Below are 72,089 nucleotides of genomic sequence, written 5' to 3'. Positions count from 1 at the left end.
GTGGTACCACGCTGAAACAGTCAATTAAACCTGGTTTCGATCAATATTTTAGAGGATAACGCAAGTTAGGTCTGGCTTAGGTCTGGGATTCGCCCTGATCAGACTCATACTTTCGCGTTTTTCACATACTTGTTGAACTGATCCTGGGCTTTCTCAGGTTTGGATCACGTAGTAATGTGGTACCACACTGAAACAGTCAATTAGACCTGGTTTCGATCAATATTTTAGAGGATAACGCAAGTTAAGTCTGGGATAGGTCTGGGATTTGCCTCATCAGACTCATATAGTTTCGCGTTTTTCAAATACTTGTTGAACAGATCTTCGGTTTTTTCTGGTTTGGATCACGTAGTAGTGTGGTACCACACTGAAACAGTCCATTAAACCTGGTTGCGATCAATATTTTAGAGGATAACGCATGTTAGGTCTAGGTTAGGTCTGGGATTCGCCCTGATCAGACTCATACTTTCGCATTCTTCACATACTTGTTGAACGGATCCTGGGTTTTTTCTGGGGTGGTTCACGTAGTCATGTGGTACCACACTGAAACATTCAATTAAACCTGATCTTGATAAATATTTTAGAGGATAACGCATGTTAGGTTTGGGTTAAGTCTAGGATTTGCCCTCATCAGGCTTATACTTTCGCATATTTCTCATACTTCATGGCTAGATCCTGGGTTTTTTCTGGTTTGGATCACGTAGTAGTGTGGTACCACACTGAAACAGTCCATTAAACCTGGTTTGGATCAATATTTTAGAGGATAACGCATGTTAGGTCTAGGTTAGGTCTGGGATTCGCCCTGATCAGGCTCATACTTTCGCATTCTTCACATACTTGTTGAACGGATCCTGGGTTTTTTCTGGGGTGGTTCACGTAGTCATGTGGTACCACACTGAAACATTCAATTAAACCTGATCTTGATAAATATTTTAGAGGATAACGCATGTTAGGTTTGGGTTAAGTCTAGGATTTGCCCTCATCAGGCTTATACTTTCGCATATTTCTCATACTTCATGGCTAGATCCTGGGTTTTTTCTGGTTTGGATCACGTAGTAGTGTGGTACCACACTGAAACAGTCCATTAAACCTGGTTTGGATCAATATTTTAGAGGATAACGCATGTTAGGTCTAGGTTAGGTCTGGGATTCGCCCTGATCAGGCTCATACTTTCGCGTTTTTCACATACTTGTTTAACTGATCCTGGGCTTTTTCTGGTTTGGATCACGTAGTAATGTGGTACCACACTGAAACAGTCAATTAGACCTGGTTTCGATCAATATTTTAGAGGATAACGCAAGTTAAGCCTGGAATAGGTCTGGGATTTGCCTCATCAGACTCATATAGTTTCGCGTTTTTCACATAGTTGTTGAACAGATCCTCGGTTTTTTCTGGTTTGGATCACGTAGTAGTGTGGTACCACACAAAAACAGTCCATTAAACCTGGTTGCGATCAATATTTTAGAGGATAACGCATGTTAGGTCTGGGTTAGGTCTAGGATTTGCCCTCATCAGGCTCATTCTTTCGCATATTTCTCATACTTGATGGCAAGATCCTGGGTTTTTTCTGGTTTGGATCACGTAGTATTGTGGTACCACACTGAAACAGTCCTTTAAACCTGGTTTGGATCAATATTTTAGAGGATAACGCATGTTAGGTCTAGGTTAGGTCTGGGATTTTCACTCATCAGACTCATACTTTCGCATTCTTCAGATACTGGTTGAACGGATCCTGGGTATTTTCTGGTTTGGATCACGTAGTAATGTGGTACCACACTGAAACTGTCGATTAAACCTGGTCTCGATCAATATTTTAGAGGATAACGCAAGTTAAGTCTGGTATTGGTCCGGGATTTGACCTCATCAGACTCATACTTTCGCACACTTCACATACTCGTTGAACAGATCCTGGGTTATTTTCTGGTTTGGATCACATTGTAATGTGGTACCACACTGAAACAGTCGATTAAGCCAGGTTTCGATCAATATTTTTGAGAATAACGCATGTTAGGTCTAGGTTAGGTCTGGGATTTTCACTCATCAGACCCATACTTTCGCATTCTTCACATACTTGTTGAACGGATCATGGGTTTTTTCTAGTTTGGATCACGTAGTAATGTGGGACCTCACTGAAACACACAATTAAACCTGGTTTCCATCAATATTATTGAGGATAACGCATGTTAGGTCTAGGTTAGGCCTGGGATTTTCACTCACCAGACTCATACTTTCGCATTCTTCACAAACTTGTTGAACGGATCTTGAGTTTTTTCTGGTGTGGATCACGTAGTAATGTGGTACCACACTGAAACAATCAATTAAACCTGATCTTGATAAATATTTTAGAGGATAACGCATGTTAGGTCTGAGTTAGGTCTAGGATTTGCCCTCATCAGGCTCATACTTTCGCATATTTCTCATACTTCATGGCTGGATCCTGGGCTTTTTCTGGATTGCATCACGTAGTAATGAAGTACAACACTGAAACAGTCAATTAAACCTGGTTTCCATCAATATTTTAGAGAATAATTCATGTTAGGTCTAGGTTAGGTCTGGGATTTGCTCTCATCAGGCTCATTCTTTCGCATATTTCTCATACTTGATGGATAGATCCTGGGCTTTCTCTGGATTGCATCACGTAGTAATGAAGTACAACACTGAAACAGTCAATTAAACCTAGTTTCCATCAATATTTTAGAGAATAATTCATGTTAGGTCTAGGTTCGGTCTGGGATTTGCTCTCATCAGGCTCATTCTTTCGCATATTTCTCATACTTGATGGATAGATCCTGGGCTTTCTCTGGATTGCATCACGTAGTAATGTGGTACCACACTGAAACAGTCAATTAAACCTGGTTTTGATAAATATTTTAGAGAATAATTCATGTTAGGTCTAGGTTTGGTCTGGGATTTGCTCTCATCAGGCTCATTCTTTCGCATATTTCTCATACTTGATGGCTAGATCCTGGGCTTTTTCTGGATTGCATCACGTAGTAATGAAGTACAACACTGAAACAGTCAATTAAACCTGGTTTCCATCAATATTTTAGAGGACAACGCATGTTTGGTCTAGGTTAGGCCTGGGATTTACCCTCATCAGGGGCATTCTTTCAGAGTTTTAACATACATGTTGACCTGATCGAGGGTTTTTTCTGCTTTGGATCACGTAGTAAAGTGGTACCACACTGAAACAGTCCATTAAACCTGGTTTGGATCAATATTTTAGAGGATAACGCATGTTAGGTCTAGGTTAGCCCTGGGATTATCACTCATCAGACTCATACTTTCGCATTCTTCACATACTTGTTGAACGGATCCTGGGTTTTTTCTGGTTTGGTTCACGTAGTAGTGTGGTACCACACTGAAACATTCAATTAAACCTGATCTTGATAAATATTTGAGAGGATAACGCATGTTAGGTTTGGGTTAAGTCTAGGATTTGCCCTCATCACGCTCATACTTTCGCATATTTCTCATACTTCATGGCTAGATCCTCGGTTTTTTCTGGTTTGGATCACGTAGTAGTGTGGTACCACACTGAAACAGTTCATTAAAACTGGTTTGCATCAATATTTTAGAGGATAACGCAAGTTAAGTCTGGGATTGGTCTGGGATTTGACATCATCAGACTCATACTTTCGCACACTTCACATACTCGTTGAACAGATCCTGGGTTATTTTCTGGTTTGGATCACACTGTAATGTGGTACCACACTGGGACAGTCGATTAAACCAGGTTTCGATCAATATTTTTGAGGATAACGCATGTTAGGTCTAGGTTAGGTCTGGGATTTTCACTCATCAGACTCATACTTTCGCATTCTTCACATACTTGTTGAACGGATCATGGGTTTTTTGTGGTTTGGATCACGTAGTAATGTGGGACCACACTGAAACAGTCAATTAAACCTGGTTTCGATCAATATTTTAGAGAATAATTCATGTTAGGTCGAAGTTAGGTCTGGGATTTGCGCTCATCAGACTCATTCTTTCGCATATTTCTCATACTTGATGGCTAGATCCTGGGCTTTTTCTGGATTGCATCACGTAGTAATGAAGTACAACACTGAAACAGTCAATTAAACCTGGTTTCCATCAATATCTTAGTGGGCAACGCAAGTTAGGTCTGGGACTTGCCCTCATCAGGCTCATACTTTCGAGTTTTTCACATACTTGTTGAACAGATCCTGGGTTTTTTCTGGTTTGGATCACGTAGTAGTGTGGTACCACACTGAAACATTCCATTAAACCTGGTTTGGATCAATATTTTAGAGGATAACGCATGTTAGGTCTAGATTAGGTCGGGGATTTTCACTGATCAGACTCATACTTTCGCATCCTTCACATACTTGTTGAACGGATCCTGGGTTTTTTCTGGTTTGGATCACGTAGTAATGTGGTACCACACTGAAACGGTCAATTAAACCAGGTTTCGATCAATATTTCAGAGGATAACGCAAGTTAGGTCTGGGATAGGTCTGGGATTTGCTCTCATCAGGCTCATACTTTCGCGTTTTTCACATACTTGTTGAACAGATCATGGGTTTTTTCTGGTTTGGGTCACGTAGTAGTGTGATACCACACTGAAACAGTCGATTAAACCTGGCTTCGATCAATATTTTAGTGGATAACGCATGTTAGGTCTAGGTTAGCACTGGGATTTTCACTCATCAGACTCATACTTTCGCATTCTTCACATACTTGTTGAACTGATCCTGGGTTTTTTCTGGTTTGGATCACGTAGTAATGTGGTACCACACTGAAACAGTCGATTAAACCTGGTTTCGATCAATATTTTAGAGGATAACGCATGTTAGGTCTAGGTTAGCCCTGGGATTTTCACTCATCAGACTCATACTTTCGCATTCTTCACATACTTGTTGAACTGATCCTCGGTTTTTTCTGGTTTGGATCACGTAGTAATGTGGTACCACCCTGAAACACTCGATAAAACCTGGTCTCGATCAATATTTTAGAGAATAATTCATGTTAGGTCTAGGTTAGGTCTGGGATTTGCTGTGATCAGGCTCATTCTTTCGCATATTTCTCATACTTGATGGCTAGATCCTGGGCTTTTTCTGGATTGCATCACGTAGTAATGAAGTACAACACTGAAACAGTCAACTAAACCTGGTCTTGATAAATATTTTAGAGGATAACGCATGTTAGGTCTGGGTTAGGTCTAGGATTTGCCCTCATCAGGCTCATACTTTCGCGTTTTTCACATACTTGTTGAACAGATCCTGGGTTTTTTCTGGTTTGGATCACGTAGTAATGTGGTACCACACTGAAACAGTCGATTAAACCTGGTTTCGATCAATATTTTAGAGGATAACGCAAGTTAAGTCTGGGATTGGTTTGGGATTTTCACCCATCAGACTCATACTTTCGCGTTTTCACATACTTGTTGAACAGATCCTGGGTTTTTTCTGGTTTGGTTCACGTAGTAATGTGGTACCACACTGAAACATTCAATTAAACCTGATCTTGATAAATATTTTAGAGGATAACGCATGTTAGGTTTGGGTTAAGTCTAGGATTTGCCCTCATCAGGCTTATACTTTCGCATATTTCTCATACTTCATGGCTAGATCCTGGGCTGTTTCTGGATTGTATCACGTAGTAATGTGGTACCACGCTGAAACAGTCAACTAAACCTGGTTTCGATCAATATTTTAGAGGATAACGCAAGTTAGGTCTGGCTTAGGTCTGGGATTCGCCCTGATCAGACTCATACTTTCGCGTTTTTCACATACTTGTTGAACTGATCCTGGGCTTTCTCAGGTTTGGATCACGTAGTAATGTGGTACCACACTGAAACAGTCAATTAGACCTGGTTTCGATCAATATTTTAGAGGATAACGCAAGTTAAGTCTGGGATAGGTCTGGGATTTGCCTCATCAGACTCATATAGTTTCGCGTTTTTCACATACTTGTTGAACAGATCTTCGGTTTTTTCTGGTTTGGATCACGTAGTAGTGTGGTACCACACTGAAACAGTCCATTAAACCTGGTTGCGATCAATATTTTAGAGGATAACGCATGTTAGGTCTAGGTTAGGTCTGGGATTCGCCCTGATCAGACTCATACTTTCGCATTCTTCACATACTTGTTGAACGGATCCTGGGTTTTTTCTGGGGTGGTTCACGTAGTCATGTGGTACCACACTGAAACATTCAATTAAACCTGATCTTGATAAATATTTTAGAGGATAACGCATGTTAGGTTTGGGTTAAGTCTAGGATTTGCCCTCATCAGGCTTATACTTTCGCATATTTCTCATACTTCATGGCTAGATCCTGGGTTTTTTCTGGTTTGGATCACGTAGTAGTGTGGTACCACACTGAAACAGTCCATTAAACCTGGTTTGGATCAATATTTTAGAGGATAACGCATGTTAGGTCTAGGTTAGGTCTGGGATTCGCCCTGATCAGGCTCATACTTTCGCGTTTTTCACATACTTGTTTAACTGATCCTGGGCTTTTTCTGGTTTGGATCACGTAGTAATGTGGTACCACACTGAAACAGTCAATTAGACCTGGTTTCGATCAATATTTTAGAGGATAACGCAAGTTAAGCCTGGAATAGGTCTGGGATTTGCCTCATCAGACTCATATAGTTTCGCGTTTTTCACATACTTGTTGAACAGATCCTCGGTTTTTTCTGGTTTGGATCACGTAGTAGTGTGGTACCACACTGAAACAGTCCATTAAACCTGGTTGCGATCAATATTTTAGAGGATAACGCATGTTAGGTCTGGGTTAGGTCTAGGATTTGCCCTCATCAGGCTCATTCTTTCGCATATTTCTCATACTTGATGGCTAGATCCTGGGTTTTTTCTGGTTTGGATCACGTAGTAGTGTGGTACCACACTGAAACAGTCCATTAAACCTGGTTTGGATCAATATTTTAGAGGATAACGCATGTTAGGTCTAGGTTAGGTCTGGGATTTTCACTCATCAGACTCATACTTTCGCATTCTTCAGATACTGGTTGAACGGATCCTGGGTATTTTCTGGTTTGGATCACGTAGTAATGTGGTACCACACTGAAACTGTCGATTAAACCTGGTCTCGATCAATATTTTAGAGGATAACGCAAGTTAAGTCTGGTATTGGTCCGGGATTTGACCTCATCAGACTCATACTTTCGCACACTTCACATACTCGTTGAACAGATCCTGGGTTATTTTCTGGTTTGGATCACATTGTAATGTGGTACCACACTGAAACAGTCGATTAAGCCAGGTTTCGATCAATATTTTTGAGAATAACGCATGTTAGGTCTAGGTTAGGTCTGGGATTTTCACTCATCAGACCCATACTTTCGCATTCTTCACATACTTGTTGAACGGATCATGGGTTTTTTCTAGTTTGGATCACGTAGTAATGTGGGACCTCACTGAAACACTCAATTAAACCTGGTTTCCATCAATATTATTGAGGATAACGCATGTTAGGTCTAGGTTAGGCCTGGGATTTTCACTCACCAGACTCATACTTTCGCATTCTTCACAAACTTGTTGAACGGATCTTGAGTTTTTTCTGGTGTGGATCACGTAGTAATGTGGTACCACACTGAAACAATCAATTAAACCTGATCTTGATAAATATTTTAGAGGATAACGCATGTTAGGTCTGAGTTAGGTCTAGGATTTGCCCTCATCAGGCTCATACTTTCGCATATTTCTCATACTTCATGGCTGGATCCTGGGCTTTTTCTGGATTGCATCACGTAGTAATGAAGTACAACACTGAAACAGTCAATTAAACCTGGTTTCCATCAATATTTTAGAGAATAATTCATGTTAGGTCTAGGTTAGGTCTGGGATTTGCTCTCATCAGGCTCATTCTTTCGCATATTTCTCATACTTGATGGGTAGATCCTGGGCTTTCTCTGGATTGCATCACGTAGTAATGAAGTACAACACTGAAACAGTCAATTAAACCTAGTTTCCATCAATATTTTAGAGAATAATTCATGTTAGGTCTAGGTTCGGTCTGGGATTTGCTCTCATCAGGCTCATTCTTTCGCATATTTCTCATACTTGATGGATAGATCCTGGGCTTTCTCTGGATTGCATCACGTAGTAATGTGGTACCACACTGAAACAGTCAATTAAACCTAGTTTTGATAAATATTTTAGAGAATAATTCATGTTAGGTCTAGGTTTGGTCTGGGATTTGCTCTCATCAGGCTCATTCTTTCGCATATTTCTCATACTTGATGGCTAGATCCTGGGCTTTTTCTGGATTGCATCACGTAGTAATGAAGTACAACACTGAAACAGTCAATTAAACCTGGTTTCCATCAATATTTTAGAGGACAACGCATGTTTGGTCTAGGTTAGGCCTGGGATTTACCCTCATCAGGGGCATCTTTCACAGTTTTAACATACATGTTGACCTGATCGAGGGTTTTTTCTGCTTTGGATCACGTAGTAAAGTGGTACCACACTGAAACAGTCCATTAAACCTGGTTTGGATCAATATTTTAGAGGATAACGCATGTTAGGTCTAGGTTAGCCCTGGGATTATCACTCATCAGACTCATACTTTCGCATTCTTCACATACTTGTTGAACGGATCCTGGGTTTTTTCTGGTTTGGTTCACGTAGTAGTGTGGTACCACACTGAAACATTCAATTAAACCTGATCTTGATAAATATTTGAGAGGATAACGCATGTTAGGTTTGGGTTAAGTCTAGGATTTGCCCTCATCAGGCTCATACTTTCGCATATTTCTCATACTTCATGGCTAGATCCTCGGTTTTTTCTGGTTTGGATCACGTAGTAGTGTGGTACCACACTGAAACAGTTCATTAAAACTGGTTTGCATCAATATTTTAGAGGATAACGCAAGTTAAGTCTGGGATTGGTCTGGGATTTGACATCATCAGACTCATACTTTCGCACACTTCACATACTCGTTGAACAGATCCTGGGTTATTTTCTGGTTTGGATCACACTGTAATGTGGTACCACACTGAGACAGTCGATTAAACCAGGTTTCGATCAATATTTTTGAGGATAACGCATGTTAGGTCTAGGTTAGGTCTGGGATTTTCACTCATCAGACTCATACTTTCGCATTCTTCACATACTTGTTGAACGGATCATGGGTTTTTTGTGGTTTGGATCACGTAGTAATGTGGGACCACACTGAAACAGTCAATTAAACCTGGTTTCGATCAATATTTTAGAGAATAATTCATGTTAGGTCGAAGTTAGGTCTGGGATTTGCGCTCATCAGACTCATTCTTTCGCATATTTCTCATACTTGATGGCTAGATCCTGGGCTTTTTCTGGATTGCATCACGTAGTAATGAAGTACAACACTGAAACAGTCAATTAAACCTGGTTTCCATCAATATCTTAGTGGGCAACGCAAGTTAGGTCTGGGACTTGCCCTCATCAGGCTCATACTTTCGCGTTTTTCACATACTTGTTGAACAGATCCTGGGTTTTTTCTGGTTTGGATCACGTAGTAGTGTGGTACCACACTGAAACATTCCATTAAACCTGGTTTGGATCAATATTTTAGAGGATAACGCATGTTAGGTCTAGATTAGGTCGGGGATTTTCACTGATCAGACTCATACTTTCGCATCCTTCACATACTTGTTGAACGGATCCTGGGTTTTTTCTGGTTTGGATCACGTAGTAATGTGGTACCACACTGAAACGGTCAATTAAACCAGGTTTCGATCAATATTTTAGAGGATAACGCAAGTTAGGTCTGGGATAGGTCTGGGATTTGCTCTCATCAGGCTCATACTTTCGCGTTTTTCCCATACTTGTTGAACAGATCATGGGTTTTTTCTGGTTTGGGTCACGTAGTAGTGTGATACCACACTGAAACAGTCGATTAAACCTGGCTTCGATCAATATTTTAGTGGATAACGCATGTTAGGTCTAGGTTAGCACTGGGATTTTCACTCATCAGACTCATACTTTCGCATTCTTCACATACTTGTTGAACTGATCCTGGGTTTTTTCTGGTTTGGATCACGTAGTAATGTGGTACCACACTGAAACAGTCGATTAAACCTGGTTTCGATCAATATTTTAGAGGATAACGCATGTTAGGTCTAGGTTAGCCCTGGGATTTTCACTCATCAGACTCATACTTTCGCATTCTTCACATACTTGTTGAACTGATCCTCGGTTTTTTCTGGTTTGGATCACGTAGTAATGTGGTACCACACTGAAACACTCGATAAAACCTGGTCTCGATCAATATTTTAGAGAATAATTCATGTTAGGTCTAGGTTAGGTCTGGGATTTGCTCTCATCAGGCTCATTCTTTCGCATATTTCTCATACTTGATGGCTAGATCCTGGGCTTTTTCTGGATTGCATCACGTAGTAATGAAGTACAACACTGAAACAGTCAACTAAACCTGGTCTTGATAAATATTTTAGAGGATAACGCATGTTAGGTCTGGGTTAGGTCTAGGATTTGCCCTCATCAGGCTCATACTTTCGCGTTTTTCACATACTTGTTGAACAGATCCTGGGTTTTTTCTGGTTTGGATCACGTAGTAATGTGGTACCACACTGAAACAGTCGATTAAACCTGGTTTCGATCAATATTTTAGAGGATAACGCAAGTTAAGTCTGGGATTGGTTTGGGATTTTCACTCATCAGACTCATACTTTCGCGTTTTTCACATACTTGTTGAACAGATCCTGGGTTTTTTCTGGTTTGGAACACGTAGTAGTGTGGTACCACACTGAAACATTCCATTAAACCTGGTTTGGATCAATATTTTAGAGGATAACGCATGTTAGGTCTAGATTAGGTCGGGGATTTTCACTCATCAGACTGATACTTTCGCATTCTTCACATACTTGTTGAACGGATCCTGGGTTTTTTCTGGTTTAGATCACGTAGTAATGTGGTACCACACTGAAACAGTCGATTAAACCTGGTTTCGATCAGTATATTAGAGGATAACGCATGATAAGTCTGGGATAGGTCTGGGATTTGTCCTCATCAGACTCATACTTTCGCGTTTTTCACATACTTGTTGAACAGATCCTGGGTTTTTTCTGGTTTGGATCACGTAGTAGTGTGGTACCACACTGAAACAGTCCATTAAACCTGCTTGCGATCAATATTTTAGAGGATAACGCAAGTTAAGTCTGGGATTGGTTTGGGATTTGACCTCATCAGACTCATACTTTCGCACACTTCACATACTCGTTGAACAGATCCTGGGTTATTTTCTGGTTTGGATCACATAGTAATGTGGTACCACACTGACACAGTCGATTAAGCCTGGTTGCCATCAATATTTTAGAAGACAACGCAAGTTAAGTCTAGGTAAGGCCTGAGATTTTCACTGATCAGACTCATACTTTCGCATCCTTCACATACTTGTTGAACGGATCCTGGGTTTTTTCTGGTTTGGATCACGTAGTAATGTGGTACCACACTGAAACGGTCAATTAAACCAGGTTTCGATCAATATTTTAGAGGATAACGCAAGTTAGGTCTGGGATAGGTCTGGGATTTGCCCTCATCAGGCTCATACTTTCGCGTTTTTCACATACTTGTTGAACAGATCATGGGTTTTTTCTGGTTTGGGTCACGTAGTAGTGTGATACCACACTGAAACAGTCGATTAAACCTGGCTTCGATCAATATTTTAGTGGATAACGCATGTTAGGTCTAGGTTAGCACTGGGATTTTCACTCATCAGACTCATACTTTCGCATTCTTCACATACTTGTTGAACTGATCCTGGGTTTTTTCTGGTTTGGATCACGTAGTAATGTGGTACCACACTGAAACAGTCGATTAAACCTGGTTTCGATCAATATTTTAGAGGATAACGCATGTTAGGTCTAGGTTAGCCCTGGGATTTTCACTCATCAGACTCATACTTTCGCATTCTTCACATACTTGTTGAACTGGTCCTCGGTTTTTTCTGGTTTGGATCACGTAGTAATGTGGTACCACACTGAAACACTCGATAAAACCTGGTCTCGATCAATATTTTAGAGAATAATTCATGTTAGGTCTAGGTTAGGTCTGGGATTTGCTCTCATCAGGCTCATTCTTTCGCATATTTCTCATACTTGATGGCTAGATCCTGGGCTTTTTCTGGATTGCATCACGTAGTAATGAAGTACAACACTGAAACAGTCAATTAAACCTGGTTTCGATCAATATTTTAGAGGATAACGCAAGTTAGGTCTGGGATAGGTCTAGGATTTGCCCTCATCAGGCTCTTACATTCGCATATTTCTCATACTTCATGGCTAGATCCTGGGCTATTTCTGGATTGGATCACGTAGTAAAGTGGTACCACACTGAAACATTCAATGAAACCTGGTCTGGATAAATATTTTAGAAGATAACGCATCTTAGGTCTGGGTTAGGTCTAAGATTTGCCCTCATCAGGCTCACAGTTTAGCGTTTTTCACATACTTCTTGAACAGATCCTGGGCTTTCTCTGGTTTGAATCTCGAAGTAGTGTGGTACCACACTGAAACAGTCCATTAAGCCTGGTTTGGATCAACATTTTAGAGGATAACGCATCTTAGGTCTAGGTTAGGTCTGGGATTTTCACTCATCAGACTCATACTTTCGCATTCTTCACATACTTGTTGAACGGATCATGGGTTTTTTCTGGTTTGGGTCACGTAGTAGTGTGATACCACACTGAAACAGTCGATTAAACCTGGCTTCGATCAATATTTTAGTGGATAACGCATGTTAGGTCTAGGTTAGCACTGGGATTTTCACTCATCAGACTCATACTTTCGCATTCTTCACATACTTGTTGAACTGATCCTGGTTTTTTTCTGGTTTGGATCACGTAGTAATGTGGTACCACACTGAAACAGTCGATTAAACCTGGTTTCGATCAATATTTTAGAGGATAACGCATGTTAGGTCTAGGTTAGCCCTGGGATTTTCACTCATCAGACTCATACTTTCGCATTCTTCACATACTTGTTGAACTGATCCTCGGTTTTTTCTGGTTTGGATCACGTAGTAATGTGGTACCACACTGAAACAGTCGATAAAACCTGGTCTCGATCAATATTTTAGAGAATAATTCATGTTAGGTCTAGGTTAGGTCTGGGATTTGCTCTCATCAGGCTCATTCTTTCGCATATTTCTCATACTTGATGGCTAGATACAGGGCTTTTTCTGGATTGCATCACGTAGTAATGAAGTACAACACTGAAACAGTCAATTAAACCTGGTCTTGATAAATATTTTAGAGGATAACGCATGTTAGGTCTGGGTTAGGTCTAGGATTTGCCCTCATCAGGCTCATACTTTCGCGTTTTTCACATACTTGTTGAACAGATCCTGGGTTTTTTCTGGTTTGGATCACGTAGTAATGTGGTACCACACTGAAACAGTCGATTAAACCTGGTTTCGATCAATATTTTAGAGGATAACGCAAGTTAAGTCTGGGATTGGTTTGGGATTTTCACTCATCAGACTCATACTTTCGCGTTTTTCACATACTTGTTGAACAGATCGCAGGTTTTTTCTGGTTTGGATCACGTAGTAATGTGGTACCACACTGAAACAGTCGATTAAACCTTGTTTCGATCAATATTTTAGAGGATAACGCAAGTTAAGTCTGGGATTGGTTTGGGATTTGACCTCATCAGACTCATACTTTCGCACACTTCACATACTCGTTGAACAGATCCTGGGTTATTTTCTGGTTTGGATCACATAGTAATGTGGTACCACACTGACACAGTCGATTAAACCAGGTTTTGATCTATATTTTTGAGGATAACGCATGTTAGGTCTGGGATAGGTCTGGGATTTGCCCTCATCAGGCTCATACTTTCGCGTTTTTCACATACTTGTTGAACAGATCATGGGTTTTTTCTGGATTGGGTCACGTAGTAGTGTGGTAGCACACTGAAACAGTCGATTAAACCTGGCTTCGATCAATATTTTAGTGGATAACGCATGTTAGATCTAGGTTAGCACTGGGATTTTCACTCATCAGACTCATACTTTCGCATTCTTCACATACTTGTTGAACTGATCCTGGGTTTTTTCTGGTTTGGATCACGTAGTAATGTGGGACCACACTGAAACAGTCAATTAAACCTGGTTTCGATCAATATTTTAGAGAATAATTCATGTTAGGTCTAGGTTAGGTCTGGGATTTGCTCTCATCAGGCTCATTCTTTCGCATATTTCTCATACTTGATGGCTAGATCCTGGGTTATTTTCTGGTTTGGATCACATAGTAATGTGGTACCACACTGAAACAGTCAATTAAACCTGGTTTCGATCAATATTTTAGAGAATAATTCATGTTAGGTCTAGGTTAGGTCTGGGATTTGCTCTCATCAGGCTCTTTCTTTCGCATATTTCTCATACATGTTGAACAGATCCTGGGATTTTTCTGGTATGGAACCCGTAGTAATGTGGGACCACACTGAAACAATCAATTAAACCTGGTCTTGATAAATATTTTAGAGGATAACGCATGTTAGGTCTGGGTTAGGTCTAGGATTTGCCCTCATCAGGCTCATACTTTCGCATATTTCTCATACTTCATGGCTAGATCCTGGGCTGTTTCTGGATTGTATCACGTAGTAATGTGGTACCACGCTGAAACAGTCAATTAAACCTGGTCTGGATAAATATTTTAGAGGATAACGCATCTTTGGTCTGGGTTAGGTCTAAGATTTGCCCTCATCAGGCTCACAGTTTCGTGTTTTTCACATACTTTTTGAAGAGATCCTGGGTTTTTTCTCGTTTGGATCACGAAGTAGTGTGGTACCACACTGAAACAGTCCATTAAACCTGGTTTCGCTCAATATTTTAGAGGATAACGCAAGTTAGGTCTGGGATAGGTCTGGGATTTGCCCTCATCAGGCTCATACTTTCGCATTCTTCACATACTTGTTGAACAGATCCTGGGTTTTTTCTGGTTTGGATCACGTAGTAATGTGGGACCACACTGAAACAATCAATTAAACCTGGTCTTGATAAATATTTTAGAGGATAACGCATGTTAGGTCTGGGTTAGGTCTAGGATTTGCCCTCATCAGGCTCATACTTTCGCATATTTCTCATACTTCATGGCTAGATCCTGGGCTGTTTCTGGAATGTATCACGTAGTAATGTGGTACCACGCTGAAACAGTCAATTAAACCTGGTTTCGATCAATATTTTAGAGGATAACGCAAGTTAGGTCTGGGATAGGTCTAGGATTTGCCCTCATCAGGCTCTTACTTTCGCATACTTCTCATACATCATGGCTAGATCCTGGGCTATTTCTGGATTGGATCACGTAGTAAAGTGGTACCACACTGAAACATTCAATGAAACCTGGTCTGGATAAATATTTTAGAGGATAACGCATCATAGGTCTGGGTTAGGTCTAAGATTTGCCCTCATCAGGCTCACAGTTTCGCGGTTTTCACATACTTGTTGAACAGATCCTGGGTTTTTTCTCGTTTGGATCACGAAGTAGTGTGGTACCACACTGAAACAGTCCATTAAACCTGGTTTCGCTCAATATTTTAGAGGATAACGCAAGTTAGGTCTGGGATAGGTCTGGGATTTGCCCTCATCAGGCTCATACTTTCGCGTTTTTCACATACTTGTTGAACAGATCATGGGTTTTTTCTGGTTTGGGTCACGTAGTAGTGTGATACCACACTGAAACAGTCGATTAAACCAGGTTTCGATCAATATTTTAGAGTATAACTCATGTTAGGTCTAGGTTAGCCCTGTGATTTTCACTCATCAGACTCATACTTTCGCATTCTTCACATACTTGTTGAACTGATCCTGGGTTTTTTCTGGTTTGGATCACGTAGTAATGTGGTACCACACTGAAACAGTCGATTAAACCTGGTTTCGATCAATATTTTAGAGGATAACGCATGTTAGGTCTAGGTTAGCCCTGGGATTTTCACTCATCAGACTCATACTTTCGCATTCTTCACATACTTGTTGAACTGATCCTCGGTTTTCTCTGGTTTGGATCACGTAGTAATGTGGTACCACACTGAAACAGTCGATAAAACCTGGTCTCGATCAATATTTTACAGAATAATTCATGTTAGGTCTAGGTTAGGTCTGGGATTTGCTCTCATCAGGCTCATTATTTCGCATATTTCTCATACTTGATGGCTAGATCCTGGGTTATTTTCTGGTTTGAATCACATAGTAATGTGGTACCACACTGAAACAGTCGATTAAACCAGGTTTCGATCAATATTTTAGAGTATAACTCATGTTAGGTCTAGGTTAGGCCTGGGATTTTCACTGATCAGACTCATACTTTCGCATTCTTCACATACTTGTTGAACGGATCCTGGGTTTTTTCTGGTTTGGATCACGTAGTAATGTGGGACCACACTGAAACTGTCAATTAAACCTGGTTTCCATCAATATTTTAGAGAATAATTCATGTTAGGTCTAGGTTAGGTCTGGGATTTGCTCTCATCAGGCTCTTTCTTTCGCATATTTCTCATACATGTTGAACAGATCCTGGGATTTTTCTGGTATAGAACCCGTAGTAATGTGGGACCACACTGAAACAATCAATTAAACCTGGTCTTGATAAATATTTTAGAGGATAACGCATGTTAGGTCTGGGTTAGGTCTAGGATTTGCCCGCATCAGGCTCATACTTTCGCATATTTCTCATACTTCATGGCTAGATCCTGGGCTGTTTCTGGATTGTATCACGTAGTAATGAAGTACAACACTGAAACAATCAATTAAACCTGGTTTCCATCAATATTTTAGAGAATAATTCATGTTAGGTCTAGGTTAGGTCTGGGATTTGCTCTCATCAGGCTCATTCTTTCGCATATTTCTCATACTTGATGGATAGATCCTGGGCTTTCTCTGGATTGCATCACGTAGTAATGTGGTACCACACTGAAACAGTCAATTAAACCTGGTTTTGATAAATATTTTAGAGAATAATTCATGTTAGGTCTAGGTTTGGTCTGGGATTTGCTCTCATCAGGCTCATTCTTTCGCATATTTCTCATACTTGATGGCTAGATCCTGGGCTTTTTCTGGATTGCATCACGTAGTAATGAAGTACAACACTGAAACAGTCAATTAAACCTGGTTTCCATCAATATTTTAGAGGACAACGCATGTTTGGTCTAGGTTAGGCCTGGGATTTACCCTCATCAGGGGCATTCTTTCACAGTTTTAACATACATGTTGACCTGATCGAGGGTTTTTTCTGCTTTGGATCACGTAGTAAAGTGGTACCACACTGAAACAGTCCATTAAACCTGGTTTGGATCAATATTTTAGAGGATAACGCATGTTAGGTCTAGGTTAGCCCTGGGATTATCACTCATCAGACTCATACTTTCGCATTCTTCACATACTTGGTGAACGGATCCTGGGTTTTTTCTGGTTTGGTTCACGTAGTAGTGTGGTACCACACTGAAACATTCAATTAAACCTGATCTTGATAAATATTTGAGAGGATAACGCATGTTAGGTTTGGGTTAAGTCTAGGATTTGCCCTCATCAGGCTCATACTTTCGCATATTTCTCATACTTCATGGCTAGATCCTCGGTTTTTTCTGGTTTGGATCACGTAGTAGTGTGGTACCACACTGAAACAGTTCATTAAAACTGGTTTGCATCAATATTTTAGAGGATAACGCAAGTTAAGTCTGGGATTGGTCTGGGATTTGACATCATCAGACTCATACTTTCGCACACTTCACATACTCGTTGAACAGATCCTGGGTTATTTTCTGGTTTGGATCACACTGTAATGTGGTACCACACTGAGACAGTCGATTAAACCAGGTTTCGATCAATATTTTTGAGGATAACGCATGTTAGGTCTAGGTTAGGTCTGGGATTTTCACTCATCAGACTCATACTTTCGCATTCTTCACATACTTGTTGAACGGATCATGGGTTTTTTGTGGTTTGGATCACGTAGTAATGTGGGACCACACTGAAACAGTCAATTAAACCTGGTTTCGATCAATATTTTAGAGAATAATTCATGTTAGGTCGAAGTTAGGTCTGGGATTTGCGCTCATCAGACTCATTCTTTCGCATATTTCTCATACTTGATGGCTAGATCCTGGGCTTTTTCTGGATTGCATCACGTAGTAATGAAGTACAACACTGAAACAGTCAATTAAACCTGGTTTCCATCAATATCTTAGTGGGCAACGCAAGTTAGGTCTGGGACTTGCCCTCATCAGTCTCATACTTTCGCGTTTTTCACATACTTGTTGAACAGATCCTGGGTTTTTTCTGGTTTGGATCACGTAGTAGTGTGGTACCACACTGAAACATTCCTTTAAACCTGGTTTGGATCAATATTTTAGAGGATAACGCATGTTAGGTCTAGATTAGGTCGGGGATTTTCACTGATCAGACTCATACTTTCGCATCCTTCACATACTTGTTGAACGGATCCTGGGTTTTTTCTGGTTTGGATCACGTAGTAATGTGGTACCACACTGAAACGGTCAATTAAACCAGGTTTCGATCAATATTTTAGAGGATAACGCAAGTTAGGTCTGGGATAGGTCTGGGATTTGCTCTCATCAGGCTCATACTTTCGCGTTTTTCACATACTTGTTGAACAGATCATGGGTTTTTTCTGGTTTGGGTCACGTAGTAGTGTGATACCACACTGAAACAGTCGATTAAACCTGGCTTCGATCAATATTTTAGTGGATAACGCATGTTAGGTCTAGGTTAGCACTGGGATTTTCACTCATCAGACTCATGCTTTCGCATTCTTCACATACTTGTTGAACTGATCCTGGGTTTTTTCTGGTTTGGATCACGTAGTAATGTGGTACCACACTGAAACAGTCGATTAAACCTGGTTTCGATCAATATTTTAGAGGATAACGCATGTTAGGTCTAGGTTAGCCCTGGGATTTTCACTCATCAGACTCATACTTTCGCATTCTTCACATACTTGTTGAACTGATCCTCGGTTTTTTCTGGTTTGGATCACGTAGTAATGTGGTACCACACTGAAACACTCGATAAAACCAGGTCTCGATCAATATTTTAGAGAATAATTCATGTTAGGTCTAGGTTAGGTCTGGGATTTGCTCTCATCAGGCTCATTCTTTCGCATATTTCTCATACTTGATGGCTAGATCCTGGGCTTTTTCTGGATTGCATCACGTAGTAATGAAGTACAACACTGAAACAGTCAACTAAACCTGGTCTTGATAAATATTTTAGAGGATAACGCATGTTAGGTCTGGGTTAGGTCTAGGATTTGCCCTCATCAGGCTCATACTTTCGCGTTTTTCACATACTTGTTGAACAGATCCTGGGTTTTTTCTGGTTTGGATCACGTAGTAATGTGGTACCACACTGAAACAGTCCATTAAACCTGCTTGCGATCAATATTTTAGAGGATAACGCAAGTTAAGTCTGGGATTGGTTTGGGATTTGACCTCATCAGACTCATACTTTCGCACACTTCACATACTCGTTGAACAGATCCTGGGTTATTTTCTGGTTTGGATCACATAGTAATGTGGTACCACACTGACACAGTCGATTAAGCCTGGTTGCCATCAATATTTTAGAAGACAACGCAAGTTAAGTCTAGGTAAGGCCTGAGATTTTCACTGATCAGACTCATACTTTCGCATCCTTCACATACTTGTTGAACGGATCCTGGGTTTTTTCTGGTTTGGATCACGTAGTAATGTGGTACCACACTGAAACGGTCAATTAAACCAGGTTTCGATCAATATTTTAGAGGATAACGCAAGTTAGGTCTGGGATAGGTCTGGGATTTGCCCTCATCAGGCTCATACTTTCGCGTTTTTCACATACTTGTTGAACAGATCATGGGTTTTTTCTGGTTTGGGTCACGTAGTAGTGTGATACCACACTGAAACAGTCGATTAAACCTGGCTTCGATCAATATTTTAGTGGATAACGCATGTTAGGTCTAGGTTAGCACTGGGATTTTCACTCATCAGACTCATACTTTCGCATTCTTCACATACTTGTTGAACTGATCCCGGGTTTTTTCTGGTTTGGATCACGTAGTAATGTGGTACCACACTGACACAGTCGATTAAGCCTGGTTGCCATCAATATTTTAGAAGACAACGCAAGTTAAGTCTAGGTAAGGCCTGAGATTTTCACTGATCAGACTCATACTTTCGCATCCTTCACATACTTGTTGAACGGATCCTGGGTTTTTTCTGGTTTGGATCACGTAGTAATGTGGTACCACACTGAAACGGTCAATTAAACCAGGTTTCGATCAATATTTTAGAGGATAACGCAAGTTAGGTCTGGGATAGGTCTGGGATTTGCCCTCATCAGGCTCATACTTTCGCGTTTTTCACATACTTGTTGAACAGATCATGGGTTTTTTCTGGTTTGGGTCACGTAGTAGTGTGATACCACACTGAAACAGTCGATTAAACCTGGCTTCGATCAATATTTTAGTGGATAACGCATGTTAGGTCTAGGTTAGCACTGGGATTTTCACTCATCAGACTCATACTTTCGCATTCTTCACATACTTGTTGAACTGATCCCGGGTTTTTTCTGGTTTGGATCACGTAGTAATGTGGTACCACACTGAAACAGTCGATTAAACCTGGTTTCGATCAATATTTTAGAGGATAACGCATGTTAGGTCTAGGTTAGCCCTGGGATTTTCACTCATCAGACTCATACTTTCGCATTCTTCACATACTTGTTGAACTGATCCTCGGTTTTTTCTGGTTTGGATCACGTAGTAATGTGGTACCACACTGAAACACTCGATAAAACCTGGTCTCGATCAATATTTTAGAGAATAATTCATGTTAGGTCTAGGTTAGGTCTGGGATTTGCTCTCATCAGGCTCATTCTTTCGCATATTTCTCATACTTGATGGCTAGATCCTGGGCTTTTTCTGGATTGCATCACGTAGTAATGAAGTACAACACTGAAACAGTCAATTAAACCTGGTTTCGATCAATATTTTAGAGGATAACGCAAGTTAGGTCTGGGATAGGTCTAGGATTTGCCCTCATCAGGCTCTTACATTCGCATATTTCTCATACTTCATGGCTAGATCCTGGGCTATTTCTGGATTGGATCACGTAGTAAAGTGGTACCACACTGAAACATTCAATGAAACCTGGTCTGGATAAATATTTTAGAATATAACGCATCTTAGGTCTGGGTTAGGTCTAAGATTTGCCCTCATCAGGCTCACAGTTTAGCGTTTTTCACATACTTCTTGAACAGATCCTGGGCTTTCTCTGGTTTGAATCACGAAGTAGTGTGGTACCACACTGAAACAGTCCATTAAGCCTGGTTTGGATCAACATTTTAGAGGATAACGCATCTTAGGTCTAGGTTAGGTCTGGGATTTTCACTCATCAGACTCATACTTTCGCATTCTTCACATACTTGTTGAACGGATCATGGGTTTTTTCTGGTTTGGGTCACGTAGTAGTGTGATACCACACTGAAACAGTCGATTAAACCTGGCTTCGATCAATATTTTAGTGGATAACGCATGTTAGGTCTAGGTTAGCACTGGGATTTTCACTCATCAGACTCATACTTTCGCATTCTTCACATACTTGTTGAACTGATCCTGGGTTTTTTCTGGTTTGGATCACGTAGTAATGTGGTACCACACTGAAACAGTCGATTAAACCTGGTTTCGATCAATATTTTAGAGGATAACGCATGTTAGGTCTAGGTTAGCCCTGGGATTTTCACTCATCAGACTCATACTTTCGCATTCTTCACATACTTGTTGAACTGATCCTCGGTTTTTTCTGGTTTGGATCACGTAGTAATGTGGTACCACACTGAAACAGTCGATAAAACCTGGTCTCGATCAATATTTTAGAGAATAATTCATGTTAGGTCTAGGTTAGGTCTGGGATTTGCTCTCATCAGGCTCATTCTTTCGCATATTTCTCATACTTGATGGCTAGATACAGGGCTTTTTCTGGATTGCATCACGTAGTAATGAAGTACAACACTGAAACAGTCAATTAAACCTGGTCTTGATAAATATTTTAGAGGATAACGCATGTTAGGTCTGGGTTAGGTCTAGGATTTGCCCTCATCAGGCTCATACTTTCGCGTTTTTCACATACTTGTTGAACAGATCCTGGGTTTTTTCTGGTTTGGATCACGTAGTAATGTGGTACCACACTGAAACAGTCGATTAAACCTGGTTTCGATCAATATTTTAGAGGATAACGCAAGTTAGGTCTGGGATAGGTCTGGGATTTGCCCTCATCAGACTCATTCTTTCGCATATTTCTCATACTTGATGGCTAGATCCTGGGTTATTTTCTGGTTTGGATCACATAGTAGTGTGGTACCACACTGAAACAGTTCATTAAAACTGGTTTGCATCAATATTTTAGAGGATAACGCAAGTTAAGTCTGGGATTGGTCTGGGATTTGACATCATCAGACTCATACTTTCGCACACTTCACATACTCGTTGAACAGATCCTGGGTTATTTTCTGGTTTGGATCACACTGTAATGTGGTACCACACTGAGACAGTCGATTAAACCAGGTTTCGATCAATATTTTTGAGGATAACGCATGTTAGGTCTAGGTTAGGTCTGGGATTTTCACTCATCAGACTCATACTTTCGCATTCTTCACATACTTGTTGAACGGATCCTGGGTTTTTTCTGGTTTGGATCACGTAGTAATGTGGGACCACACTGAAACAGTCAATTAAACCTGGTTTCGATCAATATTTTAGAGAATAATTCATGTTAGGTCTAGGTTAGGTCTGGGATTTGCTCTCATCAGGCTCATTCTTTCGCATATTTCTCATACTTGATGGCTAGATCCTGGGCTTTTTCTGGATTGCATCACGTAGTAATGAAGTACAACACTGAAACAGTCAATTAAACCTGGTTTCCATCAATATCTTAGAGGACAACGCATGTTTGGTCTAGGTTAGGCCTGGGATTTACCCTCATCAGGGGCATTCTTTCACAGTTTTAACATACATGTTGACCTGATCGAGGGTTTATTCTGCTTTGGATCACGTAGTAAAGTGGTACCACACTGAAACAGTCCATTAAACCTGGTTTGGATCAATATTTTAGAGGATAACGCATGTTAGGTCTAGGTTAGCCCTGGGATTATCACTCATCAGACTCATACTTTCGCATTCTTCACATACTTGTTGAACGGATCCTGGGTTTTTTCTGGTTTGGTTCACGTAGTAGTGTGGTACCACACTGAAACATTCAATTAAACCTGATCTTGATAAATATTTGAGAGGATAACGCATGTTAGGTTTGGGTTAAGTCTAGGATTTGCCCTCATCAGGCTCATACTTTCGCATATTTCTCATACTTCATGGCTAGATCCTCGGTTTTTTCTGGTTTGGATCACGTAGTAGTGTGGTACCACACTGAAACAGTTCATTAAAACTGGTTTGCATCAATATTTTAGAGGATAAAGCAAGTTAAGTCTGGGATTGGTCTGGGATTTGACATCATCAGACTCATACTTTCGCACACTTCACATACTCGTTGAACAGATCCTGGGTTATTTTCTGGTTTGGATCACACTGTAATGTGGTACCACACTGAGACAGTCGATTAAACCAGGTTTCGATCAATATTTTTGAGGATAACGCATGTTAGGTCTAGGTTAGGTCTGGGATTTTCACTCATCAGACTCATACTTTCGCATTCTTCACATACTTGTTGAACGGATCATGGGTTTTTTGTGGTTTGGATCACGTAGTAATGTGGGACCACACTGAAACAGTCAATTAAACCTGGTTTCGATCAATATTTTAGAGAATAATTCATGTTAGGTCGAAGTTAGGTCTGGGATTTGCGCTCATCAGACTCATTCTTTCGCATATTTCTCATACTTGATGGCTAGATCCTGGGCTTTTTCTGGATTGCATCACGTAGTAATGAAGTACAACACTGAAACAGTCAATTAAACCTGGTTTCCATCAATATCTTAGTGGGCAACGCAAGTTAGGTCTGGGACTTGCCCTCATCAGGCTCATACTTTCGCGTTTTTCACATACTTGTTGAACAGATCCTGGGTTTTTTCTGGTTTGGATCACGTAGTAGTGTGGTACCACACTGAAACATTCCATTAAACCTGGTTTGGATCAATATTTTAGAGGATAACGCATGTTAGGTCTAGATTAGGTCGGGGATTTTCACTGATCAGACTCATACTTTCGCATCCTTCACATACTTGTTGAACGGATCCTGGGTTTTTTCTGGTTTGGATCACGTAGTAATGTGGTACCAGACTGAAACGGTCAATTAAACCAGGTTTCGATCAATATTTTAGAGGATAACGCAAGTTAGGTCTGGGATAGGTCTGGGATTTGCTCTCATCAGGCTCATACTTTCGCGTTTTTCCCATACTTGTTGAACAGATCATGGGTTTTTTCTGGTTTGGGTCACGTAGTAGTGTGATACCACACTGAAACAGTCGATTAAACCTGGCTTCGATCAATATTTTAGTGGATAACGCATGTTAGGTCTAGGTTAGCACTGGGATTTTCACTCATCAGACTCATACTTTCGCATTCTTCACATACTTGTTGAACTGATCCTGGGTTTTTTCTGGTTTGGATCACGTAGTAATGTGGTACCACACTGAAACAGTCGATTAAACCTGGTTTCGATCAATATTTTAGAGGATAACGCATGTTAGGTCTAGGTTAGCCCTGGGATTTTCACTCATCAGACTCATACTTTCGCATTCTTCACATACTTGTTGAACTGATCCTCGGTTTTTTCTGGTTTGGATCACGTAGTAATGTGGTACCACACTGAAACACTCGATAAAACCTGGTCTCGATCAATATTTTAGAGAATAATTCATGTTAGGTCTAGGTTAGGTCTGGGATTTGCTCTCATCAGGCTCATTCTTTCGCATATTTCTCATACTTGATGGCTAGATCCTGGGCTTTTTCTGGATTGCATCACGTAGTAATGAAGTACAACACTGAAACAGTCAACTAAACCTGGTCTTGATAAATATTTTAGAGGATAACGCATGTTAGGTCTGGGTTAGGTCTAGGATTTGCCCTCATCAGGCTCATACTTTCGCGTTTTTCACATACTTGTTGAACAGATCCTGGGTTTTTTCTGGTTTGGATCACGTAGTAATGTGGTACCACACTGAAACAGTCGATTAAACCTGGTTTCGATCAATATTTTAGAGGATAACGCAAGTTAAGTCTGGGATTGGTTTGGGATTTTCACTCATCAGACTCATACTTTCGCGTTTTTCACATACTTGTTGAACAGATCCTGGGTTTTTTCTGGTTTGGATCACGTAGTAGTGTGGTACCACACTGAAACATTCCATTAAACCTGGTTTGGATCAATATTTTAGAGGATAACGCATGTTAGGTCTAGATTAGGTCGGGGATTTACACTCATCAGACTGATACTTTCGCATTCTTCACATACTTGTTGAACGGATCCTGGGTTTTTTCTGGTTTAGATCACGTAGTAATGTGGTACCACACTGAAACAGTCGATTAAACCTGGTTTTGATCAGTATATTTGAGGATAACGCATGATAAGTCTGGGATAGGTCTGGGATTTGTCCTCATCAGACTCATAGTTTCGCGTTTTTCACATACTTGTTGAACAGATCCTGGGTTTTTTCTGGTTTGGATCACGTAGTAGTGTGGTACCAAACTGAAACAGTCCATTAAACCTGCTTGCGATCAATATTTTAGAGGATAACGCAAGTTAAGTCTGGGATTGGTTTGGGATTTGACCTCATCAGACTCATACTTTCGCACACTTCACATACTCGTTGAACAGATCCTGGGTTATTTTCTGGTTTGGATCACATAGTAATGTGGTACCACACTGACACAGTCGATTAAGCCTGGTTGCCATCAATATTTTAGAAGACAACGCAAGTTAAGTCTAGGTAAGGCCTGAGATTTTCACTGATCAGACTCATACTTTCGCATCCTTCACATACTTGTTGAACGGATCCTGGGTTTTTTCTGGTTTGGATCACGTAGTAATGTGGTACCACACTGAAACGGTCAATTAAACCAGGTTTCGATCAATATTTTAGAGGATAACGCAAGTTAGGTCTGGGATAGGTCTGGGATTTGCCCTCATCAGGCTCATACTTTCGCGTTTTTCACATACTTGTTGAACAGATCATGGGTTTTTTCTGGTTTGGGTCACGTAGTAGTGTGATACCACACTGAAACAGTCGATTAAACCTGGCTTCGATCAATATTTTAGTGGATAACGCATGTTAGGTCTAGGTTAGCACTGGGATTTTCACTCATCAGACTCATACTTTCGCATTCTTCACATACTTGTTGAACTGATCCTGGGTTTTTTCTGGTTTGGATCACGTAGTAATGTGGTACCACACTGAAACAGTCGATTAAACCTGGTTTCGATCAATATTTTAGAGGATAACGCATGTTAGGTCTAGGTTAGCCCTGGGATTTTCACTCATCAGACTCATACTTTCGCATTCTTCACATACTTGTTGAACTGGTCCTCGGTTTTTTCTGGTTTGGATCACGTAGTAATGTGGTACCACACTGAAACACTCGATAAAACCTGGTCTCGATCAATATTTTAGAGAATAATTCATGTTAGGTCTAGGTTAGGTCTGGGATTTGCTCTCATCAGGCTCATTCTTTCGCATATTTCTCATACTTGATGGCTAGATCCTGGGCTTTTTCTGGATTGCATCACGTAGTAATGAAGTACAACACTGAAACAGTCAATTAAACCTGGTTTCGATCAATATTTTAGAGGATAACGCAAGTTAGGTCTGGGATAGGTCTAGGATTTGCCCTCATCAGGCTCTTACATTCGCATATTTCTCATACTTCATGGCTAGATCCTGGGCTATTTCTGGATTGGATCACGTAGTAAAGTGGTACCACACTGAAACATTCAATGAAACCTGGTCTGGATAAATATTTTAGAAGATAACGCATCTTAGGTCTGGGTTAGGTCTAAGATTTGCCCTCATCAGGCTCACAGTTTAGCGTTTTTCACATACTTCTTGAACAGATCCTGGGCTTTCTCTGGTTTGAATCACGAAGTAGTGTGGTACCACACTGAAACAGTCCATTAAGCCTGGTTTGGATCAACATTTTAGAGGATAACGCATCTTAGGTCTAGGTTAGGTCTGGGATTTTCACTCATCAGACTCATACTTTCGCATTCTTCACATACTTGTTGAACGGATCATGGGTTTTTTCTGGTTTGGGTCACGTAGTAGTGTGATACCACACTGAAACAGTCGATTAAACCTGGCTTCGATCAATATTTTAGTGGATAACGCATGTTAGGTCTAGGTTAGCACTGGGATTTTCACTCATCAGACTCATACTTTCGCATTCTTCACATACTTGTTGAACTGATCCTGGGTTTTTTCTGGTTTGGATCACGTAGTAATGTGGTACCACACTGAAACAGTCGATTAAACCTGGTTTCGATCAATATTTTAGAGGATAACGCATGTTAGGTCTAGGTTAGCCCTGGGATTTTCACTCATCAGACTCATACTTTCGCATTCTTCACATACTTGTTGAACTGATCCTCGGTTTTTTCTGGTTTGGATCACGTAGTAATGTGGTACCACACTGAAACAGTCGATAAAACCTGGTCTCGATCAATATTTTAGAGAATAATTCATGTTAGGTCTAGGTTAGGTCTGGGATTTGCTCTCATCAGGCTCATTCTTTCGCATATTTCTCATACTTGATGGCTAGATACAGGGCTTTTTCTGGATTGCATCACGTAGTAATGAAGTACAACACTGAAACAGTCAATTAAACCTGGTCTTGATAAATATTTTAGAGGATAACGCATGTTAGGTCTGGGTTAGGTCTAGGATTTGCCCTCATCAGGCTCATACTTTCGCGTTTTTCACATACTTGTTGAACAGATCCTGGGTTTTTTCTGGTTTGGATCACGTAGTAATGTGGTACCACACTGAAACAGTCGATTAAACCTGGTTTCGATCAATATTTTAGAGGATAACGCAAGTTAAGTCTGGGATTGGTTTGGGATTTTCACTCATCAGACTCATACTTTCGCGTTTTTCACATACTCGTTGAACAGATCCTGGGTTTTTTCTGGTTTGGATCACGTAGTAATGTGGTACCACACTGAAACAGTCGATTAAACCTTGTTTCGATCAATATTTTAGAGGATAACGCAAGTTAAGTCTGGGATTGGTTTGGGATTTGACCTCATCAGACTCATACTTTCGCACACTTCACATACTCGTTGAACAGATCCTGGGTTATTTTCTGGTTTGGATCACATAGTAATGTGGTACCACACTGACACAGTCGATTAAACCAGGTTTTGATCTATATTTTTGAGGATAACGCATGTTAGGTCTAGGTTAGGCCTGGGATTTTCACTCATCAGGCTCATACTTTCGCATTCTTCACATACTTGTTGAACGGATCCTGGGTTTTTCTGGTTTGGATCACGTAGTAATGTGGTACCACACTGAAACGGTCAATTAAACCTGGTTTCAATCAATATTTTAGAGGATAACGCAAGTTAAGTCTGGGGTTGGTTTGGGATTTGACCTCATCAGACTCATACTTTCGCACACTTCACATACTCGTTGAACAGATCCTGGGTTATTTTCTGGTTTGGATCACATAGTAATGTGGTACCACACTGACACAGTCGATTAAGCCTGGTTTCCATCAATATTTTAGAAGACAACGCAAGTTAAGTCTAGGTAAGGCCTCAGATTTTCACTGATCAGACTCATACTTTCGCATCCTTCACATACTTGTTGAACGGATCCTGGGTTTTTTCTGGTTTGGATCACGTAGTAATGTGGTACCACACTGAAACGGTCAATTAAACCAGGTTTCGATCAATATTTTAGAGGATAACAAGTTAGGTCTGGGATAGGTCTGGGATTTGCCCTCATCAGGCTCATACTTTCGCGTTTTTCACATACTTGTTGAACAGATCATGGGTTTTTTCTGGATTGGGTCACGTAGTAGTGTGGTAGCACACTGAAACAGTCGATTAAACCTGGCTTCGATCAATATTTTAGTGGATAACGCATGTTAGGTCTAGGTTAGCACTGGGATTTTCACTCATCAGACTCATACTTTCGCATTCTTCACATACTTGTTGAACTGATCCTGGGTTTTTTCTGGTTTGGATCACGTAGTAATGTGGTACCACACTGAAACAGTCGATAAAACCTGGTTTCGATCAATATTTTAGAGGATAACGCATGTTAGGTCTAGGTTAGCCCTGGGATTTTCACTCATCAGACTCATACTTTCGCATTCTTCACATACTTGTTGAACTGATCCTCGGTTTTTTCTGGTTTGGATCACGTAGTAATGTGGTACCACACTGAAACAGTCGATAAAACCTGATCTCGATCAATATTTTAGAGAATAATTCATGTTAGGTCTAGGTTAGGTCTGGGATTTGCTCTCATCAGGCTCATTCTTTCGCATATTTCTCATACTTGATGGCTAGATCCTGGGTTATTCTCTGGTTTGGATCACATAGTAATGTGGTACCACACTGAAACAGTCAATTAAACCTGGTTTCGATCAATATTTTAGAGAATAATTCATGTTAGGTCTAGGTTAGGTCTGGGATTTGCTCTCATCAGGCTCTTTCTTTCGCATATTTCTCATACATGTTGAACAGATCCTGGGATTTTTCTGGTATGGAACCCGTAGTAATGTGGGACCACACTGAAACAATCAATTAAACCTGGTCTTGATAAATATTTTAGAGGATAACGCATGTTAGGTCTGGGTTAGGTCTAGGATTTGCCCTCATCAGGCTCATACTTTCGCATATTTCTCATACTTCATGGCTAGATCCTGGGCTGTTTCTGGATTGTATCACGTAGTAATGTGGTACCACGCTGAAACAGTCAATTAAACCTGGTCTGGATAAATATTTTAGAGGATAACGCATCTTTGGTCTGGGTTAGGTCTAAGATTTGCCCTCATCAGGCTCACAGTTTCGTGTTTTTCACATACTTTTTGAAGAGATCCTGGGTTTTTTCTCGTTTGGATCACGAAGTAGTGTGGTACCACACTGAAACAGTCCATTAAACCTGGTTTCGCTCAATATTTTAGAGGATAACGCAAGTTAGGTCTGGGATAGGTCTGGGATTTGCCCTCATCAGGCTCATACTTTCGCATTCTTCACATACTTGTTGAACAGATCCTGGGTTTTTTCTGGTTTGGATCACGTAGTAATGTGGGACCACACTGAAACAATCAATTAAACCTGGTCTTGATAAATATTTTAGAGGATAACGCATGTTAGGTCTGGGTTAGGTCTAGGATTTGCCCTCATCAGGCTCATACTTTCGCATATTTCTCATACTTCATGGCTAGATCCTGGGCTGTTTCTGGAATGTATCACGTAGTAATGTGGTACCACGCTGAAACAGTCAATTAAACCTGGTTTCGATCAATATTTTAGAGGATAACGCAAGTTAGGTCTGGGATAGGTCTAGGATTTGCCCTCATCAGGCTCTTACTTTCGCATACTTCTCATACATCATGGCTAGATCCTGGGCTATTTCTGGATTGGATCACGTAGTAAAGTGGTACCACACTGAAACATTCAATGAAACCTGGTCTGGATAAATATTTTAGAGGATAACGCATCATAGGTCTGGGTTAGGTCTAAGATTTGCCCTCATCAGGCTCACAGTTTCGCGGTTTTCACATACTTGTTGAACAGATCCTGGGTTTTTTCTCGTTTGGATCACGAAGTAGTGTGGTACCACACTGAAACAGTCCATTAAACCTGGTTTCGCTCAACATTTTAGAGGATAACGCAAGTTAGGTCTGGGATAGGTCTGGGATTTGCCCTCATCAGGCTCATACTTTCGCGTTTTTCACATACTTGTTGAACAGATCATGGGTTTTTTCTGGTTTGGGTCACGTAGTAGTGTGATACCACACTGAAACAGTCGATTAAACCAGGTTTCGATCAATATTTTAGAGTATAACTCATGTTAGGTCTAGGTTAGCCCTGTGATTTTCACTCATCAGACTCATACTTTCGCATTCTTCACATACTTGTTGAACTGATCCAGGGTTTTTTCTGGTTTGGATCACGTAGTAATGTGGTACCACACTGAAACAGTCGATTAAACCTGGTTTCGATCAATATTTTAGAGGATAACGCATGTTAGGTCTAGGTTAGCCCTGGGATTTTCACTCATCAGACTCATACTTTCGCATTCTTCACATACTCGTTGAACTGATCCTCGGTTTTCTCCGGTTTGGATCACGTAGTAATGTGGTACCACACTGAAACAGTCGATAAAACCTGGTCTCGATCAATATTTTACAGAATAATTCATGTTAGGTCTAGGTTAGGTCTGGGATTTGCTCTCATCAGGCTCATTCTTTCGCATATTTCTCATACTTGATGGCTAGATCCTGGGTTATTTTCTGGTTTGGATCACATAGTAATGTGGTACCACACTGAAACAGTCGATTAAACCAGGTTTCGATCAATATTTTAGAGTATAACTCATGTTAGGTCTAGGTTAGGCCTGGGATTTTCACTGATCAGACTCATACTTTCGCATTCTTCACATACTTGTTGAACGGATCCTGGGTTTTTTCTGGTTTGGATCACGTAGTAATGTGGGACCACACTGAAACTGTCAATTAAACCTGGTTTCCATCAATATTTTAGAGAATAATTCATGTTAGGTCTAGGTTAGGTCTGGGATTTGCTCTCATCAGGCTCTTTCTTTCGCATATTTCTCATACATGTTGAACAGATCCTGGGATTTTTCTGGTATAGAACCCGTAGTAATGTGGGACCACACTGAAACAATCAATTAAACCTGGTCTTGATAAATATTTTAGAGGATAACGCATGTTAGGTCTGGGTTAGGTCTAGGATTTGCCCGCATCAGGCTCATACTTTCGCATATTTCTCATACTTCATGGCTAGATCCTGGGCTGTTTCTGGATTGTATCACGTAGTAATGAAGTACAACACTGAAACAGTCAATTAAACCTGGTTTCCATCAATATTTTAGAGGACAACGCATGTTTGGTCTAGGTTAGGCCTGGGATTTACCCTCATCAGGGGCATTCTTTCACAGTTTTAACATACATGTTGACCTGATCGAGGGTTTTTTCTGCTTTGGATCACGTAGTAAAGTGGTACCACACTGAAACAGTCCATTAAACCTGGTTTGGATCAATATTTTAGAGGATAACGCATGTTAGGTCTAGGTTAGCCCTGGGATTATCACTCATCAGACTCATACTTTCGCATTCTTCACATACTTGTTGAACGGATCCTGGGTTTTTTCTGGTTTGGTTCACGTAGTAGTGCGGTACCACACTGAAACATTCAATTAAACCTGATCTTGATAAATATTTGAGAGGATAACGCATGTTAGGTTTGAGTTAAGTCTAGGATTTGCCCTCATCAGGCTCATACTTTCGCATATTTCTCATACTTCATGGCTAGATCCTCGGTTTTTTCTGGTTTGGATCACGTAGTAGTGTGGTACCACACTGAAACAGTTCATTAAAACTGGTTTGCATCAATATTTTAGAGGATAACGCAAGTTAAGTCTGGGATTGGTCTGGGATTTGACATCATCAGACTCATACTTTCGCACACTTCACATACTCGTTGAACAGATCCTGGGTTATTTTCTGGTTTGGATCACACTGTAATGTGGTACCACACTGAGACAGTCGATTAAACCAGGTTTCGATCAATATTTTTGAGGATAACGCATGTTAGGTCTAGGTTAGGTCTGGGATTTTCACTCATCAGACTCATACTTTCGCATTCTTCACATACTTGTTGAACGGATCATGGGTTTTTTGTGGTTTGGATCACGTAGTAATGTGGGACCACACTGAAACAGTCAATTAAACCTGGTTTCGATCAATATTTTAGAGAATAATTCATGTTAGGTCGAAGTTAGGTCTGGGATTTGCGCTCATCAGACTCATTCTTTCGCATATTTCTCATACTTGATGGCTAGATCCTGGGCTTTTTCTGGATTGCATCACGTAGTAATGAAGTACAACACTGAAACAGTCAATTAAACCTGGTTTCCATCAATATCTTTGTGGGCAACGCAAGTTAGGTCTAGGATTTGCCCTCATCAGGCTCTTACTTTCGCATACTTCTCATACATCATGGCTAGATCCTGGGCTATTTCTGGATTGGATCACGTAGTAAAGTGGTACCACACTGAAACATTCAATGAAACCTGGTCTGGATAAATATTTTAGAGGATAACGCATCATAGGTCTGGGTTAGGTCTAAGATTTGCCCTCATCAGGCTCACAGTTTCGCGGTTTTCACATACTTGTTGAACAGATCCTGGGTTTTTTCTCGTTTGGATCACGAAGTAGTGTGGTACCACACTGAAACAGTCCATTAAACCTGGTTTCGCTCAATATTTTAGAGGATAACGCAAGTTAGGTCTGGGATAGGTCTGGGATTTGCCCTCATCAGGCTCATACTTTCGCGTTTTTCACATACTTGTTGAACAGATCATGAGTTTTTTCTGGTTTGGGTCACGTAGTAGTGTGATACCACACTGAAACAGTCGATTAAACCAGGTTTCGATCAATATTTTAGAGTATAACTCATGTTAGGTCTAGGTTAGCCCTGTGATTTTCACTCATCAGACTCATACTTTCGCATTCTTCACATACTTGTTGAACTGATCCTGGGTTTTTTCTGGTTTGGATCACGTAGTAATGTGGTACCACACTGAAACAGTCGATTAAACCTGGTTTCGATCAATATTTTAGAGGATAACGCATGTTAGGTCTAGGTTAGCCCTGGGATTTTCACTCATCAGACTCATACTTTCGCATTCTTCACATACTTGTTGAACTGATCCTCGGTTTTCTCTGGTTTGGATCACGTAGTAATGTGGTACCACACTGAAACAGTCGATAAAACCTGGTCTCGATCAATATTTTACAGAATAATTCATGTTAGGTCTAGGTTAGGTCTGGGATTTGCTCTCATCAGGCTCATTCTTTCGCATATTTCTCATACTTGATGGCTAGATCCTGGGTTATTTTCTGGTTTGAATCACATAGTAATGTGGTACCACACTGAGACAGTCGATTAAACCAGGTTTCGATCAATATTTTAGAGTATAACTCATGTTAGGTCTAGGTTAGGCCTGGGATTTTCACTGATCAGACTCATACTTTCGCATTCTTCACATACTTGTTGAACGGATCCTGGGTTTTTTCTGGTTTGGATCACGTAGTAATGTGGGACCACACTGAAACTGTCAATTAAACCTGGTTTCCATCAATATTTTAGAGAATAATTCATGTTAGGTCTAGGTTAGGTCTGGGATTTGCTCTCATCAGGCTCTTTCTTTCGCATATTTCTCATACATGTTGAACAGATCCTGGGATTTTTCTGGTATAGAACCCGTAGTAATGTGGGACCACACTGAAACAATCAATTAAACCTGGTCTTGATAAATATTTTAGAGGATAACGCATGTTAGGTCTGGGTTAGGTCTAGGATTTGCCCGCATCAGGCTCATACTTTCGCATATTTCTCATACTTCATGGCTAGATCCTGGGCTGTTTCTGGATTGTATCACGTAGTAATGAAGTACAACACTGAAACAGTCAATTAAACCTGGTTTCCATCAATATTTTAGAGAATAATTCATGTTAGGTCTAGGTTAGGTCTGGGATTTGCTCTCATCAGGCTCATTCTTTCGCATATTTCTCATACTTGATGGATAGATCCTGGGCTTTCTCTGGATTGCATCACGTAGTAATGTGGTACCACACTGAAACAGTCAATTAAACCTGGTTTTGATAAATATTTTAGAGAATAATTCATGTTAGGTCTAGGTTTGGTCTGGGATTTGCTCTCATCAGGCTCATTCTTTCGCATATTTCTCATACTTGATGGCTAGATCCTGGGCTTTTTCTGGATTGCATCACGTAGTAATGAAGTACAACACTGAAACAGTCAATTAAACCTGGTTTCCATCAATATTTTAGAGGACAACGCATGTTTGGTCTAGGTTAGGCCTGGGATTTACCCTCATCAGGGGCATTCTTTCACAGTTTTAACATACATGTTGACCTGATCGAGGGTTTTTTCTGCTTTGGATCACGTAGTAAAGTGGTACCACACTGAAACAGTCCATTAAACCTGGTTTGGATCAATATTTTAGAGGATAACGCATGTTAGGTCTAGGTTAGCCCTGGGATTATCACTCATCAGACTCATACTTTCGCATTCCTCACATACTTGGTGAACGGATCCTGGGTTTTTTCTGGTTTGGTTCACGTAGTAGTGTGGTACCACACTGAAACATTCAATTAAACCTGATCTTGATAAATATTTGAGAGGATAACGCATGTTAGGTTTGGGTTAAGTCTAGGATTTGCCCTCATCAGGCTCATACTTTCGCATATTTCTCATACTTCATGGCTAGATCCTCGGTTTTTTCTGGTTTGGATCACGTAGTAGTGTGGTACCACACTGAAACAGTTCATTAAAACTGGTTTGCATCAATATTTTAGAGGATAACGCAAGTTAAGTCTGGGATTGGTCTGGGATTTGACATCATCAGACTCATACTTTCGCACACTTCACATACTCGTTGAACAGATCCTGGGTTATTTTCTGGTTTGGATCACACTGTAATGTGGTACCACACTGAGACAGTCGATTAAACCAGGTTTCGATCAATATTTTTGAGGATAACGCATGTTAGGTCTAGGTTAGGTCTGGGATTTTCACTCATCAGACTCATACTTTCGCATTCTTCACATACTTGTTGAACGGATCATGGGTTTTTTGTGGTTTGGATCACGTAGTAATGTGGGACCACACTGAAACAGTCAATTAAACCTGGTTTCGATCAATATTTTAGAGAATAATTCATGTTAGGTCGAAGTTAGGTCTGGGATTTGCACTCATCAGACTCATTCTTTCGCATATTTCTCATAGTTGATGTCTAGATCCTGGGCTTTTTCTGGATTGCATCACGTAGTAATGAAGTACAACACTGAAACAGTCAATTAAACCTGGTTTCCATCAATATCTTAGTGGGGCAACGCAAGTTAGGTCTGGGACTTGCCCTCATCAGGCTCATACTTTCGCGTTTTTCACATACTTGTTGAACAGATCCTGGGTTTTTTCTGGTTTGGATCACGTAGTAGTGTGGTACCACACTGAAACATTCCTTTAAACCTGGTTTGGATCAATATTTTAGAGGATAACGCATGTTAGGTCTAGATTAGGTCGGGGATTTTCACTGATCAGACTCATACTTTCGCATCCTTCACATACTTGTTGAACGGATCCTGGGTTTTTTCTGGATTGGATCACGTAGTAATGTGGTACCACACTGAAACGGTCAATTAAACCAGGTTTCGATCAATATTTTAGAGGATAACGCAAGTTAGGTCTGGGATAGGTCTGGGATTTGCTCTCATCAGGCTCATACTTTCGCGTTTTTCACATACTTGTTGAACAGATCATGGGTTTTTTCTGGTTTGGGTCACGTAGTAGTGTGATACCACACTGAAACAGTCGATTAAACCTGGCTTCGATCAATATTTTAGTGGATAACGCATGTTAGGTCTAGGTTAGCACTGGGATTTTCACTCATCAGACTCATACTTTCGCATTCTTCACATACTTGTTGAACTGATCCTGGGTTTTTTCTGGTTTGGATCACGTAGTAATGTGGTACCACACTGAAACAGTCGATTAAACCTGGTTTCGATCAATATTTTAGAGGATAACGCATGTTAGGTCTAGGTTAGCCCTGGGATTTTCACTCATCAGACTCATACTTTCGCATTCTTCACATACTTGTTGAACTGATCCTCGGTTTTTTCTGGTTTGGATCACGTAGTAATGTGGTACCACACTGAAACACTCGATAAAACCAGGTCTCGATCAATATTTTAGAGAATAATTCATGTTAGGTCTAGGTTAGGTCTGGGATTTGCTCTCATCAGGCTCATTCTTTCGCATATTTCTCATACTTGATGGCTAGATCCTGGGCTTTTTCTGGATTGCATCACGTAGTAATGAAGTACAACACTGAAACAGTCAACTAAACCTGGTCTTGATAAATATTTTAGAGGATAACGCATGTTAGGTCTGGGTTAGGTCTAGGATTTGCCCTCATCAGGCTCATACTTTCGCGTTTTTCACATACTTGTTGAACAGATCCTGGGTTTTTTCTGGTTTGGATCACGTAGTAATGTGGTACCACACTGAAACAGTCCATTAAACCTGGTTTCGCTCAATATTTTAGAGGATAACGCATGTTAGGTCTGGGTCAGGCCTGGGATTTTCACTCATCAGACTCATACTTTCGCATTCTTCACATACTTGTTGAACGGATGCCGGGTTTTTTCTGGTTTGGATCACGTAGTAATGTGGGTCCACACTGAAACAATCAATTAAACCTGGTCTTGATAAATATTTTAGAGGATAACGCATGTTAGGTCTGGGATAGGTATGGGATTTGCCCTCATCAGACTCATACTTTCGCACACTTCACATACTCGTTGAACAGATCCTGGGTTATTTTCTGGTTTGGATCACATAGTAATGTGGTACCACACTGAAACAGTCGATTAAACCAGGTTTCGAACAATATTTTAGCGGATAACGCATGTTAGGTCTAGGTTAGGCCTGGGATTTTCACTCATCAGACTCATACTTTCGCATTCTTCACATACTTGTTGAACGGATGCTGGGTTTTTTCTGGTTTGGATCACGTTGTAATGTGGGACCACACTGAAACTGTCGATTAAACCTGGTTTCGATTAATATTTTAGGGGATAACGCATGTTAGGCTTGGGTTAGGTCTAGGATTTGCCCTCAGCAGGCTCATACTTTCGCATATCTCTCATACTTCATGGCTAGATCCTGGGCTATTTCTGGATTGTATCACGTAGTAATGTGGTACCACGCTGAAACAGTCAATTAAACCTGGTTTCGATCAATATTTTAGAGGATAACGCAAGTTAGGTCTGGCATAGGTCTGGGATTCGCCCTCATCAGGCTCATTCTTTCGCGTTTTTCACATACTTGTAGAACAGATCCTGGGTTTTTTCTGGTTTGTATCACGTAGTAGTGTGGAACCACACTCAAAACAGTCCATTAAACCTGGTTTGGATGAATATTTTAGAGGATAACGCATGTAAGGTCTAGGTTAGCCCTGGGATTTCCACTCATCAGACTCATACTTTCGCACGCTTCACATACTCGTTGAACAGATCCTGGGTTATTTTCTGGTTTGGATCACATAGCAACGTGGTACCACACTGAAACAGTCGATTAAACCAGGTTTCGATCAATATTTTAGAGGATAACGCATGTTAGGTCTAGGTTAGGCCTGGGATTTTCACTCACCAGACTCATACTTTCGCATTCTTCACATACTTGTTGAACGGATCCTGGGTTTTTTCTGGTTTGGATCACGTAGTAATGTGGGACCACACTGAAACAGTCAATTAAACCTGGTTTCGATCAATATTGTAGAGAATAATTCATGTTAGGTCTAGGTTAGGTCTGGGATTTGCTCTCATCAGGCTCATTCTTTCGCATATTTCTCATACATGTTGAACGGATCCTGGGTTTTTTCTGGTTTGGATCACGTAGTAATGTGGGACCACACTGAAACAATCAATTAAACCTGGTTTCCATCACTATTTTAGATGACAACGGAAGTTAGGTCTGGGATAGGTCTGGGATTTGCCCTCATCAGGCTCATACTTTCCCGTTTTTCACATACCTGTTGAACAGATCGTGGGTTTTTTCTGGTTTGGATCCCGTAGTAGTGTGGTACCACAGTAAAACAGTCAACTAAACCTGGTTTCGATCAATATTTTAGAGGATATCGCAAGTTAGGTCTGGGATAGTTCTGGAATTTGCCCTCATCAGACTCATACTTTCGCACACTTGACATACTCGTTGATCAGATCCTGGGTTTTTTTCTGGTTTGGATCACGTAGTAATGTGGTACCCCACTGAAACATTCAATGAAACCTGGTCTAGATAAATATTTTAGAGGATAACGCAAGTTAGGTCTGGGGTAGGTCTGGGATTAGCCCTCATCAGACTCATACTTTCGCACACTTCACATATTCGTTGAACAGATCCTGGGTTTTTTTCTGGTTTGGATCACGTAGTAATATGGTAACACACTGAAACAGTCGATTAAACCTGGTTTCGATCAATATTATTGAGGATAACGCATGTTAGGCCTAGGTCAGGTCTAGGATTTGCCCCCATCAGGCTCATACTTTCTCATATTTCTCATACTTCATGGCTGGATCCTGGGCTATTTCTGGATTGGATCACGTAGTAATGTGGTACCACACTGAAACAGTCAATTAAACCTGGTTTCGATCAATATTTTAGAGAATAATTCATGTTAGGTCTAGGTAAGGTCTGGGATTTGCTCTCATCAGGCTCATTCTTTCGCATATTTCTCATACTTGATGTTTAGATCCCGGGCTTTTTCTGGATTGCATCACGTAGTAATGAAGTACAACACTGAGACAGTCAATTAAACCTGGTTTCGATTAATATTTTAGATGACAACGCAAGTTAGGTCTGGGATAGGTCTGGGATTTGCCCTCATCAGGCTCATACTTTCCCGTTTTTCACATACCTGTTGAACAGATCGTGGGTTTTTTCTGGTTTGGATCCCGTAGTAGTGTGGTACCACAGTAAAACAGTCAACTAAACCTGGTTTCGATCAATATTTTAGAGGATATCGCAAGTTAGGTCTGGGATAGTTCTGGAATTTGCCCTCATCAGACTCATACTTTCGCACACTTGACATACTCGTTGATCAGATCCTGGGTTTTTTTCTGGTTTGGATCACGTAGTAATGTGGTACCCCACTGAAACATTCAATGAAACCTGGTCTAGATAAATATTTTAGAGGATAACGCAAGTTAGGTCTGGGGTAGGTCTGGGATTAGCCCTCATCAGACTCATACTTTCGCACACTTCACATATTCGTTGAACAGATCCTGGGTTTTTTTCTGGTTTGGATCACGTAGTAATATGGTAACACACTGAAACAGTCGATTAAACCTGGTTTCGATCAATATTATTGAGGATAACGCATGTTAGGCCTAGGTCAGGTCTAGGATTTGCCCCCATCAGGCTCATACTTTCTCATATTTCTCATACTTCATGGCTGGAACCTGGGCTATTTCTGGATTGGATCACGTAGTAATGTGGTACCACACTGAAACAGTCAATTAAACCTGGTTTCGATCAATATTTTAGAGAATAATTCATGTTAGGTCTAGGTAAGGTCTGGGATTTGCTCTCATCAGGCTCATTCTTTCGCATATTTCTCATACTTGATGTTTAGATCCCGGGCTTTTTCTGGATTGCATCACGTAGTAATGAAGTACAACACTGAGACAGTCAATTAAACCTGGTTTCCATCAATATTTTACAGGACACCGCATGTTAGGTCTAGGTTAGGCCTGGGATTTGCCCTCATCAGGGTCATACTTTCGCAGTTTTAACATACATGTTCACCTGATCGAGGGTTTTTTCTGCTTTGGATTACGTAGTAATGTGGTACTACACTGAAACAGTCAATTAAACCTGGTTTCGCTCAATATTTTAGAAGATAACGCATGTTAGGCCTAGGTTAGGCCTGGGATTTGCCCTCATCAGGGTCATACTTTCGCAGTTTTAACATGCATGTTGACCTGATCGAGTGTTCTTTCTGCTTTGGATCACGTAGTAAAGTGGTACCACAACTAAAATAGTCAATTAAACCTGGTTTCGATCACTATTTTAGAGGATAACGCAAGTTAGGTCTGGGATAGGTCTGGGATTAGCCCTCATCAGACTCATACTTTCGCATATTTCTCATACTTGATGACTAGATCCTGGGCTTTTTCTGGATTGCATCACGTAGTAATGAAGTACAACACTGAAACAGTCAATTAAACCTGGTTTCCATCAATATTTTAGAGGACAACGCATGTTAGGTCTAGGTTAGGCATGGGATTTGCCCTCATCAGGGTCATACTTTCGCAGTTTTAACATACATGTTGACGTCTTCGAGGGTTTTTTCTGCTTTGGATCACGTAGTAAAGTGGTACCATACTGAAACAGTCCATTAAACCTTGTTTGGATCAATATTTTTGAGGATAACGCATGTTAGGTCTAGGTTAGGCCTGGGATTTTCACTCATCGGACTCATACTTTCGCATTCTTCACATACTTGTTGAACGGATCCTGGGTTTTTTCTGGTTTGGATCACGTAGTAATGTGGTACCACACTGAAAAGTCCATTAAACCTGGTTTGGATCAATATTTTTGAGGATAACGCATGATAGGTCTAGGTTAGCCCTGGGATTTTCACTCATCAGACTCATACTTTCGCATTCTTCACATACTTGTTGAACAGATACAGGGTTTTTTCTGGTTTGGTTCACGTAGTAATGTGGTACCACACTGAAACTGTCGATTAAACCTGGTTTCGATTAATATTTTAGAGGATAACGCATGTTAGGTCTAGGTTAGGCCTGGGCTTTTCACTCATCAGACTCATACTTTCGCACACTTCACATACTCGTTGACAAGATCCTGGGCTTTTTTCTGGTTTGGATCACGTAGTAATGTGGTACCACACTGAAACATTCAATTAAACCTGGTCTTGATAATTATTTTAGAGGTTAACGCATGTTAGGTTTGGGTTAGGTCTTGGATTTGCCCTCATCAGTCTCATACTTTCGCATATCTCTCATACTTCATGGCTAGACCCTGGGCAGTTTCTGGATTGTATCACGTAGTAATGTGGTACCACGCTGAAACAGTCAATTAAACTTGATTTCGATCAATATTTTAGAGGATAACGCAAGTTAGGTCTGGCATAGGTCTGGGATTCGCCCTCATCAGGCTCATACTTTCACATATTTCTCATACTTGATGGCTAGATCCTGGGCTTTTTCTGGATTGCATCACGTAGTAATGAAGTACAACACTGAAACAGTCAATTAAACCTGGTTTCCATCAATATTTTAGAGGACAACGCAAGTTAGGTCTAGGTTAGGCCTGGGATTTGCCCTCATCAGGATCATACTTTCGCAGTTTTAACATACATGTTCACATAATCGAGGGTTTTTTCTGCTTTGGATCACGTAGTAAAGTGGTACCACACTGAAACAGTCCATTAAACTTGGTTTGCATCAATATTTTAGAGGATAACGCATGTTAGGTCTAGGTTAGCCCCGAGATTTTCACTCATCAGACTCATACTTTCGCATTCTTCACATACTTGTGGAACGGATCCTGGGTTTTTTCTGGTTAGGATCACGTAGTAATGTGGTACTACACTGAAACAGTCAATTAAACCTGGTTTCGCTCAATATTTTAGTAGATAACGCATGTTAGGCCTAGGTTAGGCCTGGGATTTGCCCTCATCAGGGTCATACTTTCGCAGTTTTAACATGCATGTTGACGTGATCGAGTGTTTTTTCTGCTTTGGATCACGTAGTAAAGTGGTACCACAACTAAAACAGTCAATTAAACCTGGTTTCGATCACTATTTTAGAGGATAACGCAAGTTAGGTCTGGGATAGGTCTGGGATTAGCCCTCATCAGACTCATACTTTCGCATATTTCTCATACTTGATGACTAGATCCTGGGCTTTTTCTGGATTGCATCGCGTAGTAATGAAGTACAACACTGAAACAGTCAATTAAACCTGGTTTCCATCAATATTTTAGAGGACAACGCATGTTAGGTCTAGGTTAGGCATGGGATTTGCCCTCATCAGGGTCATACTTTCGCAGTTTTAACATACATGTTGACGTGATCGAGGGTTTTTTCTGCTTTGGATCACGTAGTAAAGTGGTACCATACTGAAACAGTCCATTAAACCTTGTTTGGATCAATATTTTTGAGGATAACGCATGTTAGGTCTAGGTTAGGCCTGGGATTTTCACTCATCAGACTCATACTTTCGCATTCTTCACATACTTGCTGAACGGATCCTGGGTTTTTTCTGGTTTGGATCACGTAGTGATGTGGGGCCACACTGAAACAGTCAATTAAACCTGGTCTTGATAAATATTTTAGATGACAACGCAAGTTAGGTCTGGGATAGGTCTGGGATTTTCACTCATCAGACTCATACTTTCGCATTCTTCACATACTTGTTGAACGGATCCTGGGATTTTTTCTGGTTTGGATCACGTAGTAATGTGGAACCACACTGAAACAATCAATTAAACATGGTCTTGATAAATATTTTAGAGGACAACGTATGTTAGGTCTGGGTTAGGTCTGGGATTTGCCCACATCAGGGTCATACTTTCGCAGTTTTAACATACATGTTGACCTGATCGAGGGTTTTTTCTGCTTTGGATCACGCAGTAAAGTGGTACCACACTGAAAAGTCCATTAAACCTGGTTTGGATCAATATTATTGAGGATAACGCATGATAGGTCTAGGTTAGCCCTGGGATTTTCACTCATCAGACTCATACTTTCGCATTCTTCACATACTTGTTGAACAGATACAGGGTTTTTTCTGGTTTGGTTCACGTAGTAATGTGGTACCACACTGAAACTGTCGATTAAACCTGGTTTCGATTAATATTTTAGAGGATAACGCATGTTAGGTCTAGGTTAGGCCTGGGATTTTCACTCATCAGACTCATACTTTCGCACACTTCACATACTCGTTGACAAGATCCTGGGTTTTTTGCTGGTTTGGATCACGTAGTAATGTGGTACCACACAGAAACATTCAATTAAACCTGGTCTTGATAAATATTTTAGAGGTTAACGCATGTTAGGTTTGTGTTAGGTCTTGGATTTGCCCTCATCAGTCTCATACTTTCGCATATCTCCCATAGTTCATGGCTAGACCCTGGGCTGTTTCTGGATTGTATCACGTAGTAATGTGGTACCACGCTGAAACAGTCAATTAAACCTGATTTCGATCAATATTTTAGAGGATAACGCAAGTTAGGTCTGGGATAGGTCTGGGATTCGCCCACATCAGGCTCATACTTTCGCATATTTCTCATACTTGATGGCTAGATCCTGGGTTTTTTCCGGTTTGGGTCACGTAGTAGTGTGGTACCACACTCAAACAGTCGATTAAACCTGGTTTCGATTAATATTTTAGAGGATAACGCATGTTAGGTCTAGGTTAGGCATGGGATTTGCCCTCACCAGGGTCATACTTTCGCACACTTCACATACTCGTTGAACAGATCCTGGGTTACTTTCTGGTTTGGAGCACATAGTAATGTGGTACCACACCGAAACAGTCGATTAAACCAGGTTTCGATCAATATTTTTGAGGATAACGCATGTTAGGTCTAGGTTAGGCCTGGGATTTTCACTCATCAGACTCATACTTTCGCATTCTTCACATACTTGTGGAACGGATCCTGGGTTTTTTCTGGTTAGGATCACGTAGTAATGTGGGACCACACTGAAACAGTCAATTAAACCTGGTCTTGATAAATATTTTAGAGGATAACGCATGTTAGGTCTGGGTCAGGTCTAGAATTTGCCCTCATCATGCTCATACTTTCGCATCTTTCTCATACATCATGGCTAGATCCTGGCCTATTTCTGGATTGTATCACGTAGTAATGTGGTACCACGCTGAAACAGTCGATTAAACCCGGTTTCGATCAATATTTTAGAGGATAACGCAAGTTAAGTCTGGGATTGGTCTGGGATTTGACCTCATCAGACTCATACTTTCACACACTTCACATACATGTTGAACAGATCATGGGTTTTTTCTGGTTTGGATCCCGTAGTAGTGTGGTACCACACTGAAACAGTCCATTAAACCTGGTTTGGATGAATATTTTAGAGGATAACGCATGTAAGGTCTAGGTTAGCCCTGGGATTTCCACTCATCAGACTCATACTTTCGCAATCTTCTCATACATGTTGAACTGATCCTGGCTTTTTTCTGGTTTGGATCACGTAGTAATGTGGTACCACACTGAAACAGACGATTAAACCTGGTTTCGATCAATATCTTAGAGGATAACGCAAGTTAAGTCTGGGAATGGTCTGGGATTTGACCTCATCAGACTCATACTTTCGCACACTTCACATACTCGTTGAACAGATCCTGGGTTATTTTCTGGTTTGGATCACATAGCAACGTGGTACCACACTGAAACAGTCGATTAAACCAGGTTTCGATCAATATTTTAGAGGATAGCGCATGTTAGGTCTAGGTTAGGCCTGGGATTTTCACTCACCAGACTCATACTTTCGCATTCTTCACATACTTGTTGAACGGATCCTGTGTTATTTTCTGGTTTGGATCACATAGTAATGTGGTAACACACTGAAACAGTCGATTAAACCAGGTTTCGATCAATATTTTTGAGGATAACGCATGTTAGGTCTAGGTTAGGTCTGGGATTTTCACTCATCAGGCTCATTCTTTCGCATATTTCTCATACATGTTGAACAGATCCTGGGTTTTTTCTGGTTTGGATCACGTAGTAATGTGGGACCACACTGAAACAATCAACTAAACCTGGTTTCCATCAATATTTTAGATGACAACGCAAGTTAGGTCTGGGATAGGACTGGGATTTGCCCTCATCAGGCTCATACTTTCGCGTTTTTCACATACTTGTTAAACAGATCCTGGGTTTTTTCTGGTTTGGATCCCGTAGTAGTGTGGTACCACAGTAAAACAGTCAACTAAACCTGGTTTCGATCAATATTTTAGAGGATATCGCAAGTTAGGTCTGGGATAGTTCTGGGATTTGCCCTCATCAGACTCATACTTTCGCACACTTGACGTACTCATAGATCAGATCCTGGGTTTTTTCTGGTTTGGATCACGTAGTAATGTGGTACCACACTGAAACATTCAATGAAACCAGGTCTGGATAAATATTTTAGAGGATAACGCAAGCTGGGTCTGGGATAGGTCTGGGATTAGCCCTCATCGGACTCATACTTTCGCTTTCTTCACATACTCGTTGAACAGATCCTGTGTTATTTTCTGGTTTGGATCACATAGTAATGTGGTACCACACTGAAACAGTCGATTAATCCAGGTTTCGATCAGTATTTTTGAGGATAACGCATGTTAGGTCTAGGTTAGGTCTGGGATTTTCACTCATCAGACTCATACTTTCGCATTCTTCACATACTTGTTGAACGGATCCTGGGTTTTTTCTGGATTGGATCACGTAGTAATGTGGTACCACACTGAAACATTCAATGAAACCTGGTCTGGATAAATATTTTAGAGGATAACGCAAGTTAGGTCTGGGGTAGGTCTGGGATTAGCCCTCATCAGACTCATACTTTCGCACACTTCACATATTCGTTGAACAGATCCTGGGTTTTTTTCTGGTTTGGATCACGTAGTAATGTGGTAACACACTGAAACAGTCGATTAAACCTGGTTTCGATCAATATTATTGAGGATAACGCATGTTAGGCCTAGGTCAGGTCTAGGATTTGCCCCCATCAGGCTCATACTTTCTCATATTTCTCATACTTCATGGCTGGATCCTGGGCTATTTCTGGATTGGATCACGTAGTAATGTGGTACCACACTGAAACAGTCAATTAAACCTGGTTTCGATCAGTATTTTAGAGAATAATTCATGTTAGGTCTAGGTAAGGTCTGGGATTTGCTCTCATCAGGCTCATTCTTTCGCATATTTCTCATACTTGATGTTTAGATCCTGGGCTTTTTCTGGATTGCATCACGTAGTAATGAAGTACAACACTGAGACAGTCAATTAAACCTGGTTTCCATCAATATTTTACAGGACACCGCATGTTAGGTCTAGGTTAGGCCTGGGATTTGCCCTCATCAGGGTCATACTTTCGCAGTTTTAACATACATGTTCACCTGATCGAGGGTTTTTTCTGCTTTGGATTACGTAGTAATGTGGTACTACACTGAAACAGTCAATTAAACCTGGTTTCGCTCAATATTTTAGAAGATAACGCATGTTAGGCCTAGGTTAGGCCTGGGATTTGCCCTCATCAGGGTCATACTTTCGCAGTTTTAACATGCATGTTGACCTGATCGAGTGTTTTTTCTGCTTTGGATCACGTAGTAAAGTGGTACCACAACTAAAACAGTCAATTACACCTGGTTTCGATCACTATTTTAGAGGATAACGCAAGTTAGGTCTGGGATAGGTCTGGGATTAGCCCTCATCAGACTCATACTTTCGCATATTTCTCATACTTGATGACTAGATCCTGGGCTTTTTCTGGATTGCATCACGTAGTAATGAAGTACAACACTGAAACAGTCAATTAAACCTGGTTTCCATCAATATTTTACAGGACAACGCATGTTAGGTCTAGGTTAGGCCTGGGATTTTCACTCATCAGACTCATACTTTCGCATTCTTCACATACTGGTTGAACGGATCCTGGGTTTTTTCTGGTTTGGATCACGTAGTAATGTGGTACCACACTGAAAAGTCCATTAAACCTGGTTTGGATCAATATTTTTGAGGATAACGCATGATAGGTCTAGGTTAGCCCTGGGATTTTCACTCATCAGACTCATACTTTCGCATTCTTCACATACTTGTTGAACAGATACAGGGTTTTTTCTGGTTTGGTTCACGTAGTAATGTGGTACCACACTGAAACTGTCGATTAAACCTGGTTTCGATTAATATTTTAGAGGATAACGCATGTTAGGTCTAGGTTAGGCCTGGGATTTTCACTCATCAGACTCATACTTTCGCACACTTCACATACTCGTTGTCAAGATCCTGGGTTTTTTTCTGGTTTGGATCACGTAGTAATGTGGTACCACACTGAAACATTCAATTAAACCTGGTCTTGATAAATATTTTAGAGGTTAACGCATGTTAGGTTTGGGTTAGGTCTTGGATTTGCCCTCATCAGTCTCATACTTTCGCATATCTCTCATACTTCATGGCTAGACCCTGGGCTGTTTCTGGATTGTATCACGTAGTAATGTGGTACCACGCTGAAACAGTCAATTAAACTTGATTTCGATCAATATTTTAGAGGATAACGCAAGTTAGGTCTGGCATAGGTCTGGGATTCGCCCTCATCAGGCTCATACTTTCGCATATTTCTCATACTTGATGGCTAGATCCTGGGTTTTTTCCGGTTTGGGTCACGTAGTAATGAAGTACAACACTGAAACAGTCAATTAAACCTGGTTTCCATCAATATTTTACAGGACAACGCATGTTAGGTCTAGGTTAGCCCTGGGATTTTCACTCATCAGACTCATACTTTCGCATTCTTCACATACTTGTTGAACGGATCCTGGGTTTTTACTGGTTTGGATCACGTAGTAATGTGGTACCACACTGAAACATTCAATTAAACCTGGTCTTGATAAATATTTTAGAGGATAACGCATGTTAGGTCTGGGATAGGTCTGGGATTTGCCCTCATCAGGCTCATACTTTCGCGTTTTTCACATACTTGTTGAACAGATCCTGGGTTTTTTCCGGTTTGGGTCACGTAGTAGTGTGGTACCACACCTAAACAGTCGATTAAACCTGGTTTCGATCAATATTTTTGAGGATAACGCATGTTAGGTCTAGGCTAGGTCTGGGATTTGCTCTCATCAGGCTCATCCTTTCGCATATTTCTCATACTTGATGGCTAGATCCTGGGCTGTTTCTGGATTGCATCAAGTAGTAATGTGGTACCACACTGAAGCAGTCAATTAAGCCTGGTTTTGATCAATATTTTAGAGAATAATTCATGTTAGGTCCAGGTTAGGTCTAGGATTTGCCCCCATCAGGCTCATACTTTCGCATATTTCTCATACTTCATGGCTGGATCCTGGGCTATTTCTGGATTGGATCACGTAGTAATGTGGTACCACACTGAAACAGTCAATTAAACCTGGTTTCGTTCAATATTTTAGAGGATAACGCAAGTTAGGTCTGGGATAGGTCTGGGATTTGCCCTCGCCAGGCTCATACTTTCGCGTTTTTCACATACTTGTTTAACAGATCCTGGTGTTCTCCGGTTTGGGTCATGTAGTAGTGTGGTACCACACTGAAACAGTCGATTAAACCTGGTTTCGATCAATATTTTTGAGGATAACGAATGTTAGGTCTAGGTTAGCCCTGGGATTTTCACTCATCAGACTCATACTTTCGCATTCTTCACATACTTGTTGAACGGATCCTGGGTTTTTCCTGGTTTGGATCACGTAGCAATGTGGTACCACACTGAAACAGTCCATTAAACCTGGTTTCGATCAATATTTTTGAGGATAACGCATGTTAGGTCTAGGTTAGGCCGGGGATTTTCACTCAGCAGACTCGTACTTTCGCATTCTTCACATACTTGTTGAACGGATCCTGGGTATTTACTGGTTTGGATCACATAGTAATGTGGTACCACACTGAAACATTCAATTAAATCTGGTCTTGATAAATATTTTAGAGGATAACACATGTTAGGTCTGGGTTAGGTCTAGGATTTGCCCCCATCAGGCTCATACTTTCGCATATTTCTCATACTTCATGGCTGGATCCTGGGCTATTTCTGGATTGGATCACGTAGTAATGTGGTACTACACTGAAACAGTCAATTAAACCTGGTTTTGACCAATATTTTAGAGAATAATTCATGTCAGGTCAAGGTTAGGTCTGGGATTTGCTCTCATCAGGCTCATTCTTTCGCATATTTCTCATACTTGATGGCTAGATCCTGGGCTTTTTCCGGATTGCATCACGTAGTAATGAAGTACAACACTGAAACAGTCAATTCAACAAGGTTTCCATCAATATCTTAGAGGACAACGCAAGTTAGGTCTGGGATAGGTCTGGGATTTGCCCTCATCAGGGTCATACTTTCGCAGTTCTCACATACATGTTGACCTGATCGAGTGTTTTTTCTGCTTTGGATCACGTTGTAAAGTGGTACCACACTGAAACAGTCCATTAAACCTGGTTTGGATCAATATTTTAGAGGATAACGCATGTTAGGTCTAGGTTAGGTCTGGGATTTTCACTCATCAGACTCATACTTTCGCATTCATCACATACTTGTTGAACGGATCCTGGTTTTTTTCTGGTTTGGATCACGTAGTAATGTGGGACCACACCGAAACAATCGATTAAACCTGCTCTTGATAAATATTTAAGAGGATAACGCATGTCAGGTCTGGGATAGGTCTGGGATTTGACCTCATCAGGGTCATACTTTCGCATATTTCTCATACTTCATGGCTAGATCCTCGGCTATTTCTGGATTGGATCACGTAGTAATGTGGTACCACACTGAAACAGTCGATTAAACCTGGTTTGGACCAATATTTTAGAGGATAACGCATGTTAGGTCTGGGATAGGTCTGGGATTTGCCCTCATCAGACTCATACTTTCGCACACTTCACATACTCGTTGAACAGATCCTGGGTTATTTTCTGGTTTGGATCACATAGTAATGTGGTACCACACTGAAACAGTCGATTAAACCAGGTTTCGATCAATATTTTTGAGGATAACGCATGTTAGGTCTAGGTTAGGCCGGGGATTTTCACTCAGCAGACTCGTACTTTCGCATTCTTCACATACTTGTTGAACGGATCCTGGGTATTTACTGGTTTGGATCACATAGTAATGTGGTACCACACTGAAACATTCAATTAAATCTGGTCTTGATAAATATTTTAGAGGATAACACATGTTAGGTCTGGGTTAGGTCTAGGATTTGCCCCCATCAGGCTCATTCTTTCGCATATTTCTCATACTTGATGGCTAGATCCTGGGCTTTTTCCGGATTGCATCACGTAGTAATGAAGTACAACACTGAAACAGTCAATTCAACAAGGTTTCCATCAATATCTTAGAGGACAACGCAAGTTAGGTCAAGGTTAGGCCTGGGATTTTCACTCATCAGACTCATACTTTCGTATTCTTCACATACTTGATGAACGGATCCTGGGTTTTTTCTGGTTTGGATTACGTAGTAATGAGGGACCACACTGAAACAATCAAATAAACCTGGTCTTGATAAATATTTTAGAGGATAACGCATGTTAGGTCTGCGTTAGGTCTAGGATTTGCCCTCGTCAGGCTCATACTTTCGCATATTTCTCATACTTCATGGCTAGATCCTGGGCTATTTCTGGATTGGATCACGTAGTAATGTGGTACCACACTGAAACAGTCGATTAAACCAGGTTTCGATCAATATTTTTAAGGATAACGCAAGTTAGATCTGGGATAGGTCTGGGATTTGCCCTCGTCAGGCTCATACTTTCGCGTTATTCACATACTTGTTGAACGGATCCTGGGTATTTACTGGTTTGGATCACATAGTAATGTGGTACCACACTGAAACATTCAGTTAAACCTGGTCTTGATAAATATTTTAGAGGATAACGCATGTTAGGTCTGGGTTAGGTCTAGGATTTGCCCCCATCAGGCTCATACTTTCGCATATTTCTCATACTTCATGGCTGGATCCTGGGCTATTTCTGGATTGGATCACGTAGTAATGAGGTACCACACTGAAACAGTCAATTAAACCTGGTTTTGATCAATATTTTAGAGAATAATTCATGTCAGGTCTAGGTTAGGTCTGGGATTTGCTCTCATCAGGCTCATTCTTTCACATATTTCTCACACTTGATGGCTAGATCCTGGGCTTTTTCCGGATTGCATCACGTAGTAATGAAGTACAACACTGAAACAGTCAATTCAACCTGGTTTCCATCAATATTTTAGAGGACAACGCATGTTAGGTCTAGGTTAGGCCCGGGATTTGCCCTCATCCGGGTCATGCTTTCGCAGTTTTAACATACATGTTGACGTGATCGAGGGTTTTTTCTGCTTTGGATCACGTAGCAAAGTGGTACCACACTGGAACAGTCCATTAAACCTGGTTTGGATCAATATTTTAGAGGATAACGCATGTTAGGTCTAGGTTAGCCCTGGGATTTTCACTCATCAGACTCATACTTTCGCATTCTTCACATACTTGTTGAACGGATCCTGGGTTTTTTCTGGTATGGATCACGCAGTAATGTGGTACCACACTGAAACATTCAGTTAAACCTGGTCTTGATAAATATTTTTGAGGATAACGCATGTTAGGTCTGGGTTAGGTCTAGGATTTGCCCTCACCAGGCTAATACTTTCGCATATTTCTTATGCTTCATGGATAGATCCTGGGCTATTTTCTGGTTTGGATCACATAGTAATGTGGTACCACACTGAAGCAGTCGATTAAACCAGGTTTCGATCAATATTCTTGCGGATAACGCATGTTAGGTCTAGGTAAGGCCTGGGATTTTCACTCATCAGACTCATTCTTTCGCATTCTTCACATACCTGTTGAACGGATCCTGGGTTTTTTCTGGTATGGATCACGCAGTAATGTGGTACCACACTGAAACATTCAGTTAAACCTGGTCTTGATAAATATTTTTGAGGATAACGCATGTTAGGTCTGGGTTAGGTCTAGGATTTGCTCTCGTCAGGCTCATACTTTCGCATATTTCTCATACTTGATGGCTAGATCCTGGGCTTTTTCTGGATTGCATCACGTAGTAATGAAGTACAACACTGAAACAGTCAATTAAACCTGGTTTCCATCAATATCTTAGAGGACAACGCAAGTTAGGTCTGGGATAGGTCTGGGATTTGCCCTCATCAGACTCATACGTTCGCGTTTTTCACATACTTGTTGAACGGATCCTGGGTTTCTTCTGGTTTGGGTCACGTAGTAATGTGGTACCACACTGAAACAGTCGAGTAAACCAGGTTTCGATCAATATTTTTGAGGACAACGCATGTTAGGTCTAGGTTAGGCCTGGGATTTTCACGCATCAGACTCATACTTTCGCATTCTTCACATACTTGTTGAACGGATCCTGGGTTTTTTCTGGTTTGGATCACGTAGTAATGTGGGACCACACTGAAACAGTCGATTAAACCTGGTCTTGATAAATATTTTAGAGGACAACGCATGTTAGGTCTGGGTTAGGTCTAGGATTTGCCCTCATCAGGCTCATACTTTCGCATATTTCTCATACTTCATGGCTAGATCCTGGGCTTTTTCTGGATTGTATCACGTAGTAATGTGGGACCACACTGAAACAGTCGGTTAAACCTGGTTTCGATCAATATTTTAGAGGATAACGCAAGTTTGGTCTGGGATAGGTCTGGGATTTGCCCTCATCAGGCTCATACTTTCGCGTTTTTCACATACTTGTTGAACAGATCCTGGGTTTTTTCTGGTTTGGGTCACGTAGTAATGTGGTACCACACTCAAACAGTCGATTAAACCAGGATTCGATCAATATTTTTGAGGATAACGCATGTTAGGTCTAGGTTAGGCCTGGGATTTTCACGCATCAGACTCATAGCTTCGCATTCTTCGCATACTTGTTGAACGCATCCTGGGTTTTTTCTGGTTTGGATCACGTAGTAATGTGGGACCACACTAAAACAGTCAATTATACATGGTTTCGATCAATATTTTAGAGGATAACGAAATTTATGTCTAGTTTAGGCCTGGGATTTGCCCTCATCAGACTCATACTTTCGCATATTTCACATACTTGTTGAACAGATCCTGGGTTTTTTTCTGGTTCGGATCAGGTAGTAATGTGGTACCACACTGAAACAGTCGATTAGACCTGGTTTCGAACAATATTTTTGAGGATAACGCATGTTAGGTCTAGGTTAGGCCGAGGATTTTCACTCATCAGACTCATACTTTCGCATTCTTCACATACTTGTTGAACGGATCCTGGGTTTTTACTGGTTTGGATCACGTAGTAATGTGGTACCACACTGAAACAGTCAATTAAACCTGGTTTCGATCAATATTTTAGAGAATAATTCATGTTAGGTCTAGGTAAGGTCTGGGATTTGCTCTCATCAGGCTCATTCTTTCGCATATTTCTCATACTTGATGTTTAGATCCTGGGCTTTTTCTTGATTGCATCACGTAGTAATGAAGTACAACACTGAGACAGTCAATTAAACCTGGTTTCCATCAATATTTTACAGGACACCGCATGTTAGGTCTAGGTTAGGCCTGGGATTTGCCCTCATCAGGGTCATACTTTCGCAGTTTAAACATACATGTTGACCTGATCGAGGGTTTTTTCCGCTTTGGGTCACGTAGTAAAGTGGTACCACACTGAAGCAGTCCATTAAACCCGGTTTAGATCAATATTTTAGAGGATAACGCATGGTAGGTTTGGGTTATGTCTAGGATTTGCCCTCATCAGGCTCATACTTTCGCATATTTCTCATACTTCATGGCTAGATCCTGGGCTTTTTCTGGATTGCATCACGTAGTAATGAAGTACAACACTGAAACAGTCAATTAAACCTGGTTTCGATAAATATTTTAGAGAATAATTCATGCTAGGTCTAGGTTAGGCCTGGGATTTGCCCTCATCAGGGTCATACTTTCGCAGTTCTAACATACATGTTGACATGATCGAGGGTTTTTTCTGCTTTGGATCACGTAGTAAAGTGGTACCACACTGAAACAGTCCACTAAACCTGGTTTGGATCAATATTTTAGAGGATAACGCAAGTTTTGTCTGGGATAGGTCTGGGATTTGCCCTCATCAGACTCATGCTTTCGCATTCTTCAGATACTTGTTGAACGGATCCTGGGTTTTTTCTGGTATGGTTCACGTAGTACTGTGGTACCACACAGAAACAATCAATTAAACCAGGTCTTGATAAATATTTTAGATGATAACGCATGTTACGTCTGGGTTAGGTCTAGGATTTGCCCTCATCAGGCTCATACCTTCGCACATTTCTTATACTTCATGGATAGATCCGGGGCGATTTTCTGGTTTGGACCACATAGTAATGTGGTACCACACTGAAACAGTCGATTAAACCAGGTTTCGATCAACATTCTTGAGGATAACGCATGTTAGGTCTAGGTAAGTCCTGGGATTTTCACTCATCAGACTCATTCTTTCGCATTCTTCACATACCTGTTGAACGGATCCTGGGTTTTTTCTGGTTTGGATCACGTAGTAATGTGGGACCACACTGAAGCAATCAATTAAACCTGGTCTTGATAAATATTTTAGAGGATAACGCATGTTAGGTCTGGGTTAGGTCTAGAATTTGCTCTCGTCAGGCTCATACTTTCGCATATTTCTCATACTTGATGGCTAGATCATGGGCTTTTTCTGGATTGCATCACGTAGTAATGAAGTACAACACTGAAACAATCAATTAAACCTGGCTTCCATCAATATCTTAGAGGACAACGCAAGTTAGGTCTGGGATAGGTCTGGGATTTGCCCTCATCGGACTCATGCGTTCGCGTTTTTCACATACTTGTTGAACGGATCCTTGGTTTTTTCTGGTTTGGATCACGTAGTAATGTGGTACCACACTGAAACATTCAAATAAACCAGGTCTTCATTAATATTTTAGATGATAGCGCATGTTAGGTCTGGGTTAGGTCTAGGATTTGCCCTCATCAGGCTCATACTTTCGCATATTTCTCATACTTCATGGCTAGATCCTGGGCTATTTCTGGATTGGATCACGTAGTAATGCGGTACCACACCGAAACAGTCAATTAAACCTGGTTTCGATCAATATTTTAGAGGACAATGCAAGATAGGTCTGGGATAGGTCTGGGATTTGCCCACATCAGGGTCATACTTTCGCATTTTTCACATACTTGTTGAACAGATCCTGGGTTTTTTCTCGTTTGGATCGCGCAGTAATGTGGTACCACACTGAAACAGCCCACTAAACCTGGTTTCGATCAATATTTTAGAGGATAACGAAAGTTATGTCTAGGTTAGGCCTGGGATTTGCTCTCATCAGACTCATGCTTTCGCATTTTTCTCATACTTCATGGCTAGATCCTGGGCTTTTTCTGGATTGCATCACGTAGTAATGAAGTACAACACTGAAACAGTCAATTAAACCTGGTTTCGATAAATATTTTAGAGAATAATTCATGCTAGGTCTAGGTTAGGCCTGGGATTTGCCCTCATCAGGGTCATACTTTCGCAGTTCTAACATACATGTTGACATGATCGAGGGTTTTTTCTGCTTTGGATCACGTAGTAAAGTGGTACCACACTGAAACAGTCCACTAAACCTGGTTTGGATCAATATTTTAGAGGATAACGCAAGTTTGGTCTGGGATAGGTCTGGGATTTGCCCTCATCAGACTCATGCTTTCGCATTCTTCAGATACTTGTTGAACGGATCCTGGGTTTTTTCTGGTATGGTTCACGTAGTAATGTGGTACCACACTGAAACAATCAATTAAACCAGGTCTTGATAAATATTTTAGATGATAACGCATGTTACGTCTGGGTTAGGTCTAGGATTTGCCCTCATCAGGCTCATACCTTCGCACATTTCTTATACTTCATGGATAGATCTGGGGCGATTTTCTGGTTTGGACTACATAGTAATGTGGTACCACACTGAAACAGTCGATTAAACCAGGTTTCGATCAACATTCTTGAGGATAACGCATGTTAGGTCTAGGTAAGTCCTGGGATTTTCACTCATCAGACTCATTCTTTCGCATTCTTCACATACCTGTTGAACGGATCCTGGGTTTTTTCTGCTTTGGATCACGTAGTAATGTGGGACCACACTGAAGCAATCAATTAAACCTGGTCTTGATAAATATTTTAGAGGATAACGCATGTTAGGTCTGGGTTAGGTCTAGAATTTGCTCTCGTCAGGCTCATACTTTCGCATATTTCTCATACTTGATGGCTAGATCCTGGGCTTTTTCTGGATTGCATCACGTAGTAATGAAGTACAACACTGAAACAATCAATTAAACCTGGTTTCCATCAATATCTTAGAGGACAACGCAAGTTAGGTCTGGGATAGGTCTGGGATTTGCCCTCATCGGACTCATGCGTTCGCGTTTTTCACATACTTGTTGAACGGATCCTGGGTTTTTTCTGGTTTGGATCACGTAGTAATGTGGTACCACACTGAAACATTCAAATAAACCAGGTCTTCATTAATATTTTAGATGATAACGCATGTTAGGTCTGGGTTAGGTCTAGGATTTGCCCTGATCAGGCTCATACTTTCGCATATTTCTCATACTTCATGGCTAGATCCTGTGCTATTTCTGGATTGGATCACGTAGTAATGCGGTACCACACCGAAACAGTCAATTAAACCTGGTTTCGATCAATATTTTAGAGGACAATGCAAGATAGGTCTGGGATAGGTCTGGGATTTGCCCACATCAGGGTCATACTTTCGCATTTTTCACATACTTGTTGAACAGATCCTGGGTTTTTTCTGGTATGGTTCACGTAGTAATGTGGTACCACACTGAAACAATCAATTAAACCAGGTCTTGATAAATATTTTAGATGATAACGCATGTTACGTCTGGGTTAGGTCTAGGATTTGCCCTCATCAGGCTCATACCTTCGCACATTTCTTATACTTCATGGATAGATCCGGGGCGATTTTCTGGTTTGGACCACATAGTAATGTGGTACCACACTGAAACAGTCGATTAAACCAGGTTTCGATCAACATTCTTGAGGATAACGCATGTTAGGTCTAGGTAAGTCCTGGGATTTTCACTCATCAGACTCATTCTTTCGCATTCTTCACATACCTGTTGAACGGATCCTGGGTTTTTTCTGCTTTGGATCACGTAGTAATGTGGGACCACACTGAAGCAATCAATTAAACCTGGTCTTGATAAATATTTTAGAGGATAACGCATGTTAGGTCTGGGTTAGGTCTAGAATTTGCCCTCATCAGGCTCATACTTTCGCATATTTCTCATACTTCATGGCTAGATCCTGGGCTTTTTCTGGATTGTATCACGTAGTAATGTGGTACCACGCTGAAACAGTCAATTAAACCTAGTTTCGATCAATATTTTAGAGGATAACGCAAGTTAGGTACTAGGTTAGGCCTGGGAATTGCCCTCATCAGGGTCACACTTTCGTAGTTTTAACATGCACGTTGACCTGATCGAGGGTTTTTTCTGCATTGGATCACGTAATAAAGTGGTGCCGCAACTAAAACAGTCAATTAAACCTGGTTTCGATCATTATTTTAGAGGATAACGCAAGTTAGGTCTGGGATAGGTCTGGGATTAGCCCTCATCAGACTCATACTTTCGCACACTTCACATACTCGTTGACAAGATCCTGGATTTTTTTCTGGTTTGGATCACGTAGTAAAGTGGGACCACACTGAAACAATCAATTAAACCTGGTCTTGATAAATATTTTAGAGGATGACGCATGTTAGGTCTGGGTTAGGTCTAGGATTTGCCCTCATCAGGCTCATACTTTCGCATATTTCTCATACTTCATGGCTAGATCCTGGGCTTTTTCAGGATTGCATCACGTAGTAATGAAGTACAACACTGAAACAGTCAATTAAACCTGGTTTCGATAAATATTTTAGAGAATAATTCATGTTAGGTCTAGGATAGGCCTGGGATTTGCCCTCATCAGGGTCATACTTTCGCAGTGCTAACATACATGTTGACCTGATCGAGGGTTTTTTCTGCCTTGGATCACGTAGTAAAGTGGTACCACACTGAAACAGTCCACTAAACCTGGTTTGGATCAATATTTTAGAGGATAATGCATGTTAGGTCTAGGTTAGGCCTGGGATTTGCTCTCATCAGACTCATGCTTTCGCATTTTTCACATACTTGTGGAACAGATCCTGGGTTTTTTCTGGTATGGATCACGTAGTAATGTGGTACCACACTGAAACATTCAAATAAACCAGGTCTTGATAAATATTTTAGATGATAACGCATGTTAGGTCTGGGTTAGGTCTAGGATTTGCCCTCATCAGGCTCATACTTTCGCATATTTCTCATACTTGATGGCTAGATCCTGGGCTTTTTCTGGATTGCATCACGTAGTAATGAAGTACAACTCTGAAACAGTCAATTAAACCTGGTTTCCATCAATATCTTAGAGGACAACGCAAGTTAGGTCTGCGATAAGTCTGGGATTTGCCCTCATCAGACTCATACGTTCGCGTTTTTCACATACTTGTTGAACGGATCCTGGGTTTTTTCTGGTTTGGATCACGTAGTAATGTGGTACCACACTGAAACATTCAAATAAACCAGGTCTTGATAAATATTTTAGATGATAACGCATGTTAGGTCTGGGTTAGGTCTAGGATTTGCCCTCATCAGGCTCATACTTTCGCATATTTCTCATACTTCATGGCTAGATCCTGGGCTATTTCTGGATTGGATCACGCAGTAATGTGGTACCACACTGAAACAGTCAATTAAACCTGGTTTCGATCAATATTTTAGAGGACAATGCAAGTTAGGTCTGGGATAGGTCTGGGATTTGCCCACATCAGGTTCATACTTTCGCATTTTTCACATACTTGTTGAACAGATCCTGGGTTTTTTCTGGTTTGGATTCCGCAGTAATGTGGTACCACACTGAAACAGTCGATTAAACCAGGTTTCGATCAATATTCTTGAGGATAACGCATGTTAGGTCTAGGTAAGGCCTGGGATTTTCACTCATCAGACTCATTCTTTCACATTCTTCACATACCTGTTGAACGGATCCTGGGTTTTTTCTGGTTTGGATCACGTAGTAATGTGGGACCACACTGAAACAATCAATTAAACCTGGTCTTGATAAATATTTTAGAGGATAACGCATGTTAGTTCTGGGTTAGGTCTAGGATTTGCTCTCGTCAGGCGCATACTTTCGCATATTTCTCATACTTGATGGCTAGATCCTGGGCTTTTTCTGGATTGCATCACGTAGTAATGAAGAACAACACTGAAACAGTCAATTAAACCTGGTTTCCATCAATATCTTAGAGGACAACGCATGTTAGGTCTAGGTTAGGCCTGGGATTTGCCCTCATCAGACTCATACGTTCGCGTTTTTCACATACTTGTTGAACGGATCCTGGGTTTTTTCTGGTTTGGATCACGTAGTAATGTGGTACCACACTGAAACATTCAAATAAACCTGGTCTTGATAAATATTTTAGAGGATAACGCATGTTAGGTTTGGGTTAGGTCTAGGATTTGCCCACATCAGGCTCATACTTTCGCATATTTCTCATACTTCCTGGGCTGTTTCTGGATTGTATCACGTAGTAATGTGGTACCACGCTGAAACAGTCAATTAAACCTTGTTTCGATCAATATTTTAGAGGATAACGCAAGTTAGGTCTGGGATAGGTCTGGGATTCGCCCACATCAGGCTCATACTTTCGCGTTTTTCACATACTTGTTGAACGGATCCTGGGTTTTTCCTGGTTTGGTTCACGTAGTAATGTGGTACCACACTGAAACATTCAATAAAACCTGGTCTTGATCAATATTTTAGAAGGATAACGCACGTTAGGTTTGGGTTAGGTCTAGGATTTGCCCACATCAGGCTCATACTTTTTTTTTTTTTTTTTTTTTTTTTTGTCGTGGGGAAAATCTTCGAAAGACTCACCTCCCACCTCCTTGGGGAGAGGTGGGAGGGGTGTGTGGGATTCCCCGCGCTCGTACAACGACAGGCGCGGGACCTACCCACTAAAAACCCCACGGTGACCCTTCGGCACGCTTTGGGAGGATACCGGGAATCGCTCGAAGCATTCTTCCGGTATCCTCCCCGTGCCCGCGCTTTCGCGCCCATCCCCCGGGGGGACAATCGGTCCCCCCAGTAGACACACTGCCTCATAGCGGCGGGACGGGGCCACTCCATCCCGCCGCTATCCGTCCCGGGGCCGCGTTTAGTGGCGGCTGCGAGCCCCAACTCGCAACCGCCCGCGACCCCGATTCCACCCCTCGGCGGCCGGGCGTTCATGGCCACACCAGACCGCCGAGGGTGCCTCCCCTTGCGTCGGACCGGTAGGGGGAGGCACTCCTACCCCCACCCGGTCCGACCCGGCGCCGCCTGGCGGGAGGAGGGTCCCCTCAGGACCCCCCTCCCAGCCTAGGTCATCCGCCACGCCGAGGCGGCCGCCCGCGACGCCTCGCGACCGGGCGACGACCTCGGGCCACCGCACGAGCGCGAGCTTCAGTGCGCCGCTGAAGCTCGCGCTCCCTCCCCGCGGCCTCCTTCTGCAACATTACGTCCTCGCTGAAGGAGGCCACGGCCCTCCACTTCTCCTCGCTGCCGAGCATGGCGCGCACCACGCCCGGCAGCGAGACATCCCGCCCGACGACGCCGACCAGGACACGGTGCTCCCCCTCCCACGCGGGGCATACCTCCAGGGTATGATCCGCCGTGTCCTGCTCAGCGTCGCAGTGGCAGCAACGCGCCGTCGGCTCCTTCCCTATCCGGCACAGGTATCTTCCGAAGCTGCCATGCCCGGAAAATACCTGTGCCAGCCGGTAGGTGAGGCTGCCATGGCCTCTGTCCAGCCACTCCTTCAGGAGTGGCCGAACAGCCCCGACAGTCCGGTGCCCCGCGGTTGGCAGAGCCAGCCGCTCCTGCCACGCGAGCAACACGGACTGCCGGGCCTGGCGCTTCAAATCGCCCCAAGCAGGTTCCTGCCCGCCCGGGACCGCCCCCACCCCCGCGCGTCGGTCGACGCGGTGCCGGTATATCACCGCGTGCGACCGCGCGAGCAGGTCCATGGGCGGCATCCCCGCTAGAACCGTCGCCGCCTCGTGTGACATGGTCCGATACCCGCGGACGACCCTGAGCGCCACGCGCCTCTGAACCCGACGCAGCATAGTCATGCTGCGCCGGGAGGCAGCCAGGTCGTCCGCCCAGACGGGGGCCCCGTATAGGGCCACCGACTGGACCATTGCCACATAGAGGCGACGAACTCGGCCCGCCGGGCCCCCCAGGTTGGGCAGGATCCGGCCCAGAGCCGCAACCATCCTTTCCAACCGGGGGACCAGGCAGCGGAAATGCTCCTCGAAACGCCAGTGGCTATCGAGGATCAGCCCCAGATACCTGATCTGGGGCTTCACCTTGATGTCTGCCCCACCCACCCGGATCAGAGGGGGTGGCGGATCCTGCCGAGGTGAATGAAACGCAATCACCTCGGTCTTATGGACCGCCACCGTCATCCCCATCCCCCTGATCCGGTCGACGACGCGTTGCGACCCCTCCTCCGCGCGACGCATGGCCCTCCCCCAGTGCGCCCCGACGGCCAGCACCAGTGTGTCATCCGCATAACACACCGTGCTGACGCCGTCGGGGAGGCCGGCCCGCAACACCGAGTCGTACGCGATGTTCCACAGGAGTGGCCCGAGGACCGACCCCTGCGGAACACCGCAGTACACCTCCCTCCGCATATCACCATCCCGGCCCGGATACTCGATCCACCTGCCGCGGAGATAATCCCCGACGACCGCCCTGAGACAAGGGGGGACTCGATGATATTCGAGTCCCCTCCTTATCTCTTCCCAGGGGAGGGTGTTAAAGGCATTGGCAATATCCAAGGATATTGCCAATGCCACCCCTCCCCGGGAGACGGCCGCCTCCGAGAGGGCCCTCACACGACCTATCGCGTCGATAGTCGATCGGCCCCCCCCGGAAACCGAACTGGCAGTCGGCCAGACCGGGATCACCCCGCGACAGGTGCTCGACGAGGCGGGCAGCAATCACACGCTCGAAGAGCTTGCCCACCTCGTCGAGGAGACAAATGGGCCGGTATGCGGAGGGAGACTCCGCGGGCCGACCCTCCTTCCGGAGGAGGACCATCCTCGCCACCTTCCAACTGGGGGGGAATCGCCCGTCCCTCAGGCAGCGGTCGAACAACCGCCTGAGGTCGGCCCCAAGGACGCCCTGGGTCAAGACCCAAACCCGGCCGGGCACACCATCCGGACCCGGGGCCGTGTTACGAACCCCGAGCCGTCTGATGGCCGCTGCCAGCTCCTCCTGCGTGACCCCCAGCTCGGCCGTCCACTCCACTGGGACAGCCGCCGCCGCCGGAGGACGCGGTCCCCTCTCCCCAATTGGGAAGAGTGTATTGACCACGTCCTCCAGCAGCCGGGGGTCAAGACCCTCGGTGACGGGGGGCGCCCACGGGCGGAGCTTATTCAGCACCACCTTATATGGGCGCCCCCATGGATCGTCATCAAGGGTCTGGAGGAGCTCCTTCCATGCCTGGGTCTTGGCCCGTTTGATGGCGACCTGCAGAGCAACCCGCGCCACGCGGTATGCTCCATACAGGTCATCAGCTGCCCTCGCTCGCGCCACGCCGTCGCCTGTACGTTGACGACGGCGCGCGCGGGTGTACTGGCGTCGGGCGCGGACAGTCGCGACTCGCAACTCCGCGATCGCGTCCGACCACCAGTACACCGCCCGGCGAGGAGAAGCCCGCCCGACCCGAGGCATCGCCGCGTCGCAAATACCCGCGACCAATGCTCCGAGCCGGGCGACCTCCTCCTCTATGCTCGGCAACTCGGCCGCTCCCTGCGGCCAAGTTGCAGCGAGGGCAGCTGCCATCAGGGCGTCCTTGTCCATAGGCCTGGGACTTGCCCTCATCAGACTCATGCTTTCGCATTTTTCACATACTTGTTGAACAGATCCTGGGTTTTTTCTGGTATGGATCACGTAGTAATGTGGGACCACACTGAAACATTCAGTTAAACCTGGTCTTGATAAATATTTTTGAGGATAACGCATGTTAGGTCTGGGTTAGGTCTAGGATTTGCCCTCATCAGGCTCATACTTTCGCATATTTCTTATACTTCAAGTATAGATCCTGGGCTATTTTCTGGTTTGGATCACATAGTAATGTGGTACCACAATGAAACAGTCGATTAAACCAGGTTTCGATCAATATTTTTGCGGATAACGCAATTTAGGTCTAGGTTAGGCCGAGGATTTTCACTCATCAGGCTCATACTTTCGCATTCTTCAGATACTTGTTGAACGGATCCTGGGTTTTTTCTGGTATGGTTCACGTAGTAATGTGGTACCACACTGAAACAGTCGATTAAACCAGGTTTCGATCAATATTTTTGAGGATAACGCATGTTAGGTCTAGGTTAGGCCTGGGATTTTCACTCATCAGACTCATACTTTCGCATTCTTCACATACTTGTTGAACGGATCCTGGGTTTTTTCTGGTATGGATCACGTAGTAATGTGGTACCATACTGAAACATTCAGTTAAACCTGGTCTTGATAAATATTTTTGAGTATAACGCATGTTAGGTCCGGGTTAGGTCTAGGATTTGCCCTCGTCAGGCTCATACTTTCGCATATTTCTTATACTTCATGGATAGATCCTGGGCTATTTTCTGGTTTGGATCACATAGTAATATGGTACCACACTGAAACAGTCGATTAAACCAGGTTTTGATCAATATTTTTGAGGATAACGCATGTTAGGTCTAGGTTAGGCCTGGGATTTTCACTCATCAGACTCATTCTTTCGCATTCTTCACATACTTGTTGAACGGATCCTGGGTTTTTTCTGGTTTGGATCACGTAGTAATGTGGGACCACACTGAAACAATCAATTAAACCTGGTCTTGATAAATATTTTAGAGGATAACACATGTTAGGTCTGGGTTAGGCCTGGGATTTGCCCTCATCAGGGTCATACTTTCGCAGTTCTAACATACATGTTGACCTGATCGAGGGATTTTTCTGCTTTGGATCACGTAGTAAAGTGGTACCACACTGAAACAGACCACTAAACCTGGTTTGGATCAATATTTTAGAGGATAATGCAAGTTAGGTTTAGGTTAGCCCTGAGATTTTCACTCACCAGACTCATACTTTCGCATTCTTCAGATACCTGTTGAACGGATCCTGGGTTTTTTCTGGTATGGTTCACGTAGTAATGTGGTACCATACTGAAACATTCAGTTAAACCTGGTCTTGATAAATAATTTTGAGGATAACGCATGTTAGGTCTGGGTTAGGCCTGGGATTTGCCCTCATCAGGGTCATACTTTCGCAGTTCTAACATACATGTCGACCTGATCGAGGGTTTTTTCTGCTCTGGATCACGTAGTAAAGTGGTACCACACTGAAACAGTCCACTAAACCTGGTTTGGATCAATATTTTAGAGGACAATGCAAGTTAGGTCTGGGATAGGTCTGGGATTTGCCCTCATCAGTGTCATACTTTCGCATTTTTCACATACTTGTTGAACAGATCCTGGGTTTTTTCTGGTTTGGATCGCGCAGTAATGTGGTACCACACTGAAACAGCCCACTAAACCTGGTTTCGATCAATATTTTAGAGGATAACGAAAGTTATGTCTAGGTTAGGCCTGGGATTTGCCCTCATCAGACTCATGCTTTCGCATTTTTCACATACTTGTTGAACAGATCCTGGGTTTTTTCTGGTTTGAATCACGTAGTAATGTTGTACCACACTGAAGCAGTCCATTAAACCTGGTTTGGATCAATATTTTAGAGGATAACGCATGTTAGGTTTGGGTTAGGTCTAGGATTTGCCCTCATCAGGCTCATACTTTCGCATATTTCTCATACTTCATGGCTAGATCCTGGGCTGTTTCAGGATTGTATCACGTAGTAATGTGGTACCACGCTGAAACAGTCTATTAAACCTGGTTTCGGTCAATATTTTAGAGGACAATGCAAGTTAGGTCTGGGATAGGTCTGGGATTTGCCCACATCAGGGTCATACTTTCGCATTTTTCACATACTTGTTGAACAGATACTGGGTTTTTTCTGGTTTGGATCGCGCAGTAATGTGGTACCACACTGAAACAGCCCACTAAACCTGGTTTCGATCAATATTTTAGAGGATAACGAAAGTTATGTCTAGGTTAGGCCGAGGATTTTCACTCATCAGACTCATACTTTCGCCTTCTTCAGATACTTGTTGAACGGATCCTGGGTTTTTTCTGGTATGGTTCACGTAGTAATGTGGTACCACACTGAAACAGTCGATTAAACCAGTTTTCGATCAATATCTTAGAGGACAACGCAAGTTAGGTCTGGGATAGGTCTGGGATTTGCCCTCATCAGACTCATACGTTCGCGTTTTTCACATACTTGTTGAACGGATCCTGGGTTTTTTCTGGTTTGGATAACGTAGTAATGTTGTACCACACTGAAGCAGTCCATTAAACCTGGTTTGGATCAATATTTTAGAGGATAATGCATGTTAGGTCTAGGTTAGCCCTGAGATTTTCACTCATCAGACTCATTCTTTCGCATTCTTCAGATACCTGTTGAACGGATCCTGGGTTTTTTCTGGTATGGTTCACGTAGTAATGTGGTACCATACTGAAACATTCAGTAAAACCTGGTCTTGATAAATGTTTTTGAGGATAACGCATGTTAGGTCTGGGTTAGGCCTGGGATTTGCCCTCATCAGGGTCATACTTTCGCAGTTCTAACATACATGTTGACCTGATCGAGGGTTTTTTCTGCTTTGGATCACGTAGTAAAGTGGTACCACACTGAGACAGTCCACTAAACCTGGTTTGGATCAATATTATAGAGGATAATGCACGTTAGGTCTATGTTAGCCCTGAGATTTTCACTCATCAGACTCATTCTTTCGCATTCTTCAGATACCCGTTGAACGGATCCTGGGTTTTTTCTGGTATGGTTCACGTAGTAATGTGGTACCACACTGAAACAATCAATTAAACCAGGTCTTGATAAATATTTTAGAGGATAACGCAAGTTAGGTCTGGGATAGGTCTGGGATTCGCCCTCATCAGGCTCATACTTTCGCGTTTTTCACATACTTGTTGAACAGATCCTGGGCTGTTTCTGGATTGTATCACGTAGCAATGAGGTACCACGCTGAAACAGTCAATTAAACCTTGTTTCGATCAATATTTTAGAGGGTAACGCAAGTTAGGTCTGGGATAGGTCTGGGATTTGCCCTCATCAGACTCATGCTTTCGCATTTTTCACATACTTGTTGAACAGATCCTGGGTTTTTTCTGGTATGGATCACGTAGTAATGTGGTACCATACTGAAACATTCAGCTAAACCTGGTCTTGATAAATATTTTTGAGTATAACGCATGTTAGGTCTGGGTTAGGTCTAGGATTTGCCCTCGTCAGGCTCATACTTTCGCATATTTCTTATACTTCATGGATAGATCCTGGGCTATTTTCTGGTTTGGATCACATAGTAATATGGTACCACACTGAAACAGTCGATTAAACCAGGTTTTGATCAATATTTTTGAGGATAACGCATGTTAGGTCTAGGTTAGGCCTGGGATTTTCACTCATCAGACTCATTCTTTCGCATTCTTCACATACTTGTTGAACGGATCCTGGGTTTTTTCTGGTTTGGATCACGTAGTAATGTGGTACCACACTGAAACAGTCAATGAAACCTGGTTTCCGTCAATATTTTAGGGGACAATGCAAGTTAGGTCTGGGACAGGTCTGGGATTTGCCCTCATCAGTGTCATACTTTCGCATTTTTCACATACTTGTTGAACAGATCCTGGGTTTTTTCTGGTTTGGATCGCGCAGTAATGTGGTACCACACTGAAACAGCCCACTAAACCTGGTTTCGATCAATATTTTAGAGGAGAACGAAAGTTATGTCTAGGTTAGGCCTGGGATTTGCCCTCAACAGACTCATGCTTTCGCATATTTCTCATACTTGATGGCTAGATCCTGGGCTTTTTCTGGATTGCATCACGTAGTAATGAAGTGCAACACTGAAACAGTCAATTAAACCTGGTTTCCATCAATATTTTAGAGGACAACGCATGTCAGGTCTAGGTTAGGTCTGGGATTTGCTCTCATCAGGTTCATACTGTCGCAGTTTTAACTTACTTGTTGAACGGATCCTGGGTTTTTTCTGGTTGGTTCACGTAGTAATGTGGTACCACACTGAAACATTCAATTAAACCTGGTCTTGATAAATATTTTAGAGGACAACGCATGTTAGGTTTGGGTTAGATCTAGGATTTGCACTCATCAGGCTCATACTTTCGCATATTTCTTATACTTCATGGATAGATCCTGGGCTATTTTCTGGTTTGGATCACATAGTAATGTGGTACCACACTGAAACAGTCGATTAAACCAGGTTTCGATCAATATTCTTGAGGATAACGCATGTTAGGTCTAGGTAAGTCCTGGGATTTTCACTCATCAGACTCATTCTTTCGCATTCTTCACATACCTGTTGAACGGATCCTGGGATTTTTCTGGTATGGTTCACGTAGTAATGAAGTACAACACTGAAACAGTCAATTGAACCTGGTTTCCATCAATATTTTAGAGGACAACGCATGTTAGGTCTAGGTTAGGCCTGGGATTTGCCCTCATCAGGGTCATACTTTCACAGTTTTAACATACATGTTGACCTGATCGAGGGTTTTTTCCGCTTTGGATCACGTAGTAAAGTGGTACCACACTGACACAGTCCACTAAACCTAGTTTGGATCAATATTTTAGAGGATAATGCATGTTAGGTCTAGGTTAGCCCTGAGATTTTCACTCATGAGACTCATGCTTTCGCATTTTTCACATACTTGTTGAACGGATCCTGGGATTTTTCTGGTATGGTTCACGTAGTAATGTGGTACCACACTGAAACAATCAATTAAACCAGGTCTTGATAAATATTTTAGATGATAACGCATGTTAGGTCTGGGTTAGGTCTAGGATTTGCACTCATCAGGCTCATACTTTCGCATATTTCTTATACTTCATGGATAGATCCTGGGCTATTTTCTGGTTTGGATCACATAGTAATGTGGTACCACACTGAAACAGTCGATTAAACCAGGTTTCGATCAATATTCTTGAGGATAACGCATGTTAGGTCTAGGTAAGTCCTGAGATTTTCACTCATCAGACTCATTCTTTCGCATTCTTCACATACCTGTTGAACGGATCCTGGGATTTTTCTGGTATGGTTCACGTAGTAATGTGGTACCACACTGAAACAATCAATTAAACCAGGTCTTGATAAATATTTTAGATGATAACGCATGTTAGGTCTGGGTTAGGTCTAGGATTTGCCCTCATCAGGCTCATACTTTCGCATATTTCTTATACTTCATGGATAGATCCTGGGCTATTTTCTGGTTTGGATCACATAGTAATGTGGAACCACACTGAAACAGTCGATTAAACCAGGTTTCGATCAATATTCTTGAGGATAACGCATGTTAGGTCTAGGTAAGTCCTGGGATTTTCACTCATCAGACTCACTCTTTCGCATTCTTCACATACCTGTTGAACGGATCCTGGGTTTTTTCTGGTTTGGATCACGTAGTAATGTGGGACCACACTGAAGCAATCAATTAAACCTGGTCTTGATAAATATTTTAGAGGATAACGCATGCTAGGTCTGGGTTAGGTCTAGGATTTGCTCTCGTCAGGCTCATACTTTCGCATATTTCTCATACTTGATGGCTAGATCCTGGGCTTTTTCTGGGGTGCATCACGTAGTAATGAAGTACAACACTGAAACACTCAATTAAACCTGGTTTCGATCAATATTATTGAGGATAACGCATGTTAGGTCTAGGTTAGGCCTGGGATTTACTCTCATCAGGGTCATACTTTCGCAGTTTTAACATACATGTTGACCTGATCGAGGGTTTTTTCTGCTTTGGATCACGTAGTAATGTGGTACCACACTGAAACATTCAATTAAATCTGGTCTTGATAAATATTTTAGAGGATAACGCATGTTAGTTCTGGGTTAGGTCTAGGATTTGCCCTCATCAGGCTCACACTTTCGCATATTTCTCATACTTCATGGCTGGATCCTGGGCTATTTCTGGATTGGATCACATAGTAATGTGGTATCACACTGAAACAGTCAATAAAACTTGGTTTCGATCAATATTTTAGAGGACAACGCATGTCAGGTCTAGGTTAGGTCTGGAATTTGCTCTCATCAGGTTCATACTGTCGCAGTTTTAACTTACTTGTTGAACGGATCCTGGGTTTTTTCTGGTTGGTTCACGTAGTAATGTGGTACCACACTGAAACATTCAATTAAACCTGGTCTTGATAAATATTTTAGAGGACAACGCATGTTAGGTTTGGGTTAGATCTAGGATTTGCCCTCATCAGGCTCACACTTTCGTACATTTCTCATACTTCATGGCTAGATCCTGGGCTGTTTCTGGATTGTATCACATAGTAATGTGGTACCACGCTGAAACAGTCGATTCAACCTGGTTTCGATCAATATTTTAGAGGATAACGCAAGTTAAGTCTGGGAAAGGTCTGGGATTTGCCCTCATCAGGCTCATACTTTCGCATATTTCTCATACTTCATGGCTAGAACCTGGGCTTTTTCTGGATTGCATCACGTAGTAATGAAGTACAACACTGAAACAGTCAATTAAACCTGGTTTCCATCAATATTTTAGAGGACAACGCATGTTAGGTCTAGGTTAGGCCTGGGATTTGCCCTCATCAGGGTCATACTTTCGCAGTTCTAACATACATGTTGACCTGATCGAGGGTTTTTTCTGCTTTGGATCACGTAGTAAAGTGGTACCACACTGAGACAGTCCACTAAACCTGGTTTGGATCAATATTATAGAGGATAATGCATGTTAGGTCTAGGTTAGCCCTGAGATTTTCACTCATCAGACTCATTCTTTCGCATTCTTCAGATACCCGTTGAACGGATCCTGGGTTTTTTCTGGTATGGTTCACGTAGTAATGTGGTACCACACTGAAACAATCAATTAAACCAGGTCTTGATAAATATTTTAGATGATAACGCATGTTAGGTCTGGGTTAGGTCTAGGATCTGCCCTCATCAGGCTCATACTTTCGCATATTTCTCATACTTCATGGCTAGATCCTGGGCTATTTCTGGATTGGATCACGTAGTAATGTGGTACCACACTGAAACAGTCATTTAAACCTGGTTTCGATCTATATTTTAGAGGACAATGCAAGTTAGGTCTGGGATAGGTCTGGGATCTGCCCGCATCAGGGTCATACTTTCGCATTTTTCACATACTTGTTGAACAGATCCTGGGTTTTTTCTGGTTTGGATCGTGCAGTAATGTGGTACCACACTGAAGCAGCCCACTAAACCTGGTTTCGATCAATATTTTAGAGGATAACGAAAGTTATGTCTAGGTTAGGCCTGGGACTTGCCCTCATCAGACTCATGCTTTCGCATTTTTCACATACTTGTTGAACAAATCCTGGGTTTTTTCTGGTATGGATCACGTAGTAATGTGGGACCACACTGAAACAATCAGTTAAACCTGGTCTTGATAAATATTTTTGAGGATAACGCATGTTAGGTCTGGGTTAGGTCTAGGATTTGCCCTCATCAGGCTCATACTTTCGCATATTTCTTATACTTCATGTATAGATCCTGGGCTATTTTCTGGTTTGGATCACATAGTAATGTGGTACCACAATGAAACAGTCGATTAAACCAGGTTTCGATCAATATTTTTGCGGATAACACATTTTAGGTCTAGGTTAGGCCGAGGATTTTCACTCATCAGTCTCATACTTTCGCATTCTTCAGATACTTGTTGAACGGATCCTGGGTTTTTTCTGGTATGGTTCACGTAGTAATGTGGTACCACACTGAAACAGTCGATTAAACCAGGTTTCGATCAATATTTTTGAGGATAACGCATGTTAGGTCTAGGTTAGGCCTGGGATTCGCCCTCATCAGGCTCATACTTTCGCGTTTTTCACATACTTGTTGAACAGATCCTGGGCTGTTTCTGGATTGTATCACGTAGTAATGAGGTACCACGCTGAAACAGTCAATTAAACCTTGTTTCGATCAATATTTTAGAGGATAACGCAAGTTAGGTCTGGGATAGGTCTGGGATTTGCCCTCATCAGACTCATGCTTTCGCATTTTTCACATACTTGTTGAACAGATCCTGGGTTTTTTCTGGTATGGATCACGTAGTAATGTGGTACCATACTGAAACATTCAGTTAAACCTGGTCTTGATAAATATTTTTGAGTATAACGCATGTTAGGTCTGGGTCAGGTCTAGGATTTGCCCTCGTCAGGCTCATACTTTCGCATATTTCTTATACTTCATGGATAGATCCTGGGCTATTTTCTGGTTTGGATCACATAGTAATATGGTACCACACTGAAACAGTCGATTAAACCAGGTTTTGATCAATATTTTTGAGGATAACGC

Source organism: Colletes latitarsis, chromosome 1, assembly GCF_051014445.1.
Source record: "Colletes latitarsis isolate SP2378_abdomen chromosome 1, iyColLati1, whole genome shotgun sequence".
Taxonomy (NCBI): Eukaryota; Metazoa; Arthropoda; class Insecta; order Hymenoptera; family Colletidae; genus Colletes; species Colletes latitarsis.
The sequence above is the reverse complement of the archived record's forward strand: the minus strand, read 5'-3'. Positions refer to the sequence as shown.